Source organism: Sceloporus occidentalis, unplaced genomic scaffold, assembly GCF_023333645.1.
Source record: "Sceloporus occidentalis isolate IW3139 unplaced genomic scaffold, rSceOcc1.0.p SCAF_53, whole genome shotgun sequence".
Taxonomy (NCBI): domain Eukaryota; kingdom Metazoa; phylum Chordata; class Lepidosauria; order Squamata; family Phrynosomatidae; genus Sceloporus; species Sceloporus occidentalis.
In genome coordinates, this window is record NW_028317033.1 from 5080672 (window position 1) to 5152760 (window position 72089).

Consider the following 72089-nt stretch of genomic DNA (forward strand, 5'->3'; position numbering starts at 1 on the left):
CAGACTTGCAGGTTAGAAAGACAACCCTGTGGATGATTATTATTTATTGTTTTATATAGTGCCATCAAATTCCATAGCGTTGTACAATGGGTGGACAGGACATAACAAGTAGTATGTAATATAACAAATTGACTTACAGAGACAACAGGTGAGGCTTACAATCTGATGAAGCTGGAAACCCCAGCAGTTATAGATAGTTGAGTTTGGTTACCAATGACACAGACACCTAAATATTCCTGTTCCTTTTAATATCTTTAACACATGTTAATTGATTTTCATTTTCCCTTTTTTGTGCAGAACTAGAATACTATGAATGGGTATTGTTTACTGACTCGCCTCACATAGGCTTATGGTTCTAGAACTTTATTGAATCTTGAGACAAGTGATTTCCCTCTCATCCTTTGTCTGCAGATAAATTACCCTGCATGATGTGGTTGATTTCCATCCTTTGCTTCTCACTGATCACTTGGGACATGCCGTGTGCTTCCAGCAGTGCCGGTAAGCGTCACTTATTAAATGACTCTGGGTAGCTGTAATTAGAGTAGATTGTAACGGGAGCACCCGCTACAATCTACTCGGCAAACCCAGAAGTGCTGCTTGCTAGAAAATGACAGCAGGTGTTGGAAAAGTGTTCCTAACACTTGTTTTACAAAAAGGAAAACAGAATATATATGAAATATATCCAGAATTAATACTTCATCAGGAATGTTGTGGAATATCACCCTAGCAGTGCCTGCTTCTCATATCTGTGCTTGTTTCATAGTGGGGTAGCTTGTAACCAGTCCATTTAGCAGCAGTGCACCAATGAGTTGATCCTCAATAGGCAACATGGCCTTGGTTTTGTTGCAGATGGGCCGCCAGTAAACCACTAGCTCCATTGAGATGAGATTGTACTCTGGTTTTTCTTTTTCATTCTAGTCTTCTTCAACAGTCAGGATGCAAATCGTGTTTTAAAAGTTCATAAACGGGCCTACAACTTTATGGAAGAGTTGAAGCCAGGATCACTGGAACGCGAGTGTGTGGAGGAAGTTTGTGATCTGGAGGAGGCGAGCGAGATATTTGAGACCCGCGAGGCCACTGTAAGAGAGCCAATTAATTCAGAAAGTGAACTATGAAAGAAACTGGTTGAACATATGCTGTAACTTCTAAACCTTTCCCTTTTTCCCCAGCTTAACTTTTGGGCAAAATACTTCGGTAAGTATAAACTACTCTTCAATAAATGTGCAACACGAAAAGTATTATTATAGTTAAATTGTAGGTAAAAAGGTTATTAGGTTAAGGCCTCTACAAGTAGGATGTCACATGCATTTTGTAAGCTTTCTCTCATATTCTTGTCTGTCCTTGAGAGTCATGGAGGTGTCAGCAGAGAGAGTATGAGAACTATGAGATCTATGGCACCGCAATTAAGTCTTCAAGGGGAGATGGCAGCCAGAATGCCAGCCCTCCTCCCCAAATAAAAGCTGAATCTGCTACACCGCTGCATTTACATTATTTGCAGTTTTTCAATTTAAATAAAAAATTAAATACCATAGCAAAATCCATGGGGAATTCCGTGCTATTCTCCGCAACATACCCATGTGTAGTAGTGACTGGTGCAACCATTCCCACATCAAAACCATGAAGTGCACCCAGGTTGGACTGGGGCATGGATGTACCTGTGGCTTCAAGCTACCTGGAACCTTTATCCCAGAAGACCAGATATATTCCAGTCTCAGAGACCTGATATTTCAGATGTCACAGGTGATGAGCAGGCACCAAAGAAACCCATTATTTCTATGCGAACCACCGCCCAGAGATTAGGGGCCAATCTGTCCCATGGCTACTCTGCCACCATGATCTGTTTCTATCCTGAATCCTTTATGGAGCATGCATATGTAGGACTACTAAAGTGCACAGATTTCATGTTCCTTCTGTGTTCTCAAAATAACCCTGTGGTTTGCATAAAGGTATGTGTCTTTTTTTTACATGTATACCTCTTATTAGCCAGGTCACCTGTTTTTCAGATGGGGATCAGTGTCTATCAGCTTCATGTGCAAATGGTGTCTGTAAGGATGGTATTGGGAGATATGACTGTATCTGCTCTAAAGGCTGGGAAGGACGGGTATGTTCTGATGGTAAGGTTACTAAATTAACTCATTGAGATATAATTATGTAAGTTTACATACATTTTGAAACATAACATTGAAACATAGACAGTGCCTTTTTGCCACTTTTTGTTTATATATATATATATATATATATATATATATATATATATATATAATTATAAAGCATGCAGACCAGCAAAAGAAAAAAATGCATAAAAGATGTTTGTAAAAATATTTACTGTGTATGGAAAGTATCACAATAAAAATGCAGGGTTTTTTTGTTGATAAACTTTGTGGGGTTTTTTAGCAATCACCTACCCAAACTGTTCTGTGAATAATGGAGGATGTCTTCACTTCTGCACTGAAACTGAGAATAGTACCTCCCGTGTGTGCAGCTGTGCCTCGGGGTACCAGTTGGATGATAACCATCACACCTGTAGCCCTGCGGGTAACATATTGTCTACTTTCCGTGTCTTCATGTACTTTGTATAGCGAAAGATAATATAACCAGAAGTTCTCCAAGACTCTTAAGCCTTATTATCTCATAAAATATACAGCCATTTTCAGTCATTATTGTTATTATAAAACTCTCTACCACTGCAATGCATTATTTTGTGCAGTCTTAATAACATACACAAGTTATGTATGTACATATATTTGTGTACCTCAGCTGTCTGTGGTAGATTACGATGTAGTGAGTTCTATATTTATTTATTCATATTGTTAGTGTAAGAATTCAGCAGGGGAGGTCTGGTGGTAACATTCAGCCTGTGGGGCAATTCCAACAATGTGACCCATTTTGAAATATATTTGGAAGACAAGATGCCCAATGTGTTAACATAAAAAGAATGCATAAAAACACATAAAGGGAACACAGAAAGGCTTCACGGAATAAGTACACTTCTACAGAAATTCCAAGTTACCCTAGACATCCTGCTGGCTATATGTGGAAGTGCAAGTAAAATGCACAATACAGGTTCAGGCAGTGATTATAGTAACTGAAATCTTCCTGTGTCTGGCATAGCCAGAAGTGGTACATTTGTACACTTCTACACAACAAATCACAGAAATACATTGTGCTGTCTTGCAGTGGAGTACCCCTGTGGTCAAAGGAAAATCATGGATTTTGAAAGTCTACTTCGGCTGACAGCGGCAAAGCAAGGACGCAAAGGCGATAGTCCTTGGCAAGTATGGACCCTTCATTTTCTCCTCATGTTCTTGTGATGCAGTATAAATGAAAACTCTTTATTAGTTTTTCCAAAGGATTATTCTGTTACATGTGTTTCTCTGGCATTGGCCTAATATTCGTTCAGTCAATCCCTCCCCATGTACGATCACATTTAATCTCTGAGGATGGTGTTTGTTTGCCAGTGTCTTGTATCTTATAATTAAATGTAATTTTTTTTTTTCCCATTGGACTAACATTCCATTTTAATGACAAGCTTTCAAGAGTATAAACCTCAAAAAAGTCTAAACAAATAATCTACATAAGTAAATCTATTCTGACACTTCCCATGTTGATTTCAGGTCTTAATAATTCACGAGAAGAAATTTCACTGTGGAGGCGTCCTGATTCACCCTTTGTGGGCGCTGACAGCTGCCCATTGTATGGAGAATGCCGGAAAGTACTATGTGAGGCTTGGTATGAACCTCTTACGCTAACTGCCAGTCCTAAGTTCAAGTGCTTGGCCAGGCATCATGCTCATATGAGATCTTTGGCTGGAGCCCATAACATGATGGTAGCAGGAATTAACAAAACAGCTAACAAAACTGGCGTCCTGCTAAACCCAAAAGCCTGGATAAGCAGGATGGGAGTTGTATCCTACAACAGCTGAAATGTCAGAGACTGTTCAAGATGATCACTATAAGGGGAGTTAAAATGGGACATGGGTATGTCTAGTATGGGGTAAAAGAGTGGAGAGGAAACTGAACTCTACTGTACCAGCAATGAAAACATCTGAGCGTAAGCCTGGGCATGCTTGATATCTTTGTGTTCAGAATAAACGGCATCTCTATACTTAGTGATGTCTAATTTGTTCTGTGTTCTTGTTAAATAACACAAGGTAAAAAGTCACAATTTCATTCTATTTAATTGACTTCATCATCTTGATCCTCCCAATAATAACATTGAAGCCAGGTCTCATCATGAAAATGACCTTCCTACCCGATAGATTGTATCTCGTAGGGATAATGTTTCAAAAATTAGTAAATGAAACTAAAATAGAAGGACACAATGGGATGGGAGAGTGGGGAACTGAATTCAGAGAATTGGAAACTAAAAAGGAAGAGTGTTAAATATGTACTATACTTCAAAAGTCTGATAAATATCTTGTGCCAAGTCTGTTGTATAATATCTGTGCAATAAAATTTATTAAATCCTGTCATTAATTCATGCTTTAGCATGTCAGCTGACACTCAATGGAGCCTGTGCCAGTAAGCGGGTCTGCTTACCTCTTTTCTTTACCCTTTTCCATGGCCAGGTGAATATGACCGTCGCAAGATGGAGGACACAGAACAGACATTGCAAGTGTCCAAGATCTTCCGACACCCTGAGTACCGGTATCAAAATGCAGACAATGATATTGCTTTACTGCGTCTCTCAGCGCCTGCCCTCTATAACAAGTATGTGATTCCAATCTGCCTGCCAAGCCTGGAACTTGCCGAAAGACATTTGACTCTGGAGGGCACCGAGGTGGTAGTCACTGGCTGGGGAAGCCAGAATGAAACGTCGCGCAATCGCTCCAGCGTTCTCAGCTACATACGGATTCCAATGGCTCCCCGTAACGAGTGCATTGCATTGATGCAAAACGAACTTACTGAAAATATGTTATGTGCTGGGCAGCTGGGGGACAGACAGGATGCCTGCCGTGGAGACAGTGGAGGACCCATGGTTACTAAGTTTGGGGGCACTTGGTTTCTGGTGGGGTTGGTGAGCTGGGGAGAAGGCTGTGGACGAGTGGATAACTTTGGTGTGTATACCAAAGTCAGCCGATACCTGGAATGGATCAGCCAGCAAATGATTAACTATGAAGCAGAAAACTCAAATGGAAAGGCAAGTTTACAGAAGTCACGCAAAGGATAATATAAGATTAAAAAAGTGCAATGATGTCTACAAGGAATAAATAGTATTAAGTATGATTGACGTATCATCATATAACCATTAACTAGATCACCTATTGTAAATTTTTGGTTTATTTTTTTCTGAAAATAAAATTCATCTCGTGAAATGTGCCTTTGTGTGCGTTTTGTATAGTAGCGTCATGTCACTTGATCTGTTAGGTTTATATTTTCTTAAAGATATATTGATCCCTAACGTGTTCTAACTGCTGGATACTGAGCATTTCTTTTAAACTATAGTGGACACTGGTGATTTTCTTGAGTATGAGTGGTTTCTTGGAAAATGCTATGTGCTGCAGCTCAAGTTCCAGACTCAACTCAATTTGACAACAAAAAAGAAGAAATCCAAAGAATACGTGCTACTTAAGTGAAATGTGATAAATAATAAATAAATGTGTGAATACTTCCCTAGTATTGACCGCAGCTGCCCATGCGACACTCTTCCTCAAAGTGTAGAAAATACAAGAAAACCAGAAATGTATGGGGCGCAGGTACATATATAGGGAAAAAAACAAAAAAACAACACAATATAGTGTAGATGGTATGTTCAATATTAATTACTAAGTGATATATTGCACTCACAAGTGAAAGAGGCAAATCCAACCCATCAATATGGACTTTTAAAAAACTTTAATGCTCTTCAAGGTAAATCTAAAAAACAAACTAAAATAGTGCAGTATCTTCAGGTAAAACAGTATATGCCAATGGTAATGCACTCACAGTTTTTTCATGCACAAAGTGCATATGTAGGCGTTTGGTTAAAAACTCATCAAAAAATGAAGTCCAATTGAGTCTTTCTACGCGTTTCGCCCTTTGGGCTTCTTCAGGAAATCAATTGGTGCAGATGTCTGTAAGTATCAGCAAATTCGGTAAAATCGGCAAAAATCAGAAATCTGTGTATACTTCCGTCCCTTGAGTCTGTTCTTTTATAGTCTTTTAAATGTGTATTTCCGTGTATGTCATCGCGTTTTTCACCTTTGTCCTTTGTTGTCATCACGTCTTGTCTGTTATTTGATTATTTTTCAACTCAATTTGAAATTTGTCGATTAGCGTAGTTGTTTGCAGATGCAAGTGATAAGTAAGGATGCGCCTCTGTACTTTAATGGGGCAGCTAGGTTTCCACTAAAGATACACGTATGATATTTAGCTTCCACTTAGCTTCCAATAAAGATAGCTGATCGCTATCTGTCCGAACGCATGTTAGCGCTTCTTTACAGTGCACCCTATACCCTATACTTACCACCAGCCATCTCCAGGGGACTCACATGCATGGGAAAGGCATATGGCCATCCTAAATGTAAACCACGACCAACGACTGATTAAGGAGTCCAAATGGCAATTTAATTTTACTAGGCAGTATATTGCTACATTGAATAGGATACATTTAGAGGGCATTGTCTGTTGGGATGGATTCTTTTCTTGTTTTTTATTAGTTTAGTTTATTAGATTAGGCGTACAACATGGTGCGGTGTGCGCTGACCTGTAAACAGATGCCTGGCAGACAACATGTGCTTTTGTTCTTACAATGTTGCTTTCTTTTTTTCTCTTGCGTTCAATGTAACACAACTCCAAAAGTGCTATTGAGAAGGAATGAGTATTTTGCGTCATGGTACAAAATATTATCTGCACAGATAGAGAAAACATATCAAGATAAAGTATGTCTTGTTTTAACCCCATTCTCTGGATGGTAAGAAGGTAACCCTTATATTACCCAGAAATGTAGGACCATAAAATTTGAAAAGCAGGTATAATAAAATATAAACCGGAACAATGTATGGATATCTCCTCCCACCCACCTTCTTCATGCCTGTGCCAGGTCAGATCCAGTATTTACATCTTGCTGTGGATTGAATTTGGATTCATAGCTTCTATCTCCAGGTGCTAAAAGCTGTGACGTATAAGGATGTAACATAATGTGGAAAAAAACAAACTCCAAAAATACCTAAAAACATCCTGTTTATTAGGCAAATGTTAGTTACCCATTAATAGGAAAAATGATATGACCGGTAGTTGTAGCTAACAGACCAGCATGTACCTGCGCAACATGAGAACTTTAGTTTACTATAGCTGTGGTGGTAAAGATTAGACACAAATACCCCCGTCTACAATTCCTATGGTGTTCAGACAGTAATGGCTGACTGTGTATCATGGGAGCTGCAGTCAAAAACATTATTGTGCAGTGTTGGCCACCACAACCCCGGTCTATAACTACAATTCCCATGAAGTTAAGCCAGCAAAATGGCCGGATGAATATTATTGTAGATGGAGTCAACAAAAGTTAGTGTTTGTACTGAAGACTTAGTGTAGCCCCCACTCCAAGGCATAAGCTACAGTTACAGCTACTATGCCCATAATAATCATCTAGCGATGTTGCTGGCTCAACATCATGGGAGTTGCAGTCAAGAAAAGTTAATATTGTGCGATGCACAGCAGACATGCTGATGTGTTTCAAAAAAATGGTAGTTAGAATGAAGTAAAAAAAAGGGATGGAATCAAAATAGGACACTTTGTAGATTTACAGCAGTTGTGGCTAAGATTTGGCACTCAAAGTGCTGTTATCACAACTTTTCTCATGGCTGAGAATCATGGGATGTGCATTTCACATCCTGGCACTCCAGTTGTTGAGTTCTCACGTTCCCATGATGCTTAATACACCAGACTAGCTTGGAGTTATAGGAGATGAACTAGAACTACCTTGTGTCTGCAGCCTGCAAACTGTATTTCTGCCTCTGTGCCTGTGAAGCTGCTAGAGTGAAGGGGAGGAGATGAGTTAGAGGGAGAGGAAGAGAGCAGACCACTCCCCTGACATTGCTCTCTATGTCATGTTAACCTTAACAGCCTACTGTTTCTCCCTCCCCTGCTGCTACTCCTGTGGGCCTCTTTTAATTTCCAGGGGGAGGGGAGTGCTCCTCCTTGCCCCCTCCAGACACCCATGCATCCACGTGTACTTCAGACATGTGTGGTGGGTCACAGCTAAAGAAGGGCCATGCTGTAGAATAAAGATTCTAACGGGTCAATCATCTATAGTTGCAGTGGCGTCTCCAGCTTTCATATTTAGGGGGGGCACATGGGGGGCCAGGAACCAAAGTATGGGGGCCAATTATAAAACGGTACATATACACTATATATATATATATATATATATATATATATACACACATATACACACACACGTTAGGCAGTTATTTCTCATTCTTTAATATTAGCCCCTGCTGATGACAATATATAGAAATATTACACCCTGCTTCTGATATATATTAAGATTAACCCCTGCTGCGGTTATATATTGATATTAGCCCCTGCTGCGGATATATACTTATATTATACCCTGCTGCCGATATACATAAAAATTATACCCTGCTGCCGATATATATTAATATTTGACCCTGCTACCAGTATATATTAATATTAGCCCCTACTGCCAATATATATTATTAGTCCCTGCAGCCAATATATATATAAACTTAGCCCCTGCAGCCAATATATATTAATATTAGCCCCTGCTGCCGATATATATATATAAATACTAGACCCTGCTGCCAATATGAATATAAATACTAGACCCTGCTGCCAATTAATATTAATATTAGCCCCTGCTGCCAATATATGTTAATATCTCCCTCTCCCTCCCAAACTATCCTAACTACCCCCTCTCCCTCCCAATCTATCCTAACTACCCCCTCTCCCTCCCAATCTATCCTAACTACCACCTCTCCCTCCCAATCTATCCTAACTACCCCCTCTCCCTCCCAATCTATCCTAACTACCCCCTCTCCCTCCCAATCTATCCTATCTACCCCCTCTCTCCCTCCCAATGTATCCCTATCTACCTCTTCTCACTTCCTATCTACCTCTTTTCACTCTCTAACCCCCTCCTAACTTTCTACCCTCCTCCCCCCCCTTTGAAGTTCACTTACCTTGGGCTTGTAGAAGTCCAGCGGCGGGATCGCGAGGTCTCTGTCTTCCTGGTTCTGCCGCAGTGTGCGCGGCTTCATTGCTGAGCGCCGGATATGACATCATATACCGGCGCTTGGCTTGAAATGCCAGCACTGCGACCAAGGCAGAGGCCTCGCGGTCGCGGAAAAGAGTGAGAGGCGCCGAACGGTCGCTGAGAACGTATTCCTCAGCGACCGCTCGGCGCCTCTCTCTCTCTCCTCCGGATCTATTAAAAAAAAAAAAAAAAAAGACGGCGTTTCAATTGGGGGGGCACACCGGGGGGCACAGCATGATTTAGGGGGGGCCATGGCCCCCTCTGGCCCCCCCCTGCCGACGCCACTGTATAGTTGAGACCAGTGCCACATTAAGACCAATGGATGACTCCTCCTAATACTACTACTCCCAGTGGCGTATTTACCTTTGGCACGACCCTAGGCCTAACCCAAGGAAGCGTTGTCTGCCTCCCCTTTGTGCTTCTGTCCTTTTTTTACTGGGTGTTGAGATATGATGTCATATCCCAGCTCTCCGCTACAGATAGCTTGATTGCCCAATAGGATGATCAACCTCCTTTTTTTTTTTTGAAGCTGAAGGACCTGCTGCCCTAGGCCACAATATACCACCCACTACACCTGCCATCCATTCCATCCCAGTCTACATGTTGTGTTCTCCTCTCACACATCTTTAGTGCTCACTGGTGTGTGGCACAATTACGTGTATTTGGTTGAGAGTTTGGAAAATGTCAGTGGTGTCAGATTGTGGCTCAGCCATTGATTGTGGTTGGATTCAAGCAATGTCCAGCTGCCATGTGCCGACTTCGCTCAGCAGCTATCCAGTTTGCACTTATAGTGTCCTCCCCCACAGTGGCCATGCTGTTGACTATTTGATCCCTGCCTTGGTATGCACTGTCAATATTTGCTTGTAATGATGATTAACTAGAGATCATCTACTCTGCTCTGTTAAACTGCCCACCTTTTATGCCCTCGCTTGTCCCTACATTAAGACTATTAGTACACACCTTCTTATAGGTAAACCAGGGATCCAAGTGCTGACCCACTCCCAGAAAAGGTATGTAAATAATTATAAAGATTTGGGCTACGAAGATTATTGAATAATATAATACTGGCCTAAAATCCGTCTGTGCTCTTTGTATTTTAATTATAGGCTGAACCAATCCCGAAAAGTCAAGATGACTAGAGGCTTCCTTTATACTACATTGCTACTACTCTCTGTATCATCCTGTTACTCAGGTACATTATTATTTATTAATTCATACAGCGTCATTAGATTCCAGACCCCTCTACACGTACCTTCTTCATTTGAGGGCAGACCTCGGCAAAATACCGCATTAATGTTGCATTAGGGTTGGTTTTCTCAAGATGCTGATTTATACCAAATTTTGTAGCTGAATTCAGCATTAAAAACACAATTCCTAGTACTTCTGAATGTCCAAACCCTTCACATAAATAACTCTATAGTTACGTTGCCATAATTTTTGCATGTAATTCCTTATTCTCATGTGATACAAAAGCAGGCACTGATACGTTGTAACCTCATTAAAAAGAGTCGTAAAATGTTCCCTGTGTTGTATTTATGTCATTCAGTATTCAAAGGAAAGAATAAAACATCCAATCTGCTAAAGTATATTTGCTTAACATGTTAAAGTGCAATCAATGTTATGTCTAAGTGGAACAGCACCATTAGACTGTATTTCCCAGCACCAGCCTGAAAAGGTGACAGCATACTGATGAATGGTGCCAAGTCCAAACGTACCAACCCCAACGTACGTTTCGCTGCAATGAGCCCCCTGACGAAGCTCAGTTTTCTGTTTTCTGCCTTGTTTCTAGGTTTGGTTTGTAACTTTTGAGCACCGATGTACCATTGCTGTATGTTATTTCATTTGTTCCGTTTTACTTTATCGCTGTGGTCATCCTTGTGTTTCTTATTTGTGGCTTCATATACATACGTATTTCCATCCTAGTTCCTGCAGTCCTGTGCCTCCGTTCATATGTACCTTCCTATATGTGTCTTGGTGCCGAGATGCTTTTTTATTATATATATATATATATATTTATATGTATTTAAATCATTTTGTTTAATAAAGATTTACTTTGTATATACCTCTTTTCCTTACGTGCTCTCCTTGCATTAGGTTTTGGTGTTTTGATAAAGGCTTTATAAAAGAGATTTTCTATTGTGTATTTCTTGCAGTGTTTATAGAACGTGAGAAGGCGCACCGCGTACTGCGAAAACGTGCCAATTATTTCTTAGAGGAAATACATCCCGGGAACCTGGAGCGGGAATGTTTTGAAGAAATGTGCTCCAGGGAAGAGGCTCGAGAAATTTTCAAATCTCAGGAAAAAACTGTGAGTATTAGAGTCTTATACTTGCATATCTAGAAGTCAGTGTTTCCCTAAGTGATTACTCAACACATTGAAGGATCAGGTGATCACATATACCTGTTTACAAGGGACATTCTTTTGAAATGACATCTTTTTCCCTGTGTTTTTTTGTTCTCGGAAAGGTTCAGTAGATCTCAAAATTGTGTGGCATCATTGTTTATTTTTTTTAAATTAATTCTTTAAAATGCCATAAAAAGCATTTAGCATAGTCAAAGTCATTCATTTTCTTATTGACTAACACACTTAATATATCAGTGATACTTAATGTGGTTGGTGGTCTTTACTGATGGCTGCACAGACCTCCACAACTGCTCAGGTTTGCACTGGGAGGACTTGCTCCAGACCCCATTATGTTTAAAGATGACCCTGCTTTTGCCACTGCTATAGTCTACCCCCACCAATTGGTAAATTATGACATCTAACTAGAAGAACAGAGTGGAAAAGAACAACCAATGTCGGATCCATTCATTTTAAAAGAATCTATTCCTTACTCAATTTTGCTGGATGTGTAGCTTAATATATAAATGAAAGAATGCAGGGATAATTAAACAGAACAAATCTGAATATTTGTTCTAACAACTTGCATGTGAACGTTTAATTGATTTACTCTTTTCTTGTTCTTTGCCAGACAGAGTTTTGGTATCATTATAAAGGTGAGTGCCAGAAACTGAAAGGGTGTCTTAAGAATGGGACGACTAGACATGTTTCCTTGACAATGGATATTCTTCTGTAATTTAGTCTTCTGCAACCTGATAATGATTGTTCACCGATATGTCCTCTAGTCTAAAGATATACCGTATGTTACAAGAAGGATGTTTTATGATATTTACCTTGCACACTATGCTATTACAAAAATGTTACCAGCCAATGAATTTACACCGGGACTGGATCCTTTACATGTCTTGTTTTTCTCTATACCACGTTTTAATGAATGTGTATTGGAGCAAGTTGGATAGAAGCACCAGACTTCTGCTGCAGTTCCTGATTACCACGTTACACTTAGTACTCTTCAAATGTGTGCAATATGGGATTTTAACCCAATTTTGCAGTAGCAGGCCTGGGGTGACCATTGGAAACTCCAGGCTAATGCCCAGCGGGCCAATGCCTAGTAATCCGTCCTACCTGCTGTCAAAGCTGTTCAGATGGCCAGTGTAATAATGTAGCCTGTGGCTGCTGGCTACACCTAGGTTGATGTATCAGTGAAGTGTGTGACCACATGCGTCCAGCTTGAGGTCGCACACTGATCATTAGCCACTGACCCATAGTACCAGGGCCCATTTTACATGATGGTCCAGCCATGGCTCGTAACAATGAAGATCAAGGCAACATGCGTTTATTTTCAAAAGTTCCAAATGCTCCTCCCTCTGTCTTTGGATGTGTTTACAGTTCTAATGTATTGGATTCATTAACATATATCCCTTCTTAAATATCCTAGACCTCAGTCCATGTAAACTGAACCCATGTCAGAATGGTGGGATCTGCCAGCAGTATCATTACATCTACACATGTCTATGTCCACCTCGCTTCGCAGGAAGACACTGTGAAAATGGTGAGTCATCTATACACTGATCAAGACAAAAGACATAGCATATATAAGAACATAATGATGTGGTTTTAGGACTTATACACGTCCTTCATTGTTAATGCTGAAATGAAACAGAAGTCTCTGTTTCAGAAATAGTTACTTTTTAAGCATCAGTAGATCACCCAGAATATCCTGTTATCTTATCTTTGTATGAAAGAAGCCACTGCCATATACCAAACCTCTCTACTGTCCCTCATTAGGGGTTCCTCTTTTGGACCCAAATCCCCATATTCTTTCTGCAACTGGTGTCCATTTTTGTTGGCGCTCAGAACCTTCGCACGGTGTCCAATAACCTTAAAAGTCACAATAATGTCTGTATCAACAAAATACATTAACTATTCTTTATCCAGATGCCTTACTCAGTTAGATAAATACTGTAGCTACCAACACAAATTCTTGGTGAAGTCATTCTAACCATACACCTATAAACAAAAGTGTCCCTCTTTGCACATTTCAAATGTTGGGAGGTATGATATACCGTACCCTTCCTAAGAAGCTGAGTTGGAAGTGGGCACCACCATGAGGTTCTTTTTAAGTTAGAAACATTTGCATGCCCACAGGGCTCTGGGAACAGTTCTCCTAGGATGCCAGAAGAAGCTAGAAAGGACTTTTTAATCATGTGAAATGTGACAAATAATTCAGATGATTAATTATTAGCGTTGCACACACATGTACAACTTGGGTTATTTCTTTCCTGGCAGTAAGAATTGAGTGCTGGTATAACAATGGCGGCTGTTTGCAATATTGTACAGACACAGCACGGTCACTCGGTGTGAGTTGCTCCTGTGCACATGGATATTCCCTGAACAAGGACGGCAAGAGTTGTGACCAATCTGGTAGGTAGAAACCATTAATGGTAAGGAAGTGAGTAGAACATCATTCATATTATGTTTTCAGGGAACTTTCTCGTGATTTTCTGACTGAGTTATATACAAACACATTTGACACGCACATTTTTGTCCACAAAAACCTTTTGACCCCTGGTGGTTCTGCCTGCTACCAGTCGCCACTCTTGTCTGCTGTTTGCCAGAGTGTGTGCTAATGCCTAGCGGCTTTGAGATAATTACCACCTTAATCAGTAACCCTTGATTCAGCTGACAAATAGTTATTCAATATCTTTGATAAGTGTAAAATGATCTGCTATGGTTTATCCTACTGCTGTGATGGAGACATGTGCTGCTCATGGTAGGGGCTTTCATTTTCTCCAAGCTACAGAGTAATGGATGCTGTTCTGTATCTACTAACGCCTAGTTCTCAGAGGCCCACTAGCAGCTCCTCACTGATATATGGCACAATATTGGGTTAAAAAAACTTTTCAGTCTCTTCATCTTTATATGAATACTTGGTGGGAGAGTTTCTGTTACTAACTAAACATTCTCCCTACAGCTCGTTATCCATGTGGACTGACAATAAGCTCATCACGCTCTCTGGAGGAACCTGAGCTGGACTTGGAGCCTCTCAAGCTCCCTCTAAATAACCCAGGCACCACCATTGCCCCCTTCCATCAAATTAATTTAAATAGCAGTGTTACTAGTAATAATACTAAACAACCACTCAACATGAACGATACTGCCTGGCAGCACGGGAAGTACAATCCTTCTAGAAATATCACTGAGAATGAGAGAGTCTATGAAGACAACACTACCAGGACACACAGTACCAATGTGACTGCCTGGAGACAGGATACCAACGTAACTACAGGAACAAGACCTTCTAACGAATCTACTTGGGTATATAATGAAAATGTCCCTGAGTCAGATGACAGCATAAACCTAAATGCAGATGCTGATAAGAATGATCAGGGGGCATCTGCTTGGACAGGGAGTATTACAGACTTTACAGAAGAGGCTGAGGACAATTCTACATCTGATGATTTTCGGATTGTTGGAGGGATGCGTTGTGAGCTTGGACATTGCCCCTGGCAGGTGTGTAAACCTTTCAAATAATATAATATTATTTTATGAATACATTTCACAAATGTGTAAATTTGGTTCAGTGGATACAGTGCCATGTTCAGACAGTACATAAATACGAGCCAGAAGAGGGAACTAATTCACTTAAGGACATCACCAGTGGATACCATCAAGTGGGGGTAATTATATGATGAAATATAGATGCAAGGAGAAAGAATTCTGATTATTAAATATTTATTAAAAATATGTGGTGAGCACCAGCAACTGTTAAAGGGAAAGGGTAAACTGGCTAAAGGTGCCGTAATGTTTTGACCCAATGGTCGTGTTTGTCGGGTTATTCCAATAGGACATGCAGTGGAGTAGTCAGTGGTCCACAAGACGTTGAACAGCAGCAGAACATGGAACTTCCTGTGTATGGTTTGCTTCTTCAGCTCCACAGAATTTAACAAATAGCAGTTCATAGGGGGGAATGATACTTTAACAGGCATTCGCAGATCACCGTTTCCCTGTATTTTCATTGGTCGCTTACTTTGCCTCTTTCCAGGTCCTGATCCGAACTTCTAGAGGAATAGATTTCTGCGGTGGAACCCTGATCAGCAGCCGTTGGGTACTGTCTGCTGCACATTGCTTCGAAGGCATTAATCCACACCATGTAACCATTGGTGAGTTATCTCCACGGAGCACATCACGCAATCTGGCAGCCTATATTTTTTACTTGTACGTTCAATTATGACCATTGCACATTGTAGGCAATAAATCACAAGGCAAGAAGTAACAAGGACATAGGTGCCCAGGCACATTTGGTTTAAAGAACATTGATAAGCTTTCCATTCTTGTATTGATCAAAAATACATTAGCTGGGGGATGAAATGCTGGCACACTGGGTTTGGACACATTTCCACTATATATCTAATTCTTCTATCTTTTCTGCTTTACACTTCTTCTCATTAAGTTTCTTAAATTTCAGGAGATTATGACAAGCTTCGACGAGACCAAGATGAGCAGAAGATTGCAGTACTGAAATTTTTTTCCCATCCTCACTATCTTGGGGAGTACTATGACCATGACATTGCATTACTGTACCTGCGCAGTGCAGTGATTCTAAATGACTATGCTCGACCTATCTGCTTACCCAGCCCTGGTCTAGGACGCCTATTAACTCAAGAGGGTGAAATAGGGCAAGTAAGCGGATGGGGAGCCACTCGGTACATGGGCCGTTTTAGTCGCTTTTTACTAAAAGTCAGACTACCGATTGTCAGCCAGGAGGTTTGCATGGCCTCCACAGACAAGGTGTTGACGGGAAACATGTTCTGTGCGGGCTACAGCTCTGGGGCTCGGGACTCTTGCAAGGGGGACAGTGGAGGGCCTTTTGTCATTTTTTATCGCCACACATGGTACCTGCTGGGAGTGGTGAGTTGGGGTGAAGGGTGTGCATCGGAAGGAAAATATGGTGTCTACACAAGAGTGTCCAACTATATCCCATGGATAAAAGAGACAATAATGGACACAGAGGGAGCTGAGGAGCATCTGACATCTACATTATAACAGAAACTCAGCTGCTGTAGTAAAATATTTATGCAAACAATCTGAGGCAATGCATAGGCCAAGGGTAGCTGACATTTTTATTATCTACTGTAGAAGTACAGCACCCATAATCCTCAACCAGCTGGGTCTGCTGCACCTATGAGAGATGAAAATGCAGGTCATTGGTTCAACAGGTGCTTTGGTTTTGGAATATTTTGACATAATTTGTCTTCACTTTAAAAGGATACCGCCAAAATCATGCTCGAAAAAGGGTCTTCGGTGGGGGTGGGGGTGGTGACTTCCCTCTTAAATAATTCCTCCCAATTCGTGTCTCCTAACTTTGCTGGAAGGTGGCTTTGTAAGGATGTCCAGATCTGAATTAGAGTGCAACCGGAAATAGTATTTCTGTCACACTTTGTCACATCGTAACTTCTACGAAGGTTATTTTAATCAATACCGTTTCACATTTTTAATATACTGAGCCTTAAAATGCACAATTAAAATGGAAAAGTGACAGATAAGCATTCCAAACAGACATTAATTCCGTTAATGAAGGTTTTTGACAAGAAGGCAGCCTCCCAGCTTGATGAGTTTGGCATTTTGCACGGCGTGAAAAATCCATAGCTGTGGGTTTGCGCGTAAACATTTGTAATTATGTCACAGACTATGAGAGAAATATCTTGTAAAAATACAGTTACAGCAAGAGCACTGATTCAGATTGATCTGGTGCTTTTGTCACTGAAACATCAGCGCCGAAATCCCTACTTGAATAAAGCTGCCACAATTAGCAAGTCACCAGAACAGAATGCCTGTCAGCCTATTTATAAAGTTTCCAGATATGCACATGCAGAGTTATAATCCTAATTCTGATAGTATATGCTAGTTACTACTAAAAAGGTGGTAATTCACTATTCATTAAGGAGGTCCAACCCCATTGAGCCTCTGCAGCAAGAGGTTGGTTGGTCCTGTATAACATATAGTTAAATCAGTGGGATTTATTCAGCCTCCTTAACCATTGAGTTATGCATTATACAGGGCCAACCCAGCCCTTCATGTTGGAGAAACCTGCCAGTGTTGGCCCTTCATAATGAGAAGTAAAATGAGAGCTAAGACCTCAAACAAAAACCCTCTGGTTACGGGTGGCATACATGTTTATTTCATACACTATAGGCCTAAAAGGTAGCACACGATGGCAGAGTTGGCTGAGATTAACAGGAGTTAAGGTCAAAAGCATTAACGATTACCCTTCTAGGTCTTGAGCAGCGCTAGGAATAAAGGGAACAATGTTCCTTAACCCTTGGTGCATGTATATATTTGTACAGTTCTATGTAAAACCACTTTTCACATTGCTTCTAGTAATAAACAGAATTGTTTTAAGTCATATTTTGATTGTCTATCAATTAAACTGTCATAATCAGTAATGAAGAAAAACAGTAAGATACAAACATGTAAATAAAAAAATATACCATATTTGCTCGATTATAAGACAAGTTTTTTCAGAGCAAATGCTTGTTTTATAATCCAGGTAGTCCTATAATCAGACTTCAAATAGAGGTCTAACTACAAGACTAAGATCCAGATCCCCTGCAGCGCTGCAGGGGACCTGGATCCTCCTCTCTGGTAGCCGGTGTGCACAGACAACCTCCCTCCACTGCTGCCGGCATTTCCAACGGGGCTTCTATGACTGAGCTCCTGCGTGACATAACCTTCCAGTGCTCAGTTATGGAAGCCCCGGGTAGCAGCAGAGGTTGTCTGAGTGCATCCCACAGATGTCCACTGGCTGCCTCACTTGACACCAGGGAGTCTGGAGCTCAGGGGACAAGTCTAGGGATGCATCGGTAAGTCTGGGAGGGCATATAGGGGGTTTAAAGGCATATCAGGGAGGCAGAGTGGCAAATAGGGGAATATAAGGCATATCTGGGGGCAGAGTGGCAAGCCTGGGGGCAGATGTGCATAACTGGGGGGCAGGTTGGCAAATAAAAAAAAATATTTTTCTCAATCATAGCTTTTAGTAAATATGAAAAAAAAAGTTTACATTAATATTTACTAGTAAAACTTTTTTCCTATAGGGTCATCTTATATTCAGACTTTTTCCCCCCTTACTTGCATTTGCCTACCCAGAATCCCTTGTGGTTGTGGCAGCACCATGAGATTTCTGAGGGAAAAACAAGCCTTCTGGCTTGTCCGGTGTCTGCAGATGAGTGTTTAATAAGGTTTCTACTACCCCCTTAATTTTAAGTGGAAGGGTTTTCCATCACCTTTACCCACCATAACTTTTGTTATTGGTATGAATTGCACATCTTTTGATGCTAAACATAACCTCACACAGAAGTGTCTAATATTTGGGGTCTCGTGCTATAGCCTCACGTATTTACATGTTCACGAAGCTGAAGAATACCCACACGATCAAACAGGAGCCATGGCAGATCAGAACGTCTAGCTTTTTACCATTTTATCAGTTTATTAAATTGACGTAACAGATAAAGTTGACACTTGCGTAATAAATTCTAGAAATCTTTCCAAGCCTGCTATGCATTATATATATTTACAAAAGTTAAAAAGGATGAACTAATGATAAAGTAAAATACTCAATACACATGAATCATTAAGATCACAGAGAAATCTAAAAGATGGCAGTAAAGAACGTTTCCAAACATTCACCCGTCTGCAGAGTTACCTGTAATATGCATTTACCTGCAACACCGGCTCACCAATTTCAAGCGGCAGCGTTTGAGGATGGGAAAGTGGTCAGCTACACGTTCTGCTAGCCACAGCACTTTATTGTTGTGTTAAATCATTACAGGTATAAATCAACGCAGGTTGGTGGGTTTGCACGTATGTGCAAAGCCCCCCATCACAGGATGCTAAATGTTTGCATGTCTTGTGACAGTGCTGACAGTATTTGCATTAAGTGTAGACTACAAAAGGAACACTTGAAGCAAGAAAACCTTGTTACTTATTCACTTGCTAGCAATGTAGCTGGCAACATAAGTAAAACCATGCTTCCCAGCAGAAGCAGACCCCGTGCGACTAGACATTGATGGCTAACTTCAAGTTCCATACAGCCATGTACTTGGCAAGACGGCTATTTCACTGGCCAGCTTGATTTCTAGAAATTGATTTGAAAAAAAAATATCTAAAGTAAGATGATAAAAAGTCAATCCCATTCATCCGTTTCACATTCCACTTAATGCAATTACAAACCTTATGTACAGACTGCTTGCATATATATATTACAACCTATATTACAAATAACCCTCAATAAAACACGTCCATAATGGCATTTACTGTGAATGAAAGCTTGTGGAGATGCATAAATTATATTAAGCTTATAACATCCCCAATACCCAAGTTGGAAGAGGCTGTATTTTACTATATTGAAGTATTTCTCTTTGTCATGGCATGACTTGCTTTATGCAAACAATATCTGAAGCCAACTTTACAATACCATTAGAAAAACGAGATAGAATTTTATTGTCCAAAGTTCAGACAATGAGGTACGTAGAGAAATGTATCTGTACAAACAGCATTAAATACAGCCCAGAAATTAAGGCTAAAGTTCATTATAGGAGAGATAGGTTAGTTAATAAGAGATGTTGAGACTCCTTCGGGGCACAGAATGCCTTTAAGTGGGTTATTGTGCAAAAGAAAAAAAAAAACATTAAAAAATATTGCCAAAGGCTCCAGTGAGTCCAAATAAATGACAGCAATGGGACCAAGAAACCGTTCAGTGTGGGCTCCCTCACCCAAGCCACAGCAGCAACACATGTCACAATGGCATCTTGTTCCCCTCAATGCTGATTTTCACAGCATGCATCGAGCGCCCCTTCTTCCTGATGTCCGAGAATTTCCTTATTTGTTTGTCCAGTCGGCTCACCCCTTTTTTATTGTTTCCCTGGTACTGTTGGAATAAGCAAGAGAGTATTAGAGAAAAAGCAAAATACCACAGATACAAAAATTACATTTCTAAGCAGCAGTTATATGGAACAGGAAAGGGACCATCTTGATGAAGGTCCGGTATACAGAATGAATACCTGCTCAATAAACTGCATTATATGAGTGTGTGTTCTTTATAGACACGAATAATATATATTATATATATATATATATATATATATATATATATACACACACATATACATACATATATACACACACACACACGTCTATAAAGACATATTTGATGGATTTGTCAAAGGTCTGGTATACTGACTATAAGGGTGATGTTTTATTCTGCTGAATAAACTGCATTATATGCGTACTGAGAAGCCCCATGAGCGGGTGGTCTTTATGGACTTAGTACACTGGCCCAGCTGCCATGTAGCCCATTAATATATTGGTACGGAACCTATAGGCTGAGTGTATAGAAATGTCATGTACTTTGCTTCTTGTAGTTTAATAAAATCATCGTAATATAGTTTTCTCTTTTAGTAGACTATGGACACAAAAAGAAAAACTTATGCAAACCACTAGAAATGCATTACTGCGCTAACAAAGACGGTTATGTGCAACACACCACAGGGTCAAAGTAACTCAAGTGCTGGTCATACACAGAAGATCCATGCAAATTAGTTGGCAGCACTATATGTGCACTTTGAATGAGAAGACATCCCAAAAACTAAACTCATAACAAACAGAGATAAGATGGATTGCAAATGATAAAGAGTTGCAGGAAGCTACAAACCCCTGTTAAATATTAAAGCACATACGCAATAAACAGCTGAGCTGTTAATGGAAGAAAAAAGCCAAATCAATTTCCTTACCAAAGCCCATGGCTTGTTGGGGCTGTTCTTTCATCCAGTCTAGTCCACTTACCATGGATAATGATCATTAAAAAAAAAAGCATTAAGACTGTGCATTCCTCCTGCCTGAGGTCCCAACAGGTGGGATATATCAAGGAACGTGAGGCACATAAAAAAAATATTCCTCACTGAATCTGCGTCTTGTGAACAAAAGTTTGTTTTTTATGGTCAAAAAAACAATACTGTCTTCAGAAAGTAAATGCGATATTGGTGTAACCTGCAGTAATTTGCAAGGGGACAACATCTACCAAACACTTGACTGGGGCAGAAATTGTAGTTTTCATGCTTTATGGATGTAAGTGGGAAGTTAGTAGGAATTGCTCAGCTTTGATAAGCACAAACCGTGCATACACAACAACCATGTGCTGTCTTCTAATCCAGCAGTGAGTGGAAGATACCTCTCACGCAGACACAAAGGGTCCCCGCCCCAATACTAGAGGGGCATCCTGTTGCCCTCGATGCTGAATTTGATGGCATGTGTAGTTTTAGTGAGCCTTTTCTGTTCAGCAAATCGTCTTTTATGTTTCTCCAAGCGAGTTACACCTTTTCGAGGACCTCCAAACTGGGTCACGATTCCATTGGGGGGGGGGGGGGGACAGAAAAGAGAAGGGAGGAGGCAAAATGGCAGAACAAAACGGTGGCAAAGAAAGGTAAGTAGTTGTTCCCTTAACAAGTTAACTTACAGTTAAAGCAAAGTAATTTAACTCACCCGTGAACCTTCCATCTCTATATTCCACTTCGGACGGACCACATAGTCCTTGTTGGAAGGCAGTGGAACTCGAGCTCGTGCGCAGAATCCTGGTTCTCCTGGCCGCAAAGCTCTAACAGATAGAAAAGTGACAGATTTAACCCAGTAGTGGTTTGACTTATAGTGGACCAGCAAGATAACAAATGTGACTTTTCTATAAATTTAACATTACAAAAAGCCATCCAACTGCTTCACCACTTTACTGAATAATAACTGGTTTAAAATGTTCAATTTTAGCAGTAATTCCTGTATGTATTGATAATTTTATTGGTGGGAAAAAAAAAAAACACCTTGTACTTACTTCTCCTCCCCTGTCAATACTTTCTCCAGGTCTCTGCGTGGTGTTTGGCCTCCAGAACTGTCAAAAAATAAAAAAAAAAACAGATTGGTTTAAAAGGTGCACCAAAGAATAGACTAGATTTTTTTGCTCCACAGAAACAAGAAAACTAAGCCAATCATTATTTTATTAAAGAATTCTTTTACATTAAAAGTAAAGAACATGAGCCAGCTGGTGGCTCCTGTAGCGTTGAAGAACGGCTCCTGCAGTTAGCAGGGACAAATTGACAGACAGATACATTGGCAGGTAAGTTCTAAAGTCTTAAGAAAACAGTTCTGCAATTTCTGTAAGAGTACCTCAAGCTAATTCCCATCATGCAGTTTCTACCGCTAATAATTAAATATTACATATTGTAAACTCTGCAACTTTCCATGAAGTCTGTGCTGACCGAAAAATTTCAGTGAATAGCTAATGCAGATGCCAAGATGAGACGTATGTATGTATGTATGTATGTATGTATATATACACACATATACATACACACGCGTGTGTATATAGTGGAGGATTACCTGCTGACTCTCCTGCGCTGGGGCATCTGTTCCAAGTCTCTTTGTTCTCTCTCCTCCCTGGTCATTCCTTTGTAGTTTGAGGTCAGTCCGAAGATAGGCCGTGACCATTCATCTACAATAAAGCATACCGTGTGTTGTGTGAGACTGAAACACATAATATGAAAGAACATAAGCGCCTGGCCCATCTAGTCTGCCTGTTATTCATGTAAAGACCTTAACCAGAACTTATTGTCTTAAATTCAGGACAGCCATATGCCTATCCCATGCATGTTTAAGTCCCCTCATTTTATTAACCTTTACCACTTCTGCTAGGAGCTGTTCTATTTATCTACCACCCTCTCAGTAAAGTACAACCTCCATAAATTGAAGGCTGAGATTAACAAACTCTCTCAATCCACACTAAGGTGTCGCTGCCTTGGAAACCTCCTAGAGATGGCAGATGGACCACTTAAGCAAACCCCACAACCTCTGCCTCCTCATAATTTGTTTTCTGCCTTTTTAGAAGCGCAGCATGGGTCCTGGGGCATCTTTAAATGCTTCCCTTCATAGAAGAAATACCTTAAATGTTAACCAGATACAGGCTAAGGAGGAGAGAATTTACATATTGATACTGAAATTATGCCTTGCCCAAAAAACCCTTCCCCTCCATTAAATTGTATTGCCCCATAATGTGTGCACCTAACACCCATATATTTAACACTAACCCAGAGCAATTTTGGGTTGTATATTCAGATAAATCTCAAGAGATGCTGATTGCTTTGCCTCAATTTACTTGATAAATACAATATCATCCTGCCATTCATGTTTATGAACCTATTTCATGTCATTTAAGTCACATTTTGTTGGGCACTGTTACGTACTGATGAGCTTGCCGGCAATGTCTTTGTTGGGTCTGGACTCCTTGGGGTGTTTGTATAAATACATAACAGCTCTGCCAATCCCACTGTGTTTTAGAGTCTCTTGGCTCACGCTGGGCAGCTGAAAGAAGAATAATGCATTTAGCAAAGAGAAAGTTAAACAATTAAACAAATGACATATAGCAAAGTACATTTTAATACTGATAACGAGCATACCAGATTCAGTTTCTCTAATTATGGTGTTTATTCTGAACACAAAACAGAAACTCGATGTGTGGGAGATTGAGTAACAATCACCAGTGTATAGAATATATGACCAAAAATTAGTAGACACCTGACCAGCACACCCATGAGTTTGTTGGACATCCCATTCCAAAACCATGAGCATGAATATGGAGTTGTCCGGAAGGCTTTTCACAAGGATGGAGCGTGTCTGTAGGAGCGTGTGTTGTTTCAGCTGGAAAAGCTTTTGTGACGTCAGGAACTGGATGTTGAACAAGAAGACCCAGCTTGCAATTGGCGCTCCAATCCATCCTAAAGATGTTCAGTGGGGTTACATTTAGGGCTCTGTGCAGGACACCCAAATTCCTCCACACTAAACTTTACACCAGGCACTGTGTTCTGGTATGTGTCATTCTCCTGGCATCCGCCAAACACAGATTTATCCAAAATGCTAGGGAACAGGTTACCACTACTGCAAATTCTAGTAGCGGTTTGCTTGACACTACTCAAGCTATGTCTATGGAGGCTGCATATGTGCCTGATTTTATACACCAGTTAGCAATGGGTATGGCCGAAACGCAGTAACGGGGAGGGATGTCCACGTACTTTTAGGCATATGGTATTTGTAGTGAGAGAGAAATGGTCACCAGCTCGTCTTCTTTATTAGGTGCTTTAATGCATGGGGATGTTAAAGCAGGGCTTGACAAATTTGTTGTGAATCTAGGCGCCAGGTAAAAAAGTTAGGAGCCAGGATTTTTTTAAACTAACAGTTGGTAAGGAGTGATCGGATCATCATCAGCCCACTTACTAAACTCACAGCGTTTGACCTGGAAGCACCCTGGACTTTCAGGTCAGTGCTGTTTTGTTTTTTTTTATTATTATTTTTTTTTTTTTTTAACTCTTTCGATGCTGATGTTCCATTGGAGCACAGCATTGACTGATATTTAGTCCCCACAAGCTTGTGGGGAAAAATGTTAACCCCTGCAATGCCACGAATGTGTCATACACAAGTGTGCGATCAGGCAGCAGGGGGGCTGTTGGGGCTGGTGTCCACACTCATGTGGAGACCAAAGAACCTTCTCCCCTGTCCCTGAAGCTGCCTCTGGCAGCTGGGACTCAATTTCTGGTCTATAGACCAGCCATTGCAGGGAGGGGAGTCTTTGATGACTGCTGTAGGCTTCCATGCCTACAGGAATCATCAAAGGGCTTGTGGGGGCTCGTTTTTGCTGTTGCTGGTCTGCCTGGGCTTCCAGGCAGACCACCAGCAGCAGAGCCCCGTACAAAACGGGAATTAACCCCTAAATGCGGCATTGAAGGGGTTAACGCTGCACTGTCGCTCTCATGGAGCAATCAGGCAGCAGGGGGGTGTTGGGTCAACACACAACCCCCTTCCCTGAAGCTGCCTGTGGCAGCTGAAAACACGATTGCTGGTTTTGCAGCAACGGCGGTTTCAGCCTACAGGATCACTCCGTGGGAGGGATCTCAGGCTCGGGGGCGGGCTCTGAGTGGCTGTGCTGTCTGCCCAGACTCCTGGGCAGACAGCAGCAGCAGCGCCCCCGTGTGGTTACTCAGCCTCTTACATCCACATTTTTTTATGGACGTAAGAGGCTGACAAAACCTAGGCGCCAGGACAAAATTCTCTGTCGCCATGGCGACCTGGAATTTGTCGAGCCCTGTGTTAAAGCATGTAATAAACTGAATTATGACACTGTATTTTTTTCTTTCTGGATGTACATCTCCAGGATCTCACCTCCTGAAGTATTTTTAGAAGCTCCTCTCGGATTTTCAGAGCTGGCAGACTGCGGTCAGGAAGGGGAGAGAGCCATTCCTTTATTGCAGACATGACCCCACTGTCGATGAATGTCTCTTTCAAGTCTTGCCTAAGGAGAAAAGACAAGACATACTCTTTACAGCAGCACCACTAAAGCTGGCAGTTTTATAGAATGCCAAAATATTGAGGATCATATCATTGAGGAGGCATGACATGCTATAATCACCTCTGTGCTTCATACAAACTCATTGGTGACCACAAAACATAGTGCTAATTTTCAGAGAATATCTCATAATTAAAATTTTCTATACTGAGCTGGGCTAATGGGGACAGCAATAAAAGAAAAAAATATTCTGTATTATCCTTTTATATTACACTGTGGAAAAACCTACGAACCAAATTGTATAAAATGAAAATATTAATATACTATAGTACAAAGAGGTTCGATTCTCTTCTAGAATACATCCCTGACCTACAAATCAGAAGCAGTAGCTGAGCACCATGATTTCGCCGTCCCTCTTTCCTCCTGATACACAGATGATTGCTTTGTATAAATTGGATTAGTGTTCTTTAGCAATAATGTGCATAGAAGCAAGTAAATAGAATGCATTATACATTAAGCAAATGTTATAAATGACTCCTATGTGAATAGATTGCAGTCACAAATAGTTAGGATAAATGTATTTTGCTTTAGATAATATAAGGTGTAAAAAGATTACAAAAAAGAAATATTCCAATGCAGCAGTCATTGGAAATAAATTGTAGCTGAGAAGGTAACGGGTATAAATGAGGGCTGGGGTGTTTTAAATGAGTTAGACAATGCTGAGCTGTGAGACATAACTTCTTTAGGGGGTTTCATAACCAAAAGAATAAAATATATTTTTCGTGATTTTTTAAACCATGATTCCCCCTTTTCCATATCTGATGAAGCCGTGCAAATTATCTTTTTTTTTTTTATTTTTTTTTTAAAGTAGGGCCTTCTTTTAAACTCAAATACATAAAACATATAATAGATAAAAAAACTATACTAAAATAGAAAAGTAATTATATTTCTGCAATCTTAATTTTTAAAAAATATTTTTCTTTAACTTATAGTGGCTAAGGGGCCCTTTTATAGATAAAATATATACATTTTATTATTTTCATTTAAAAAAGAATGTTATTTATATATTTTTTTTAAATTAGGGGTTAAAACTATTTTCCTCCCTCTCCACCTCCATATCTGTTAGTGATGATCACAATGATCAGCAAGCAGGGCTCCATAGCCCAGTATTGTTGCAGACTTCAATAATCGGCCACCAGGGGGAGCAGGGTCTAGAAAGAGACTGCGGAGACTCCTCATCTCATGCGAATGTCCGGTGATCAATTGTCAGGAGGCCAGCATTGAAACAAAGTCAGGATGTATCTGTACATCCTAATGGGCTTCTTGCCGCAAGTTTTAAGGGGACTGAAAGGGTAAACAGGGCTTTTGGCTTTAGTACATGGCAAGCAATGTTTCAACAAAAGAGAAACAAACCAAATACTCAAACTACAAGGGTGAAAATATCTTACTTTTTTAGATGCATCACCACAGTCGGAAGCAGGGTTAATTTTTTTAGGGCTGGCTTCTTGCTAGAATTGAGATTTCTGTCCTCCTAAAAACACATGAAACAAAATGATGTAAAAAATGACTGGCAACCAAGAAGTAGCCATGCATAGGGGCCACTGTCACTACAGGACAACATTTTTTATTCTGTCACAACCAGAAACACAGTAGTATCATCCAAAAATAATTTCTTAATATGTACCAAACATTGGAAATATCAGAATGACTGGAGAGTCGAAACAGGCATTTGGATTAGATTGTGGAGGAAAGAAATTACGTTAAAGTTATTGTTAAAGTGACACGTGGAAAAGGATGTCATGTTAAAAATAAATTATATGCTACACACACATAATATGCTCTGGGTCATATGAACATCACTCTAAAATGGCCAAAAGCAGTCTTAAGGTTTATCATTTTCCTTAGAAAAAAACAGACTAAATAGAAAGATTCTCACCTCTGCTGCTTCATTCATCTTTACAATCATAGCATTAACGACATCATCGGCATCGCTAATAAAGGTGCCCCCATCACGATTCCTTCTGCGTTTACCGCTCATACTCTTCTTCCTCTCCAACATCATATCAAAGTCTGATTTGAAGTCAGCGCTGTCACAGAAAGTGGAAATAAGTTTAATATTCATAAAGGAAACACGTCTTAAACCCTTAAGGACCAAGGCTATATTTATTATTGGCACTTTTGCTATCTTGTTTTGAAGCCACTTATTGGCTGATGCTGGTCTGAGGCAGGCAGCAGCAATGGCCCTGAAGCTGCAGATAGCCACGAACAGTGACAGTATTGGAGGATGTAATGTTATGTCCCCTGCTTGAAACATGGGCGATCTGTGACAAGAAAGTCATTGAAATCAATGGCAGCGCCCGCCACACATGGGACTGAGCAGAGCCAGCACTTCGGCTGACTGGCTGACTGTGGGTGAGTATATGTCATAGAAATGCGTACGGTCAAATACATCTCCTGTAAAGAATTTAGGCTGTGGGTATAGAAGAGGGCAAACTTAAGAAGGGCCACGCAGGTCTCGTATGAATTAAAGGGTAGATGATGGTGGAAGTGTCCCTCTCAATGAGCACATCGATTTCTGTTTTATAAATATTGCATTCTGCTGCACTCACTTTTTACTAGATCTAATGTCATCGTCTGAGTCGGATTCTGCAGCTGCTATCGGTTTTTTGTTGGCTGCAGCCTTCTCCCCTTCAAGTTCCTCTTGATTAAAACCCTATTTAACAAAGACAAGGGAGAGTAATCAGAATATCCAGTACGAGATATCACTCAAGCCCGTCATGCACAATGCCATTAGGTAAAAGCTATTCTACACAACACAAACCCCAAGGCTACCGTGCACCTTAAAATGTATACACTTAAGGAGTAGTTTTAAATAGACAGCTTAATCCTCAAAACAATTTTTTTAATGCATATTAGAGTTAATTTTGCAATGGAAGGAGATCAGTGCAGGCATTTGTTTAGTTTTTTTTCTGTTTCACTTTACTAAACATCTTTCAGAGTATCTGTCGCAGCCTGGCTGAAATCAGTTGCAGGAGTCGCCACCAACTGAAAAAATTGGTTGAAAAAATGTTTTTAATTAACGTCAATCTCCCGCATTCATGCTAGATTTGAGGTTGCGGTGGTCCAATCAGAGAGGTAGATGGGGTGTCTGAGGACCTCAGACATTGTGCTTTTGGGAATATATAGTTAATGGGGGGTTTGCTTGTTATTCTTTTGGGGGTAAAACTACCCAGAAACATGGTGCAACTTTCTAGTTCAGCCGTAAAAAAGTTGAAAGCTCTTCGCACTCATGATTTTGGGCTCTTGTGACTGTGTAAAGCTGACATACCTTACATAGGTGGGATTTACACGCTCGATAGAAGCAGATTTATTTTTGTGCTTTATTTCTCGTTTTGTGTGCTGCATCCATGCCAAAATGTGCCTGAGATGTGAACAGGTACAGACCCCCCCCCCCCAAGAACTTCTGTGTTCCCATTAGATGCGTTTGTGGTGGGCCACATGGAAAGGTAAGTTGGGTATCTTTGAAATCCTCAGGGAATGTGGTTTTTGGGGTTATTTTGGTGGTTAGGGAAAGCCTCCCCCAAGGGAGGGGCCTTTTAGCCATGTAACATGGATATACCACACATATGCGGTAACTGCGTGCTCAGGAGAAATGTCAATTTTTTTTCGGTTTCCTTTCTTATTTCAGGTAGCCCAATGTGAAGCATATATTTCAAAATGTGCCTGATACATGAAAACCTCAAAATTCTGTGTTATTGGTAAATTTGTGGTCGAAGTGGGCTACCAAGAAAGGTTAGAGTGTCTTTCAAATCTTTAAGGCAGACTTCGTTCATTTTTTTTTAACGAAAATTGCCTGTTTGTGCATTCGTAAAAATCAATGGTAAGAAGGGAGATCACCGACGAAATCAAACTGCGAAAGGGCCAAAAATTTGTCATGATTCGTCTCCATATGTAGTTGCCGCCACTAGCTGTGATTGATGGGTCCAACAACCTGTGCATTCAAAGACTTGCCAGACAACTGAACTGCAAGCGAACGTACGGATACTTGTAAACGAGGGTCCCGCCACTAAGGAATGATCTTCACAAATTGCATGCTGCGTAATGCAGCGTGATCTCCCACAATCCTGCCTATCAGTCTGTGTCACAAGTTGTACAGAGAAGATGGGCAAATCTTTGTGGACTACATACCTCATGATCCTCAGGCTACCTTAATGTTGACTGAGCATGATGGGACATATTGTTTCTAAAGAAGTGTTACTAGTCTCTGAGCTGCAGGCGAGTATATAAGGTTTTGTACCCATGAAACCCTCACATTACTGTAAATAATAAAAAGTGTGCATGAGTGTCTGACACACGCTAGTTTTGATTTTGTACTTTCCACCTCGGTTTGTTAGGTGCTGTAATGAATAAACAATGCTTTATGGTTCTGATTTTTCACTAACACGCGTAGGAATGGTTGCTGCTATTCCCACCGATTTAAGTACTCCTTTTCAGCACAAGTAGGCGAGGAGGGGAAAAGCGACATTACAATGTGATAGAGTCCATGCAAAACAGACACCACTATATTTAAGGCTAGATCTTGAACTATTTCTTTAATAGAGACTTTTTTTCCACCTCAGATTCCTAACACACTCTGTACACCTAGGATAAAAGATTACATGGGCTTTAAATGATGAGCTATAGGAGCCCATCAAACCAAAGCCAACTAAATATGTTGCTTTATAGACAAATCTGATTTACACACACCGATTGCCTCTTTTTAAGGCAAAAGTCCTACCGTGAATTCCTCCTCCTCTTCATCTCCAGACTCCCCAAAAATATCAGCTATAAGATTTCTGCACAATGAGAAAGTATAAAGTCATTGTAAAACTACATAGTATAAATCCTCCACAAAACAGCAAACATTAAAACCATGAACTGACTGCTCAGCAACTAAACCATAAACATTTGTAGAAAATAAACTTTGGCTTTAAAAAGTTGAGAAAGAACTTAAGAGCGGACAAGAAGGTTTGCTAGAACCCTCAGAAAATTTTTTAAAACTCAACATTTATATCAGACCCAGAGAAACAAAATGTATAAATGACTCCTAACCTAGTGTCTAGATAAAACACAATTCCTCCGGGTCTTTATAATACTTCAGTAACTCTGTTGATTGGAATGGCAAATCTCCTACATTCCAGCTCCCTTACTTACTTTTGCCGTACCTGTAAGAGACAGTTATGTTGGTTGACTTCTGCGCAACACTACTTACTCTTCCTCATTTCCAGAATCACTGTCGCTACCAAACAGCTTTTTCTCTTCCTCCTTTGACTCGCCTTCGTCTTTAGCCCCTTCTTCCTCCTCACTGTCAGAGGAGACAGCTTTCCTTTTTTGCTTCCCTGATCCAGCGTCACTGTCGCTGTCCCCATCAGAAAGCACTCTCTTCTTTTTACCCACTATGTGAAGTAATGTGAAAGACCAAACATGCTAAATATTAACAACTCTATTATACTATACTATTATTACTGTTTGCAAACACAAATAAAAAGGATGACAACACTTTCTTAAACGTGACAGGTGAGAATACCAGTTTTATCAGCGGGCTCTTCGTCTTCACTGTCAGAAAGGATTGTTGCTTTTCTTTTTCCAACTTTTTCTCCATCACTTTCTTCTTTTTGTTTCTTTGCATCCTCGTTTTCGCTATCATCGCTACGTCGCGGTGATTTCTTTTTCCTCTTACGACCAGGTTTACGTTCCTCTTCACTGTCACTGTCATCAGATGATACAATTTTCCTCTTCATTCTGGGAAACTCATCTTCAGAGTTGTTGCCTTCTGTCTTGGGTGGTTTTTCGTTCTCGGAGTCACTGGCAACACGTTTAGAAGGGGCCTCATCTTCTGAGTCACTTAACACGGCCTTAGATGGTGCTTCATCATCAGAGTCAATAAGAACTCTCTTAGCAGGAGCCTTATCTGCTGGCTTCTTTTTTGGTGCCTCATATTCAGATTCACTCCCTGAAAGCTTGACAGGAGCCTCATCTTCAGAGTCACTTTTCAGACCCTTGGCAGGTGTATCATCTCCAGAGCTGCTCTTGCCACGCTTGGTGCGGGCTTTACGTTTAGCAGGTGCCACATGCTTGGCAGGACCATCATCTTCAGAATCACTTGCTGCACGCTTGGCTGTAGCTTCGTCTTCAGAGCCGCTTGCTGTATGCTTGGTGGCTGCCGTACTCTTACTAGCGGACTCCTCTTCAGAGTCACTTGCCACATGCTTGGTGGGGGCATCATCTTCTGAGTCACTTGCAACATGCTTGGTGGGGGCCTCATCTTCTGAGTCACTTGCTGCATGCTTGATCGTAGTTTCATCCTCCGAGGCACTGCCTCGACGTTTAGAAGGAGCTTCATCCTCTGAATCATTCACCCGACTCTGTCTAGGCGCATCATCTTCAGAATCGCTACCTGAATGTCTAGACCGAGCCTCTTCATCAGAGTCACTGGCTGCACCTTTCATGGGAGTTCCATCATCAGAATCATTGCCTTTCTGTTTGGGTGCCTCGTCATCTGAATCACTTCCAACACGATTACGAGTTCCTTCAGGCTCAGAGTCACTTGCATTTCGGTTAAAGCTGACGTCATTTTCTAAGTCGCTAGAGTTGGGACCTTGTTGTACCTCATCTTCTGAATAATTTGCTTCAGATCCACTGGTACCCCTTCTCTGGTTGTCCTCTGCTTCACTATGTTCATTCTGAAGATGCCAAAAAACAAAACAAAAACAAACGGTCACACAACAGAGATCAGGGCTAATATGGATGATCATTGAACATGAAGGTGAAGATAAATTCAAACAAGCAGATTAGGGATGGTTATTTTCATGTGCAATGCAAAACTATTGGGGGTACATAAGGGACAAGCTATTTAAAAACCTGAGCAAAACTAAAGTAATTCTAACATGAAAGCCAATAGCAACATATTGTTCATAAGATAACTATGTAAATCCATTTTCAATAACTGATGAAATAACTAAATTTTACAGGGACACTTAACTGGACACTCAAATTACACAGCTTTGAAATTGTCTGCATGACTAAATATGTTTGCTACTAATGAACAACCCGTGATGCAAATCAACAGTTAAATCCTGTGTAATGGAATAAGGTTCCTTGTACTGTCGTATAAACACTGGTTGTACCCAATGTGTTATTAGAATCTGGAAAGTAACGGATACACTAGATCTCACCCCTTTGGGAACGATATATACTATAATTTAAAAGCAGTAAAAGTGTCCCCTTCATCGCGCACTACGCAGACACAATATGGTAAACCGGGACTCTTACAATATCACCAGATGAATAGCATTACAGCATTGCTTAAAATAAAAAGGAAAGCAGCATCAGCTATCTCTGTGCTATAGATGACAGAAACACAAACAAACCAGTGTTACAGAAACCATCATTTTAGAAATTCTTTTGGACGAAAGCAAAGACTGGAGATTAGTCTGATCAACCCCCAAAAAACAAAGTTTTGAGCTCAGTTAAATGCGGAGAAGATGAAGAATATATGGAGACAATTACCTCGTACCGGCGGCCTGGACTTCCAGCTTCTGAACCGGGATGATGCTCGTTTCCTTCATCATCAGAGGCAGAATCCCTCTCATCCTGTACCGGGGTAGCACCTCCATCGTCTGCAGGACGAATATTTAACATTGTGTGTAACTTAACTCTCTGCCATCATTTTCATAAAGCCTATTGCTTTGCATCACTCATCACTGCTTATTTCAAGACTTATATACTGGTTTGTCGCGATCAGTTTAAGCATGCCATACCTATCCAATGTGTAACGTACGGCGCCATATAGATAATGAGAAACAACTACCAGGACTAAGGTTGGTGCAGCTACTTCTTTAGCGCATGCCTGTGTAACTCTGTATATCCGAAGCACATCTACCCGTGAGGGTCACGCAGCGGACAAGTTTAGGAGCCTCCAGCTGGTGAATACATACAATATGACTGCAGATAAGCATTCAACAATATAGTCAGCCATTCTTCATGCCTAAAGACCTTAATCAGTTCTTTGCCTCATCTTACACTCAGGATAGCCATATGCCTATGCAATGCATGCTTTAGTCCCCTCTCTGTAATAGCCTCGAGCACTTCTGATCTATACAAAATACCATAACTATATGCCCAGAAGTGAAATCGTAGGAACCGAGGCCACCTGACGTTATTCCATCACGGAGAATGAGAACCGGATCAAGAAATAAACCAGAAACATCGGATGTTGAGTGTAGCACAGATGGGATACATGCGCAGCACATATATTTATGAGAACCAGACATTGATACGAGCACCACATGTTTCCCATGATCAGGAAGTCAGTGTTACTGGTTTATGAGGAGTATTTCACAGAAAACAGGTCGACTCACAAACTGACCCTCGGAAGACGAACCCAGACGAAGAACGCAGCGCTCCCGGCCTATTTACCTGAGTGTTCCGGGCTGTAATACTCCGCCTGCATGGCTCAATTTACTTGAGCCTCCGTTCCCTTCCCCGCTAATCTCTATGAGGATCACCAAAAGCCCAACAAAAATACTATATTTCCCTCCCCTTGAGCCCAAATGCGAAAACAGTAGGCCGCAACCAAGCCGGCTGCAGCGAACATGCGCAGTAGAAAGCTCAATGGACGGGTCAATCAGGGAAGAGGCGGGACCCAAGCGTCATATCTGCGACGCCTCATGTGAGGTAAAAGAAAAGGCGCGAAAAGTGATTGGTTGGTTTATGTGAGAGAGAAGGTTGTGAACTCTGACTCTCCGTGTGTGTCGTACGAAAACCTTCAAAGATAACGTGCGGATGGGAAACGGGGCTAGGGATATATTGTTAAATGTATGCGGATCTTCTAGTAACTATATTTTGTATGAGTCTTTTCTTTAGAGTTTAGGGGGTATTGATTTAGCTTCTGCTTCCTGAAATGAATCACGGAGCCCAGGAGTTATGTTAACCCATTCAGGAACCCAGGGATTTTCATACCCTTTTTGTTAGTGGCTAATGGTGATGCACCCTGTCGTGTCATTTAACCGGGGCCTCTACCCAAAATGATACGATGTCCTCGTGGTAGGTAAGAGAAGTCTGTTGGCGGCTCTGGCTTTGGGGCAGGCAGTAGGCCCAAGTCTCCTGTTCATATGCAAGTGTTTTCTGTTAGCACTCGGTGTACAAGTGTACAAACATTGGTCTTCAGATCTCTTTATATAATCCTTACTTTTAATGCAGAAACAGGGAGAGATTCGAATTATTGAAAATACTCGTTTTAAAGGTCATTACTGTGCTTTGCAATCCTGATCCGTGCTGCATAGAGAGACCCCCTTATGCATTCGCATTTACCAGTGCTGCTTGCCAGGTGGGCATTAGCTTCCATTTAACCCCATAAGGACCGGACTGTATTTTTCTTTTTGTACCCTTTGGGACTGAGGTAGTTAACATTTTTGTGGTTCTCGTGTTTTAGCTGTTTTTCCTTTCTCGTTTAGTTTAACTACACAAATGATAGCCTTCATTTTCAGAAATAAAGCTTTCTTTAGTTACTGTTATTTTGATTATATCTAATTTTACTTTAAAAAATAAACTTTTTCTTATGACTTTATTTTAAAAATATTTTATTCATCCACAAAAGCGGAAAGACCTGCTATAAAGAGTCTGGGTATTTCTAAACTCGGGGAAAAAATATCAAAGTTGTGGGGTTTTCTTCTGGTTTTGTGTGCAAGTTATAAGGAACTAAGTACAAGTAGTGTTTTTCTATTACAAAACCATTTTCCCCCAAATCTTGTTGCCCTGCCCCATGTCCTATTTGAGACATCTTGGAAGCCAGCCAATTCACTCCCATGAAATCATATATTTTTGAAAGCTAGGCCCCCAGGGTATTTCAGATGCTTGTATCTTAACAGTTCCCATGCTATCAGACAGTTTCAAATCGGTGGTAATGCCATCAGACGCTTTTTCTTTAGATTAGAAAAAGGTGCATAAGAACTGCCAACGTGATAATGGAGTGGATTAGGCAGAAATCTCACACAAATATATCTCCCTACAAATTATATAAATTTATTAAACAAATTAAAGGTAAATATCAGCTCATATCCAGCAAATGACATTTTCTAACATTTCTGCATATATTACAAAATTCCACCATTGGACCAATATATTTACACTGCACATATCTCTCACACACACCCCTCTATAATAACTAATATGGTGCAATTTTGCTGTGGAAAGGTAAAGATATTGTGCCCCAAATATCAGCACCGTAGTTATCAACTGGCATTTTTCAACATTATACCCCCTTAACGTCCATTGCCGGGTCAGGCACGTCATGCAAAACGGCCACTTAACGACCTATGGCGTGCCTGACACGTCATGAGACTTAAACAAGCTTAGGAAGTGATCAACGATCACTTTCTAAGCTTAACCCCTTCATTCCCCTATAGACGTACCGCGATGTCCAAAAAACGCCCACAAAGAAACCCCTATGGACGTCCCGGTACGTCCAGCCCTTCGTGCAGCGTCAGGTACACATCCCTGCCGCTGCATGGGAGACCAGGCTGTCAAAACGACAGCCTGGACTCCCCCCTGGCAGCAGAAGCCGGCATCGCCGGCTTTCTGCTGCCCGATCTCCCGTAACAGCTTCCGGCATGAAAGCCGGTAAGCTGTTACAGTTGAAAGTGCCCGATCGCGCAGCTGCAAACGAGCGATCGGGCATTCCCTTCCGGGTTGCGTCACTGTGACAGGGCCAGGCTAGCTGGCTCATGTGTCATATGAAGTTTAGCCGGGTCACGGAGCACTTTTGTGTCCGGTTCTGTATACCGTGACCCGGTAATATATTATATTGTGTTTATTGTGTAACCGGCCCAGAGACTGATGTGGATTCAGCCCCAGCCTTCAAAGAGACAATCCTATAATCTGGCTGGGGCTCTTAATCAGCCAGCACAGCCCTGTCTGCCCAGACGGCACCCGCACTACAGGGGGATAACACAGGTGGGGGAACCCATTGTATTCTGTAATCCCCTCACCTGATACATCCCCTGTATACTGATGGGATTTGTGATGGGATGTGGCTGATGGGATTGGGGGTTGGGTTCGGTACACATTGCATTGAGATTGTATAAAGTTCTGTGTGTTTGTAATAAAGAGACTTCTTGGTTTTCTACGAATGGTGGTCTGGATGATCCGTGGATAGCTGAGTGCTATCCGTATGAGGGACTGACTGGTGATTCCTCAGCCCTCAAACAGGGGTACCCAGCCTTGGGTACGGTGACCCTGTAACAGTCACTGCTGACGTAACCCGGAAGGTCTGTGAGGACCTGCATAGAGATCACAGGGGGATTGCAGGGAGGGGCGTGAGAAACCATCTCTCTCACTCCCCCTCCCGTCCTGAAACGGAAAAGCTGGGAAAAAAAAAAAAGTTGATTCATTTAAAAAATATTAAATAAATAATTAAAATAATAATATAAATAATACAAAAAAAATTATAATGTGAGCTGTGATGTCATTGTGACATCACTGGAATGTTCAGGAGGTCCCTAGGAGGACCTCTAACCATTTCTGTGTAAAAATAATATATATTAAAAAAGATAATAAAAAAATTATTAAAAAAACCTTACTTCCCATTGCCCTAGCATAACATCTAGCCAGTATAACCCTTCTGCCCCCGTTCACAACCCCCAAACCTGTTAAGCCATAGGCATAAAAATTATACAAAATTGTACACCTTATAGTATGCTCCCTGGTGCTGGGAAAGTCTGGAAAATCTATATAAATTAGGTATTTCTGAAATCAGGACACCTGAATTGATAAACTTGGAGGGGATTTTCCATCACTTTACCTAATTTTGTGAGGATTCAGAGGGAAAATGTAAAAAAAAATTAGTTTATTTTTCTAATCTTCGCTAGTTTTTACTAAATTTCTCATTCTAAATTTTCAGCTAATCATCCAACTATGGTATCAAACGAAAGCTCTATCTCTCCTTGAAAAAACAATATATAGTTTATATGGGTACACTATTCACAGGAAAAGAGAATCATCGCTAAACCGACATACCCCACAAATGGCAAAATTGCTCTGGGCTTTGAGGTACCAAAAACCCCTGGGATTGAAGGGGTTAAACGGTGTTGCTGTAATGCCTCGATGTCGAGGCATTCAGCAACACCGAGATCGGCATGATGGGCCATGTCTGGCCCCTCCCCGGGGCGTCAACATCTGCCATACGTTGTATGGCAGTGGATGCCGGTTTTAAAAGCGTTTAGGAGGCGATCAACGATCACCTCCTAAACTTCAATGGTGTCGCTGGAATGCCTCGATCAGGAGGCATCCAGCGACACCAAATACTTACCCCAGGGCGGGCTGTGACCGCTCTGGAGAGCGGTCACAGCCGCAGCAGCACGCAGTCTTCGCCATCCGCAAGATGGCGGCGGCCCGGGAAAAAAAATAATAACGTTGAAAAAGTTCGCTAGACGGTCTCCAGACCCTCTAGAGAACTCTGGCTCCACTTGCAGGTACTGCATTCAACCATACAAGTCAATGGAGCCCAGCTTTCTAATCACTATGTGATTAGTAAACTATTTAAAAAAGAAAAAGCTTAACCCCTTAAGGACCGGGCTCATTTTTCGTTTTCTACCCTGTGGGACCGAGGCTGTTTTAATACTTTTGTGGTGCTTGTGTTCAGCTTTAAATTTCTCCTCGCCCATTTAGTGTACCCAAATAAGTTATATATTGTTTTTTTCAGGACAAGATGGGCTTTCTTCAGATACCATTATTTGATCGTATCATCTTATGTACTATAAAAAAAATAAAAAAAACATTTTATGACTTTTATTTGAAAAATCTTTTACTCACCTAAAAAAGCAAGTAAAAAAACTAGCTAAATAGATTCTACTACTTGTCCTGAGTTTAGAAATACCCAATGTTTTTATGTTTTTTTTGCTGTTTTTTGTAAGTTATAGGGCAATAAGTACAAGCAGCGTTTTATGATTTCCAAACCTTTTTTAACAAATCTGGTCAGTCTGCCTCCATCTCCTCTTTGGAACATCTTTGAAGCCGGTTAACTCAATTTAACCCATTCAAACCATATATTTTTGAAAACTAGACAACCCAGGGTATTCCAAATGCTGTTATTTTAACCCTTTCCATGCACCAATTATACAACTACACAACAAACTTTGTAATAGTAATTCTTTTTAATTTTTTTTTCACACAAATTGTAATTTAGTTATAAATATGCAGGTCCTGGTATATGCCATTGTCAAACAACCCCCCAATATGTGTTCAGCAACATCTCCTGAGTACAGCGATACCCCACATGCATGGGTTTGTCAGATTGTTTGGCTGGTAAAAGGCTACTTTTGGGGTATGCGTAATTCAAGTTTTCAACACAGACTTTTAGCATCTGGTCATTCTGCCTCCATCTCCTCTTTGGAATATCTTTGAAGCCAGTTAACTCAATTTAACCCCGTCAAACCATATATTTTTGAAAACTAGACACCCCAGGGTATTCCAAATGCTGTTATTTTAACCCTTTCCATGCACCAATTATACAACTACACTTTGTCAAACTTTGTAATAGTAATTCTTTTTAATTTTTTTTTCACACAAATTGTAATTTAGTTATAAATATGCAGGTCCTGGTATATGCCATTGTCAAACAACACCCCAATGTGTGTTCAGCAACATCTCCTGAGTACAGCGATACCCCACATGCATGGGTTTGGCAGGTTGTGTGGGGGCTAAACTGTAACATTTGAGACATGCGTAATTCACTGTTTACAACATCCGGTCAAAACTTGGTTTGTACCCAACTTTCAGATGGGGCAGAAGAAAGCCTGGCCTTTCTCCAAGAAGGGATTTGATCTAGCACCTTAAGCGGTCCCTCATGCCATGGGAAAGACACAGAGGTCACTTGTCAGTGCAAATTAGTGCAAAAAACATCTAAATAGCAGTAAATGGGGAAAAAATACAAATGTAGAGCAGGAAAAAAAATAAAAAATGGGCAGCCGTGTGGTACAGCTTGAAGCAGTTACCAAGGCATAGTGCAGGTTCTCCAGGGCAATCTGGACAGTAGAATGGGGTGTCCTTTCTTTGCCCCCTGCTGTAGCATACCCTGCATCTCTTTTGGGGATTCTGCTTCTTCTCTGTAGGAGGAATTTTAAAAATAAAATGGGTAGCCCCAATTCTGCTAGACTCCATCACCGCCCGGGTACCAGGTGCATCTTGGTACAAGATATCCGAAATTACTCGAAGCTGAAATTGCAAAAAAGTCATTCCGGGATTTGCTTTTTCATGCAACAAAAAAGCATTGTAGGTTGCAATTTGCATTAGATAAATTGCAACCTTCTTGTACCAGGCCTTTGTCTTCCTCAAAATGAGGTAGGGCTGTAGGAGTTGATCTGACAGATCAACTCCACCCATGTGCTTGTTATAGGCCCTGATGCACACTGGCTTTCTAGTGACCCCAGCTCTGCCACGGACAGAAACCTCCACGGTTCTCTCATCGTGGATGGTGCTCAGCATGCACACCTCTTTTCTGTCCCTGAACTTCAATGCCAAAAGCTCCTCTTGGCGTAGAGCTGAGGTCTCCCCCTTTCCTAGCCGGGTGCGTGCCAGGTGTTGTGGGAAATCCAAGCGGTTCTTTCTAATAGTACCGCAAGCTACTGTATCGAAACAATACAGCGACTTGAACAAAGGGACACTTGTATAAAAGTTGTCAACATACAAGTGGTAGCCTTTGTTCATAAGTGGGAATATTAGGTCCCACACAATCTTGGCACTGGTGCCTAGATGTTCTGGGCAACCTGGAGGGTCAAGGTGGCTATCTCTACCCTCGTATACCCAGAAGGCCTGAGTATACCCAGTGCCGCTCTCGCAGAGCTTATACAATTTTATGCCATACCTGGAGCGCTTGGAAGGAATATACTGCTTGAATCCCAACCTTCCTTTATACTTCATCAGGGATTCATCCACGCAGATATCCCTTCCAGGTGTATAAGCCTCTGCAAACTTGGCAGCGAGATGGGTAATCAGGGGGTGGATTTTATAGAGCCTATCAAACTGGGGGTCCTCCTTAGGGGGGCACAGGCTGTTGTCGCTAAAATGCATGAAATGAAGAATCATTTCATACCTTCTCCTACCCATGGACTGGGTGTAAATTGGGGTACTAAAGATGGGGCTAGTGCTCCAGTAGGAGCGGATGGAGGTTTTTTTATAATTCCCATTAGCATAGTTAATGCCCAGAATTTAAAAAATTCTGGGACGTGTATGGGAGTCCAGGGCTGCTTTGAAAAATAGGAGTCAGGGCTAGCAGCACGGCACTGCTGGGCATAGATGTTGGATTGGGAGACAATGTCTCCCAAGACATCTTCTCCCAAAAAAATCTGCACAAACTGCAATGGGGTAAATCCTGTAACATCAATACTGATGCCAGGAATTGCAGTAAAAGGAGGGATAGCTGGTGTATACCTATTAGGCACTACCCACTCCTCGGGTGCAATGCCACTACTTGTGGCAGCGGACCCAGCAGCCACAGATACATCACTAGATGTATCTGTGAACTGACCAAAATCAAAATCTGACGCTGTGTCAGCGCTGCTGCTATGGGATCAATCCCTAAGGACTGATCTACAGCAAAGGAGGGGTTAATGGTACCTAAAAATAATATGAAATAATATAAAATATAAAGTATAAAAAAAATGTGGAAAAAATAAAAGTGAGTGATCTTTAGGCTTGGGGTGTCCATCACTGGATGCTGATGGCATCCAGCAACACCCCCTAGTGATGAAAGCGATTTGAAATCGCTTCTGAGGCCATTGCCAGGAGAAGGGCAGCGCCATCTTGGTAAGGTAAGTTAACCGGCGGCTCCATGCCGCTAAAAGCTTCGTTTAAGAAACAATCAGAGGTCGTTTCTTCCACTTAGTTGGTGTTCTTGAAATGCCTCGATATCGAGGCATTTCAAGAACACCAACTGAGTGGAAGAAACGACCTCTGATCGTTTCTTAAACGAAGCTTTTAGCGGCATGGCGCCGCCATATTTCAAAGACCTGCCGGCTTTTTTTTTTTACGAATAAAAAAGCTCCGGGGAGCGATCTAACTGCTCCCCGAGGTTTTTTTTCTGTGTTGCTGAATGCCTCTATGTCGAGGCATTACAGCAACACGATCTGCTCGAAGAAAGCAATCTTTGATTGCTTTCTGAGCCGATTTAACCCCATGACGGTTCAGGACCGTCAAAGGTCATTCTCTGACCTTTTGACGATGACGGTCCTGAACCGGCAAAGGTCGCGAAGGGGTTAAAAAAAACATGGTAACATTTAAAAATTATTATGCTTTAGAGGAACTATCCAGTTCCAGCAAGATGTAAAAAAAAAAAGTCCAAAAAGAGTAAAATAAATAAATTAAAAAAATAAAGTTTATTATTATGAGAAAGTGCTCAAATTAGCTCTGTATCTTCCCAAAAATCCTGACATGGAAAAATTTAAATAAAAGTATTTCAAATACCCAAGGGGTGTCTAATTTAAAAAAATGAATGGTTTGATGGGGTAAATTGGAGTGGCCGGTCTCAAATATAGGGCATAGGCACAGACTGACCGAAATGGGGGAAAAAAAAGCGCACTTCCAAAATGTGGCATTTTAACCCCAAACACAGACAAACCCATACATGTGGGGTATGATTGAACTCGGGAGATGTTCCTGAACACATATTAGGGTGTTGTTTGATAGTGACGTATACCTGGAGCTATAAATTTATACCCAAAGTACAATTTGTGTGAAAAAAAAATACTAACACAAAGTGTGGCAAAGGCTGGTGGTAGAATCTCATGCATGGAAAGGGTTAAAATACTAGCATTTGAAATACCTTGGGGTGTCTAGTTTTCAAAAATATATGGTTTGATGGGGTAAATTGAATTAGCCGGCTACAAAGATGGTCCTATTAGGACATGGGGGCAGAATGACCAGATGTAAAAGTTCCAAGTAAAAAAATGTGCACTTCCTAAATGTGGCGTTTTACCTCCCAAACAACCCGACAAACCCATGCATGGGGGGTATGACTGTACTCGGGAGATGTTGCTGAACACATATTGGGGTGTTGTTTGAAAGTGATGTATACCAGGAACTGTAGATCCATACCTGAAGAGCAATTTTAGCGATAAAAAACACAAAATAAATTACTACCACCAAGTTTGACAAAGACTTGTGGTAGAATTAGTGCATGGAAAGAGTTAAAATTCTAGCATTTGAGTTTTCAAAAATATATGATTTGATGGGGTAAATTGCATTGGCCGGCTTCAAAGACACCCGAAATGGCACATGGGGGGAAGAATTACCAGATTTGGAAAAAATGGTTTTGAAATAGCAAAACGCTACTTATACTTAATGCTCCATAACGTACAGAAAAAAGCAAAAAAACATAAAAACATTGGGTATTTCTAAACTCAGGACAAATAGTAGAATATAGTTAGTAGGTTTTTTCATTAGCTTTTTTGGATGAGTAAAAGATTTTTGGGGTAAAAGTCAGAAAATGTTTTTTTTTTTTACATTTTTCATCATATTTTATTATTTTTTTATGGGAAATTAGATATGATTAAAACAATGGTATCTGAAGAAAGCCCTTCTTGTCCTGAAAAAAACAACATTTAATTTGTGTGGGTTCACTAAACACGAACACCGCAAAAGTGTTAAAACACCCTCGGTCCCAATGCTACAAAAGGTAAAACACAGCCTGGTCCTTAAGGGGATACATGGGGTAAAAAATCCCCCATTGGACCAACACAGTTCCACTGCACATATCACACACACCCCTCTATTATTTGTGAGAACATGGTGTATTTTTACTGTGGAAATTTAAAGATATAGTGCCCCAAATATGATACCAGTAGATAGGAAATGTGATTTTTCAACATTCTACATAGGGTAAACACAATTCTCCCATTGGACCAATACAGTTACACTGCACATATCTCACACACATCCCCTTCTATTATTTCTGAGAATATGGACCTCCCCTGGGTAGCCCCTCATATTAAGAATTTTAACAAAAGATCATTCAATTTGTTAGATCTTTGTTCGATCAGGTTAGATCAACTGCTTTTTTCCGTTAGAGCTACTCTAAAATATGCAAAATGTAACAATCTTTTTCAGGGGGGCTAACCCGTAGCCAGCCCCCCTTTAGCAAAAAATCAACAAACTTTTATTGATTGTAATAGCTCCACATTGGATCAAGTTCGATCAGACATTTTTGTTAGCTCTAGTCTAATTACTGAGATATTGCATATTTAATGAGGAGGGACTGCCCCCCCAACTAAAATTTTGATTTTTTTAATTGATTTTGGTTGATATTCGTTAGATCCAGTAAGAGCAACAGTTTTTTCATTAGATATATCACGCAAGAGGCAGTATTCACAATCCTATTTTGTGTGCGGGGGATGGGAATACATATGGGTTGGCCCACCCTCAACTGAAATTTTTTCATATTGCTAACCAGAGGTAAAGTGCTGCCCTGCAGTATTTGGGGTCTATAGATTCATGCATTTGACACTGCCCCTCATAGAAGACTTATAAATTAAATGCAATCTATGGGTATAGATAATAGTTGAATGGATAAACCAATGGTTGAGTGATAGGAGTCAAAAGGTTGTAGTTTAGGGCTGCAACAAAAAATGGATAAAATCGATAATAATCGATTATGAAAATGGTTGTCATTATCGATTAGTTGAATCGATTTTTATCGATATTTTTTTTTAAAATAGCCCTCCTATAATCCGACCTCAAATAGAGATCGGATTGTTACACTAGAATCCACATCCCCCGGAGCACTGCAGGGGATGTGGATCCTCTCTGGCAGCCGCACAGACAACCTCCGCTTCTACTACCCTCCACTTCCGGTGCCTGTAAAACAGACTTAAGGTTCTATGATATTGGTCAAACAATCCTTATTGCCCTCTGACTGTGTAACTTCCCTCATCTTGACTGATCTTGATTGAGGGAGGAATCATATCAAAGACTGAATGTGGGTGTATGTGAGTAAGTGTTTAATGATAAGGTGTGTTTTCTGTTGTAGACCTTGGTGACTTTGGATGGAGAAAAACTGGTCTGTGTTCAGAAAGGGGAGAAGAAGAATCGAGGCTTTAAGCATTTGATTGAAGGCAACAAACTATCTGTTAAGGGGAGCCTTGCAAATTGTGTTTTCTGAAGGGTTAAACAAATCATACAAGGTCCTTCAAAAAATGAATTGCCCTTCTTGTACTCGCCTTTGGACTTATTGTCTAAAATATGTATACATATAAAACACTTTGCATTACCTGTAAATACCTACAAAGTAGGTAGTTGAAATCTTATTTAAAAGTGTAGAGAAATGTGACTACATCCAAAATTGGTTTGGGGCCACCTAATTCCCATGCACATTGTAATTAAAATTGAAAATGAATTAGTTACCCACTTGAACTAAAGGGAACAGAACTTTGCCGTTGTAGATTAGATCCTTAAATTGTCTGCATTAATGGGGCATTAAAACAAAAACATGTTCAAACACATATTTTGGAGAAATTATTGTGAAGATCAGGTTTGCCTCCAAGTTTTTAAGAACTATGCACCAGAATCCATGCGCCTGCACTGACCCGATAATGTTATTTTGCTTTGTAAAGAGCGGACACACCTGATACATTTCTATGTATATTTCCTTCATTACATACAATACATTTTATTAAAAAAAATAACCAAAAAAACATAAATGCGAGTTATGCGAGAAAAACATATTCAAAGGTATCCAAAGTCTATTTGATAACTGTTCATTGAGAAAGCATTAACATAAGTTTTGTATCTTGTGTTTAGGGCTGCAGCAACTAATCGATAAAATCCATAATAATAGATAATGAAAATCGTTGCCAACGAATTTCATTATCGATTAGTTGAATAGATTTTTATCGATTATAAAATTAGGGTTTTTTCAGAGCTCTGAAAAATACCCCTCATTATATAATCCATTACAGTGACTCACAGCAGCAGTTCCTACTTACCAGTTCCTCCCTGTAATTACTGTGACAACTGGCCCCGCCCCTTCCTTCTCCAGAACCACATGGCTGTGACACTCATCTAACTGTAAGTATAAAATTAATATTTAGGCTGCTGAAAGGGGAGGTGGGGGTTAATTTAGGGGAAGTATATAAGGCATATATGGTGTATAAGGCATATGTGGGGAGGGCAGTGTGGCATGTCTGAGGAGGACGTAGTGGTGTATCAGGGTGTATAAGGCATATCTGGGGGTAAAGTGGACTGGCATATCTGGGGGTAGAGTGGAGTGGCATATGTGGGGAGGGCAGTGTGGCATGTCTGGGAGGCAGTGTGGCATGTCTGGGGAGGATGGAGTGGTGTATCGGGGTATAAGGCATATCAGGGGCCACAGTGGCATATCTGGAGGTAGAGTGGAGTGGCATATGTGGGGGTAGAGTGGAGTGGCATGTCTGGGAGGCAGCGTGGCAAGCTCAAATGTGCATAAATTGGGGGGGCTAGTTAGGAAATAAAGACAAGAAATGCATTTTATCAGTTTTTTTATTCTGCAGTTTGTATTTAACATCATTTGTTTATTAAATTATTTTAAATAAATGAAAAATTTACATTCATTTTTTTTAATCCGATTAATCGAAAAAATTATCGGCCAACTAATCGATTAGACCCCCACCGGCTGACAGAGAATCGAGGTCTCCTGCAGAGGATCATCCTCTCTGTCAGCTGGTGGGGGTCTGCGAGATGCGCACAGACAGCCTCCATTACTCCCCTTTACACCCCTCTGCCTCCTCCCCCTCCCATACACCACTCTGCCTCGCTACCCGACACCCTGGTGTCTTGTGAGCCTCCGTTGCTGACAGGAGGCAGAGTGGTGTATGGGAGGGGGGAGAGAGGCAGAGTGATGGATGGGAGGGGGAGAAAGGCAGAGTGTATGGGAGGGGGAGAGAAGCAGAGTGGTGTATTGGAGGGGGGAGGCAGAGTGGTGTATGGGGAGGGAGGAGGACGCAGAGTGCTGTATGGGGAGGGGGAGGAGGCAGAGTGGTGTATGGGAGGGGGAGGAGGCAAAGTGGTGTATGGGTGAGTTATAGTGGTGTATGGGGGTATAATGAAGTTCAGGGTAGCAGAGTAGTGTATAGGGGTGTAATGCATTTCAGGGAGGCAAAGTGGCATATCTGGGGGAGTTAGAGTGGTATATAGGTGGAGGTAGAGTGGTGTATGGGGGTATAATGAATTTCAGAATGGCATATCTGGGGGAGGCAGAGTGGTGAATCACTCAATATAATGAATTTCAGGGTGGTCCAGGGCATTTATGGGGGGCGGAGTGGCATATCAGGGTGCACAGTGGCATATTGGAAGTTATAAGGCATATCAGGGGCACAGTGGCATATAGGGGGTATAGGGCATATCGATATTAGGCATATCAGGGGGGCATAAGACATATCTGGGGGTAAAAGGTATATCAGGGGGCTCAGTTGCATATCACTGGCACATAAGGAGTATAAGGCATATCGGGGGGCACAGTGGAATCTCTGGCATATAGGAGGTATAAGGCATATCTGGGGGCAGAGTGGCAAGCTGGGGGTCAGATGTGCATAACTGGGGGCAGTTTGGTAAATAAAATATAAACAAGGCTTTTTTCTCATAGTTTTTATTAAATATAAAAAATAGTTAACATATGAATTAATATTTACTAATAACTTTGTATTAAAACCTAGTTTGAGAAACACTGTGTTTGGGTTCTTGTAGCTTTTATTATGTCAGTAAAATAAGAAGGTGAATAGAGAAATGCCATTGTGATAAAGAGATGGAAGTGTAAATTGTAAGTTTTTTATTACATTATTTTAAATTAAAAAAATCGATTAATCGAAAAAATAATCAGCCAACTAATCGATTATTAAAATAAATGAATTATTAAAATAAAATGAATCCATTGAAGTAATCTCCTTATTCCATGTCAAATATTAAAGGACAAGAGCCAGACACACTTAACACATTTCACACTAGGTGTTTAATCAGGTTTTGATTATGCACATAGTGCAAAATGCAGCAGGTTCCTTATGGTACTGTTATGTCATCTTACCAGTGGATTTTTTCTTGTTTATTGCTAAAAAAAAATATATATATTTTAAACATGTTAGTTTTCCAAGGTTACAAGTGTTTACATTTTTTGTTTTGAGAATTTAGATCTGGTTAATTTTGACAACACAGCCAAGGTATATTAATGTTTTTTGTTTACTTGTTGAGGTGCCTGGCTGACAAATGTCAGGTTTTGTTAAAATTGCAATTTCAGGTTTTGTATGTTTTTTGCTATGTTTGTATCCTAATTATATGTTTAACTGTAATGCCTGAAAATAAGACATGTTCTAATGCAATGTGTGTGTTTTTCTCTCTCCATGAAATGTTGCAAAAATAATTGTTACAACGGCTCGGCTGGTCCTTTATTATACATAACCAAATCAATAAGATTTCTTAAAAGATGCCTGACGGATTGAACTTCTCATCCCTTCTCATGGGAAATGACACGGGGTATGCCATTCAAAATGCAATGTGAAGTGAAAACTACAATACTTGAAATCTCCATTTTAGTGAATACACCCTGGTATGGTGATCAGAATAGTGACTGGTAATATAATTCCATTAAGAATGAAACCTGTGCCTTAGTCAGAACTGATCAGCAGTGCCGTATATCCATCTTTATCTAGAGATCCCTTGTAACTGGTCAGCTAAAGACAGACTCTGTCTGTGGCCGTTTTACAATCCGACCTCAAATAAAGGTCTGACTCAAAGACTAAGATCCAGATCCCCCGCAGCGCTGCATGGGACCTGGATCCTCCTCTCCAGCAGCCAGTGAATGTCTGCACGATGCGCGCAGACAACCTCCGCTACTGCTGCCCGGCACTTCCGCCGGGGCGTCTATGACGGAGCGCCAGCGTGACATGACCTTCCAGTGCTCCATCATAGAAAATGGAAGTGCTGGGCAGCAGCAGAGGTTAGCTCAAGGTCATTGGGTTGACCTAAAAAAATACTTATTCTATTGTTACCTAGGTAGGAGTCAGGTAGGTATAAACCACCTTCAACTTCTAACCTAGTAGTAGATTATGCATTTACAATGCTGTGTCACGGCACCTAATACTTAATCCTTCCATGACTGTGACAGGGCCTGGCTAGCTGGCTCATTTGTCATATGAAGTTTAGCCGGGTCACGGAGCACTTTTGTGTCCGGTTCTGTATACTGTGACCCGGTAATATATTATATTGTGTTTATTGTGTAACCGGCCCAGAGACTGATGTGGATTCAGCCCCAGCCTTCAAAGAGACAATCCTATAATCTGGCTGGGGCTCTTAATCAGCCAGCACAGCCCTGTCTGCCCAGACGGCACCCGCACTACAGGGGGGATAACACAGGTGGGGGAACCCATTGTATTCTGTAATCCCCTCACCTGATACATCCCCTGTATACTGATGGGATTTGTGATGGGATGTGAGTGATGGGATTGGGGGTTGGGTTCGGTACACATTGCATTGAGATTGTATATAAGTTCTGTGTGTTTGTAATAAAGAGAGTTCTTCTTGGTTTACTACGAATGGTGGTCTGGATGATCCGTGGATAGCTGAGTGCTATCCGTATGAGGGACTGACTGGTGATTCCTCAGCCCTCAAACAGGGGTACCCAGCCTTGGGTACGGTGACCCTGTAACATTGGTTGGCAGCGGTGGGAAGAATCCCACGACTTGGGTGAAATCCAAACCACCAACTGGGATTGCAGACGAGAGACACCGAGAGAGCTCCTGGAGGTTTGTAGCAAAGGAAAGGCTACTCTGATTGCGGACTGCAGAGAGATGGACCGGCACCAGGATGCCCCAGAGGAGAGCCTCGGACTGAGTGCTCTACAAAAGAACATTCTATGGCACTTATCCCTGTACCCAGGAGGGGCTACATCGGAGCAAGTGACGGCGGTGATTAAAATGTGTCACTGGGAACTGAGCCAGAGTGGGTCTGTATCTCCCAGACTAGGGGAACAGACCACCAAAATATTGCACCAGGATATCCAATCCTTCCGAGAACCAGAGGATGAGACAGACCGGGTTACAGCCGAGGTGTGTGAGCTGGAACACCAGCAATGGCAGTTAGAGTCTGCGCCTGCAGACTGGAGGGATGATTTCTCCCATCCCCACTTTGAAACGTACTGGGCACAGTACTGGACAATGTGGGATATACGAGTTCCACTCCTGGGGGAGAACCCGTTGCCGGAGTGGGAAGACGAATTGAGGGGTCTCATATATGCAGAGCTCGACCTCCAGAGCCGCTACCAGGGATTCTCCCAGCAGTTAGCAGGTGAAGACCACAGCGACCCTCTGATGCTGTATAGCCCCATCGACCCAGGACTGATATATGATGCCTTCCAATTTGACTCGTCCTTCGGAAGCCCCTGCCAGTACCGCAGGGATACAATCTGGGACAACCGTGCAGAAGTCCTGGTTTATGCTATTCCCCCCGAGCTGGAGGCTGTTATGGATTGCCTGGTCCAAGAGGAATGGCAGCTCGAGAGGGACTATAAAGAATTGCTGCGGAGAGTGGAGCTCCAGGAGTTACAAGGAGACTGGGAGCATGGTACTACAGCTTGCGGGAGTGGGACCGAGGTCCTCTTCACCTACTCTGCGGCCCCTGCCCTGGCGAGAAGAACCGAGGTCCTCGCCAGCAAGAAGAAGCGGAGGAGGAAGCAAAAAGCTCCGACCCAAGTCCTCACCAACAACCCTGGCTGCTCTACCCCGGCAGAAGAGATGACTGTCCCCACCGCCCGAGTAAGTGGCACAATTCCCCTCACCAAACCCCTAGCTATGCCTGTAGAAGCCAGTGCCCCAGACTGTCCCCCTGATTTCCCGAGTGTCCTGGGAGAAGCCCGGGTCACTGCCCCAGAGGTTCCCACTGAAGTCCCCAGTGACCCGGTAGAGGCACCATTCCCTAACCTAGCGAGGACGCCAGAGGGGCTGCCGAGTTCCCTGGGTCCTCTCAGTAGCCTGGCACAGGCCCTGGTTCCTATCCCTGTGTTCTCCAAAGTGATCCCTGGTTCCCCAAGTGTCCTCCTAGAAGCCCAGGTCCCTGTCCCAGAGTGTTCCTCTGACTCTCCCCATGCCCAGGCAGAGGCACCTGTCCCAGAGAGGAAGATCGAGGGTCTGCTTAACCCTCCCGGTGGTCCAGTATTGGCACCTGTCCCTGCCCCGGAGTATTCCCCTGGGTCCCCTGAGTACCCCGCAGAGCTGCTTAGCTCGCCCAATAACCCCGTAAGGGCACCCGTTCCTGTCCCAGAGTGTCCCCTAGGTCACTCCAGTGTCCCGGTAGAGGCCTCGCTTACTACCTCTATGTGTTTCCCTGGTTCCCCGAGTGCCCCCGGCCCGATCAGCAGGGTTTTCCTTCCATGCAACCACCCTGGCCTGGCAGCTGCCCCAGACTCAGTTCCCAAGACTAGGGAGCAAGAGTCCCCACGTGCCCCTGTTACCCCGGTGAGGGGGATAGCCATGTGCCCCCGGCTGAGCTGGGACCGTCCTCCAATTCACAGAGGACTACTGACTATCCTTTTGGGCAACCAGGGCCCTGGCCCACCTTCAATGGATGATTCTGACAAAGGGGGCCATGAACTAAGGCCTGCACCTTTGAACTTTGTCCACTCGGACAGCCTGCAGCAGACCCGTGTGGATCTGCCTGGTCTGCCGGACCGTTGGTCAAGGGGGAGATCTGTGACAGGGCCAGGCTAGCTGGCTCATTTGTCATATGAAGTTTAGCCGGGTCACGGAGCACTTTTGTGTCCGGTTCTGTATACTGTGACCCGGTAATATATTATATTGTGTTTATTGTGTAACCGGCCCAGAGACTGATGTGGATTCAGCCCCAGCTTTCAAAGAGGCAATCCTATAATCTGGCTGGGGCTCTTAATCAGCCAGCACAGCCCTGTCTGCCCAGACGGCACCCGCACTACAGGGGGGATAACACAGGTGGGGGAACCCATTGTATTCTGTAATCCCCTCACCTGATACATCCCCTGTATACTGATGGGATTTGTGATGGGATGTGAGTGATGGGATTGGGGGTTGGGTTCGGTACACATTGCATTGAGATTGTATATAAGTTCTGTGTGTTTGTAATAAAGAGAGTTCTTCTTGGTTTACTACGAATGGTGGTCTGGATGATCCGTGGATAGCTGAGTGCTATCCGTATGAGGGACTGACTGGTGATTCCTCAGCCCTCAAACAGGGGTACCCAGCCTTGGGTACGGTGACCCTGTAACAATGACAAATTGGTTCTATTGTTTTTGTAAGTGGCAGAGTTTACCTGAATTCCATGCATATTTTGTCCAGTCTAATGGTGCAAATGATTATTATTTGATTCATATGGCACCGTCATATTCTACAATGATATATGTAAAATATATTAAATGGCGTACCTTTGCTGTCACTAGTGCTTCTACTACTGCTTCTATTTAGACTAATGGGTGGGGGTCAATTATCTACTTTTTCTTGCAAATAGATGACATCAACAAGCCTTTATTATAATCATTTGTTTTTTGGTTCCACCTGTGCAAACATTAAACATTTCTTGCCTTCCTCCACAAATTCAAAGAGGCCCACTGGAGCAGCAGCCGGGGAGGGAGAAACAGTATGCTGTTTAGAGTAGGGTTACTTGGCTCAGAGAGCAGAAAAAATGCCTGGTAGTCAGCGGAGTGCAGCCGAAGAGGTTTTATTTCATTCTGTAGTGTTTAAGTCTGCTCTCGTTCCCTCTAGCCGATGTACTCTCCTTCACTCTGGAAGCTGCTTCTTCACAGGCAAGTCCCATTCTGGACAAATAGACCGTTTGCATGCTGCAGACGCAAGGTAGTTTACTTTAAACATGTATTGCAGCTATGGTTAGTTAAAACTCCAGCTGCTAAGTCTACATTTCCCATAACTCTTAGCCAGTCTGGTACAGGGCCGGACTGGCCCACCGGGATACCGGGAAATTTCCCGGTGGGCCGGTTGGCCCGTGGGCCGGGAGAACAAACTTTACAACCACTGAGCGGCTGCAAGCGGGATTGAAAGCGGCACCCGGGTAGCCCTGGAAACATTTTTAATTAAAGGAGGTGGCGTGCACACGCCGCCCAATGGCAGTGCCTCAGCACGTCGTTCCACGTCTTAAAAGGGGTGGGACGAACAGCTGAGGCACGGCCATTGGGCGGCGCGTGAACACCGGCCCCTTTAACTTCATGAATGCCGGCCTCCACCCGCTGCCCTCACCAGACACCAGAAGCAACAGTCAGGGGATCAAATTATTTTCCTTCACTGTATACATATTAAAATGTGCCAACCTTTTCTAGAAACCTTCATTAATACTGACATTTATTTTGCACTATGTTAACTGAAAGAGTAGCCATCCCTCTGTATCTACATAGTCTCATCATCATTTGTAGAGCAGTAGATATATCAGGTCTTATGTTTCAGTCCTTGAAATATGATGAATAGACAATTACCACCTCTTAGGGTTGGTCATAGTTTGTGTGACGGAAGCCTCCATCACTGGGACCACTGGAGAGGCCTGACTGCCAGCCTCCTCCCTATTGACTATGGGCCCTGGGTTTGTAAAGGCTTCTGTGGCTACCCCCAGCAGTATCATCTCATCACTGGCTGAGGGGATTATCTCCGGCAGACAGCCAGGATCTGCAACCAGGGAGTGACTGCCACTGTCTTAATTTAATATCAGACCCCTCCACCCCATGGTGCATTATTATGTTGTGTAAATCAGTCTCCCCCCCCCCATTGTATTGTTAATCCCGTTACTGCCCCTGTTGTCTCTGGGAGGCAGATTAAGGGGGCGGTTTGTGTCCCAATATCTTGTTTTATGTTAATGTGTGTTTTGCTGGATATATCCAGTCCTGTGTGTGAGAAATAAATCAGTCTTCGTTTGGTTTTACCCTACACTGAGTCTCGGCTAGTGACTGGGGAACCGGGGAAAGTGTGTTGTCCCAGGCTAAGGGAGCACAAGACAGTGGAGGTAGTCGGTCGGACTAGCCAGCTCCGTGACAGTTTGGTTACTAGGTTGCTAATTGGCACATGACTACTTAATTTATTGTATTTTTTTTTTTTTATTAAAGGTGCTCCTTTTACAGTCCTTACTTTGAAATAAAAAAACTGTATGTGAACGAAGGTATACAGAGGAAAACGATTGCTGTGGAGGAGCCCGTTGCTTTATAATGAACATTGCTGACAACACAGGCTGTGAAGTCATGAAATTAATCCGTCCGTGCAAACAATGGGTATTTTATTGGCAATGGCCACTGATGGCCCTTTCTAAGAAAGTAATAGAAAATGTGTTTGGACTCACTCACCAGGCATTATTATTATTATTTTATATAGCTCTAACATATTACACAGAGCTGTACAATGGGTTGGGAGATTAATATTGTCTGCCAAAGTGTTTTGGGCTTTTATTACTGGGCCACTGTGGTGTAATTGCCCATCAAGTTGAATGTTGCCAACCTTCTAATGGTATAAACACCCCTTTATATTACAAAAAAATGCTATACATGCTGGTACAACTACGTAAAAGTTAACCATAAACATTAATTATCAATGTGCAAAAGTTTATAAAACTCATATCTCAATAGGAAAAGTACTTTCACAGGCATCTACTCACTAAAGTACGAATGCTTGCGAAATTGGATAAAAGTCTAACCTCGCAAATTCACCAAATCCAAATCGCTTTAGTACTAGCAAAAAATAAAGGACTTGCATGCAAAAAAGCAGTTACTCAATAAGGTGCGAGTTGCCTGCTACTTTAAATGCAAAAACTCACAAATGTCACATTGCAACCCAAAAGAGAGGTCCCTGCCCCACTGCTACATTGATATAAAAAATGGGGGTGATAACTGCCCCACTTCCCAAACATGATGCAGTATTTAATTGTGTGTGTGTTTTTAATTCTCAAAATCTACACTTATACAGACCACTAATATCTCTTTTTTTCAGACAGCTTGAAGTGCAGGCTCCTCCAGTTGTCACAATTGGCTATGTTGGCATATTTGCCTGACACAGTTTACCATCCAGAAAGAGGAAAACTTGCTTCAAATCTCTGGCCCACATGTTCGTTGCAGATGTTGCAGAGATATCAACCTTGCGCTATTACATCAGCAGCTGTCTATCTGGCATCTCTTCCTGGATGGCCTCTCACCACCTCAAGATAAATATGTCTAAGACTGAGCTCCTTCTAATCCCTCCCTCTATCCCTCCCTTTTATCCCTCACACCAAATCACTCTCTAAATCCTGCCACAACCAACTACGCAACATTTCCAAAATTTGTCCATTCCTGACTGCTAGCAGCGCAAAACAACTAGCCCACTCCCTTGTAATCTCCCGTCTAGACTACTTACTGGCCTCCCTCTTTCCCGACTACCCCCCCTCCAATCTGTCCTCAATGCATATGCCAGACTAATCCATCTCACCCGACGGTCTGCGTCTGCCGCACCTCTCTGCGGCTCCCCATCCATAGCAGAATTAAAATCAAAATACTAACTCTATCCTACAAAGCTCTCACTAACGCCACTCCTCTCTACCTATCCTCCCTCATCAGCAAATATACTCCAGCCCGCCCTCTAAGCTCCAACAATGACCTGCTCCTTGCATCTTCACTTATCACCTCCTCCCATGCCCGCCTACAGGACTTCTCTCGCGCAGCACCAACCCTCTGGAACTCTCTTCCCCTGTCACCAACTCTACCCTCCTTCAAACTTCCCTAAAAACTTTTCTCTTCAGGGAAGCCTACCACTGACATAAACGCAAACATCATGCAGTAAAGGATGGAGATCCCCCCTCTGGGGACACAAGGCCGCTGGACAAGTTGTTCAAAAGGGGTAAGAGGTCTGGAAAGATGATGCTCGCCCGGTACTGACCGAACATATCGCGATATCTGTGCATACCGAAAGCGCTGCATCAGAGTGCCCGTAGTGGCAGGAGCAGCCCGTTCAAAAGGCAGGATAGCATTGCCATCCCACATGGCAGACAGAGTAGCGTCCGGAGGCAGCACAAGAGAGTCAAGGTATCCCCTCTCCAGTCCCAGAGGAAAATCCGGGTTCCCAGCAAGGGGGGTTAGCAGGGACGGAAAGGAGGAAAGCGCCCCACCGACTCGACGTCTACGCCAAGTTCCCAGTGTAGCCCATACAAAAGGGTTCGGACAAGAGGAGAGTCAGAGGGCCTCGGGCGGAGCCCCATGCTACCAGAGAGGGAGAATGGCGTATCAGCCTGCTCCATGGCAATCCAGAGCTTAGAAGGAGGCCGAAACTTCCACTCCAGCATTCGCAATAAGTGAGTAGCACAGTAATAATTGAAGAAGTCAGGGAGTGAAAGTCCCCCATTTTCTTTCAAGCGCGTAAGCACCGCGTAACTTAGCCGAGGTCGGGATCCTCTACAGACGTTTACCCTGTAGACAGAAGAGAGGTCCGTTGGAATCCAGACCCCTAAATATTTGAGACAATCATGACACCACCGGTATGGGTAGGAAGCACCAACAGCACGGGACTCAGCTGCGGACAGAGAAACATCCATAACTTCAGATTTGTCTGTGTTGATTTTAAAGTTGGAGAGGGAGCCAAATAGCCTGAGCGCGCCGTGTTCGTGTGGAAGGGAGACTACCGGTTGCGAGATCACAAAAAGCAAATCATCAGTGTATGCCGACACCTTCAGTTCGCGGCCAGAACAGGTCAGGCCGTGTATGCCAGGGTCAGCTCGAACTGCCTGTAGGAAGGGCTCCAGTGTGATGGCAAAGAGGAGGGGTGACAGGGGACACCCCTGCCTGGTGCCATTGCGGATCGAGAATGAGTCCGTGAGGGCTCCATTCAGACGAATTCGTGCAGACGGGGCAGAGTACAACGACATGACCCAATGAAGCCAAAACCAGCCGAAACCCATGGTCCGGAGAGTCTGGAACAGAAAGTCCCAAGCCACTCTGTCGAACGCCTTTTCGGTGTCCGTTGACAGAAGAAGTATTTTTTGTCCCGTCGCCTGGGCATGGTGAATCGAATTTAACGCTCTATAAGTTCCGTCTCGTCCCTCCCTGCCAATGATAAAACCCGACTGATCAGGATGAATCAAGGAGCCCATCACACCCTGCAGTCTAGAAGCCAGTACCTTAGCAAATATTTTTAAATCGGTGTTCAGGAGAGATATGGGCCGATAGCTTTGACATAGTAACGGGTCTTTCCCCTCCTTAGGCAACACAGCAATCGTCGCCATCAACGAATGGGGGTGTAAGAGGGCCCCTTGCCGCACAGCGTTAAGAAGAGTCATAAAGGGGACCTTCAACTGCTCCCAGAAGACGCGGTAATACTGCAAGGGGAGGCCGTTCGGCCCCCGGAGCCTTTCCCGCCGCCATCGACTTCACAGCCGCCCACGCTTCCTCCTCTCCAATCTCCTCCTCCAAGGCCGCCGACTGTTCCACAGTCAGTTTACGACAGATATGTTTTTCTAAGTATTCGCGTATGAGAGATTCCCGACCAGCGCCCGAGGAGCCAGCAGGGAGATTGTATAAAGAGTGATAATAATGGCAAAAGGCATCAGCGATGTCAGTGGGAGAGCAGGAAACTAGACCCCTAGGAGCTTTAACATAAAGAGATTGCTGCTTGGATCGGAGTGCTCTAGCTAGGAGACGACCGCTTTTGTTGCCATGCTCATAAAAGAGGGAGCGAGTGCGGAGGAACGACCTCTGAATATCGTGGTTGAGAAGAGTATTCAAGCGTTGACGCAAGGTGAGTAGGTCAAGATAGGTACTATCGTCACAGGTGCATTTGTGGAGGGCATCCAAATCCGCGAGACGCTGAGAGAGGTCGGAGATCTCCTGGGAGCGGAGTTTCTTAAGATAAGATGCTTTACTGATAAAGAGCCCCCGGACCGTGCACTTGTGAGCTTCCCAGACAGCGGGGCAGCACACCTCCGAATCGGCATGATCTAGGAAAAAATGGGAAAGTAGCTCCGAAGCAGCCTGAACAGCATCATCATCAGGAGAGAGTCATTAAGGCGCCATGAAGTAGTAGTAGGCTTATAAAGGGGAGCCTGAAGTCGCAAAGTCACCGGGGAATGATCTGATATTTCAGCAACACCGATAGAAAACCCTTCTGCCTGGCCCAAGTGATAATATTCCATCAAGAAGAGATCAATCCGGGAGTATGACCGGTGCGGAGCAGAATAACAAGTAAAGTCACGCTCGCCCGGGTGAAACGCTCGCCAACAATCAACAAGCCTGTATCGTCGTAAAATGGAGTTAAACTGTTTGACATGTGATGGTGGAGTAGGGGATGGGCGTGTCGTTGAGTCTGCCCTGTGGTCCGGCGTTACATTAAAGTCCCCCCCCCCACAATTAATATGCCCTCCTTGAAACCCATAAGAGCACGGAGGATACGAGACAGGGCGGAGCACTGTCCCTTGTTGGGGAGATACACCGAAGCGAAGGTGAACACCTGATCATGAACAGTGCCCTTGACAAACGTGTATCTGCCTCCGGGGTCCTCCTGATGAGCAGTCATAAGGAAGGGAACACGGCGGGAGAGCAGGATAGCCGTGCCGCGTGACTTAGAATCTACAAAATTACTCGTGTATATCTGCGGGAAGGCCGGGTGGCGAAACGCTGGGGCATGCCCACCGCGAAAGTGGGTCTCCTAGAGGAATACCACCGAAGGGTCAGCTTTGCAAAGGGTCCGGAAAACTCGTGACCGCTTCTCAGGCGAGTTAAGGCCCCTAACGTTGAGGCTAAGAGCAACCAAGTTCACTGCCTGAAAGGCGGAGGCCAGACGGGGCATGGTGAAATGCTAGCAAAGAGAACGTGAATGTGAGAAAACGCGAGAGGAAGAAAAAGAGAGAGGAAGATGAGAGAGAAGAAGAAAAGAAAAAAAAAAACAATTAAGAGGGAAAGGGGGAGGTAAAGAGGGAGGGGGAAGTAGGTGTAAGACGTGAGAAAGAAGAGGGGTAGGCAACAAGTAACAAGGGAGAAGGGCCGGGGAGGAACGTACAGGGAAACACAGGGAGGGGAAACACACAAAACACTAATTTAAACCTGCGCAAGGAGCGCGTAACAGCAGTTGTCGGAAAGGACGGTGGCAACAAGGCCAGGCGTCCAGTCAAGACGGAGTCCGACCTGCCAGAGCCAAAATGAGTCGGATAAAAAAGAAAAGAACTAGAGAGAAAAAAAAAACCTCCACATTACCCCGCAGCCGTAACTCACATAGTCATAATCAATGAGCTGAACCAACCGTAAACAGAACACAACACAAACCACAATGTAGGCTCGATGAGCCGTGTCTATGTTAATTAGGACCACGACAAACACCCCCCACCTCCCGACCCGCCATTCGGCTATAGAGGAGAGAGAAAAAAGGGGGGGGGGATTGTACCCAACGTAGACCTGGGCCACAGGACAGGCGGCCGGCACCATGGGTAACAAAGTACAGGCCTAGGCACGATACAACATTGTTAGCGTGGACATGAAAGCTCAGGTGGTTGATGTGAAACAATGGTGTCCCACAATGGCAGACACGTGAACAGTAAGCAAATGTAACATGGTGCTTCGAGACGTGTAGGGGGCAGTAAAAGTGCAGCAGTGTAGTGCGTGGCTGCCATATCAAGTAATTAGCCTCTAGCCCATAACCGTAGCGGCGAAAAGAAAAAAAAAACCCCAATGTAGGCCTGGGCCATAGGGCAGGCACCGACACCATGGGTAACAAAGTGTAAACCTAGGAACAATGCATCTCTGTTAGCATGAAAGTACAGGGGAATGATATATAACAATGATGTCCCATACATGGCAAACACGTGAACAGTAAGCAGTTGTAATATGGTGCTCCGAGACGTGTAGGGGGCATGAAAAGTGCCGCAGTGGAGTGCGTAGCTACTGTACCAAGTAAGCCTCCTCTAGCCCAGGGCCGTAACGGTGAAAAGAAGGAGAGAGAAAGGAGAGAAGAGAGAAAAAAAAAATAAAAAAAATTTAAATTAATAAATAAACCTCGAAACCCAATTTAAACTTTGTTCACAGGCTGGCAAGTAGTACACTTAGTATGCGTGCAACGCCGTCTAAGGGTGAACACGAGACAAGGCATCACGGCACAGCCTATGCGAAGCACATCATAAAAAAGTAAATAGCGACAATAGCAGTATATTAGCATTATATTAGCAAATGAGCTAAGTACAGTCCTATGAGTAGAGCACCGATGTTAGCGGGACCAGTTAAGTACAGCAAGAAACCATTGAACAATGATGTCCCACAATTGCAAGGTCGTTATCAATAAGCACTCCATAACCAAAAGGAAAGTAAGTGCGCAGCAATCAGGTGCAGAACCCTCGTACCGGGTATCTAGCCGCTAGTGTAGGCACGCAGCGGCAAGAGAGAAAGAAAGAAAAAAAACCACTAAACTCGATTTAAACCTTGGTCACAGGCTGGTAAGCAGTATGCCCAGCATGCGCGCAACGCCACCGAAGGGTGAGCACGAAGCAAGGCTCAGCCCATCATAAAAAAGTAAATAGCGGCATTAGCATTATATGCATTATATTATGGCATTATATTAACATTAAACAATGATGTCCCACAATTGCAAGGTCGCTATCAATAAGCACTCGATAACCGAAAGGAAAGTAAGAGCGCAACAGTCAGGTGCGGAGTCTACGTATCGGGTACCTAGCCGCCAGTGTATGCACGTGGCGGCGAGAAAGAAAAGAAAAAAAAAAAAAAACCCTTATGGGTTGTAGTGTAACAATGTAACAGCTACCGGGTAACGGTCAGGAGGTGTGATCTTTTACTCCTCACGTACGTGCGCGGTGTTTCTCCCGTCATCTATGGATCCTCCACGTCTTGGGCGGGGGCGTCACGAGGAGCCGGGGCAGGAACCGCTCGGGGCAGGAATGACGAAGCAACTTCCAAAAGGGACCAATCCGGCACCTGCGGCACGGGCATCCCGAGGGCCAAAGCCACCCCTGCAACATCGCTGTGCTTACGCACAGAAAAAGTGGAGCCAGCATGCGTGATGGTCAGTTGAAAGGGAAATCCCCAGCGGTATCTGATGTTCCGTTCCTGGAGCAGCGAAGTAAGCGGTCTCAACGCCCGCCGGTTACGTAATGTGATGGGGGAGAGATCCTGGTAGAGCGACAGAGATTGGCCTTCAAATGTAAAACTGTGTGTATTACGTGCCGCAGCCATGACCTCCTCCTTCAAAATAAAATCTTGGAAGCAGCATATTATGTCTCTGGGTGGATCTGTGGGCCTGCCGCGAGGTCTCAGCTCGCGGTGCGCTCTATCCAGGCGCACTGGGGCGTCAGGATAGAGCAAGGCCCGCAGGACTTAAGGGCCCTCTGATTCCTGCAGCCCCCTCACCCTCACGTTGTTCTTCCTACCTCTGTTCTCGAGGTCTTCCACGGAGCGTCGGAGCTCAACCGCCAGGCCTGTCATGCGTTGAGTGGAGTGTTGCAGTTCCTTCAGCTGACGAGCAACCTGGGTATACGTATCTTCCAAGCGGGAAGTGCGCTGCTCCACTCCCGTAATGTCCTCACGGTGGGCCGCCACCTCCTCGTGCAGGGCGCGTTTGACCTCCACGATCAGGTTCTGGATGTTCAAAAAGTAAAGGCACAGTTTAAAGTCCTATAGACAGCTTGACCAGAGAATAATGCATATTAAAGTAATTTGTAAATATTTTAATATGCATTTTTTTTAAATGTAAAAAATAGAAAACAAATCAGTTACTTACTTTTTAGAGAGAAGCTGCAGCTTCCTGTCTCCTTCATGGTCTGACAATCATCCAATCAGTGAAATCAATGGGCTTACTTTCTGTGAGGCATCTCATGAGAACCCTCCTTGCAATCCTTGCCAAACTAGTGCTGGTGCTGACAGATGGTGTAGGGAAATTTGTTTGGCTGAAGAGATCTCCTGCCTAGCATCTAGCGATTGGATGGGGAAAGGGGCAATATATATATATATATATATATCCAGGTAATTCCAAATGGTTCATATGATTTCCCTGCAGCTGTACGATAGCTGCATGTTCTATTTAATTTCTACCCCTTACAAATGCAACCAGCTCCAGCACTGGGTCATGTGAAAGTTTCAGGGGTTTTAATGAGACAGAGTCCAAGGAACCATTTTCTAAAAGCTCTACTGTTCCTGCCTTTTAGTTGCCAAAAGTGTTTTAAAAATTAGACTGGTGATGGGCCATTGTGCTGTAGCAGAAAAGCTGCAGTTTCTTCTAAAACTAAGCAATTCTGCTTTTATTTTACTTCTACATGTAAATAATGCATATTCAAGTACTTGGGAACTACTTTACTATGTATTATTTGTTCGTGAGGCTGTGTGGGACTGTTAACCCAGTAATGTATTTTGTGTCATGCTGAAGATTTTGCTATATGTTGCCCTTGAGGACAGGGTCACAAAGTAAAATAGAAAAAATGTTTAATGTTTGTGAACTATACCATACAACTATTACGTTTTTCAATGGACAGTCATGGATTTCAGGCACTGTCCTTCCAAACGTCCACACTGTTCTGCTTTTAGAGAATGGGGATCATGGGCTGGGGAGATCCTGACTGGTCCAGCAAACCGTGAGATTGAGTTCTGTGATTATCTGCGATAATCAAAGCTCCCATGAGGCCACCTTGCAATATATTTTAGCTGATTGGCTAGAAGTCCCCTACTAAAGGTGTCTTGATTTGTGCACCTGAAATGTTGTTGGGCATGACCATACATTCTCAGTTAGATTAAGCTATAATATCAGTTGTGTTAAAACCTTTAAATAGCAATATAAGAAATGTCTATTTTCTTGGTTTCCTTTATATGTTTTGTGTACCGGACGTACATGGCTTCCACATATTTAGCACTACCTCTCTATATCTTAGATCTGCAGGAAATTTGACCTTGTTATTTTAGACATATCCCATCCACTCACCGTATCTCTGTTACTCATGTTATATCTTTTCTTCGTTTGTTTATACCCAAATGAATGCCACATGGGTTTTATGTTATGTTATAAACATATGCCAAATGATTGTATCTATTGGTTATTGGGCCAATGTATACAGATGACAGGAGTATTTGACGGTGCACCCAGTAAAATATTAGCAAGGTATACAATATATATTAGCAGGGTATACAATATGTTGTAAAGTAAGCATTTTCTGTTTTTTTTATATATAGGAATTGGATACCTGGGAGATCCGAATAATGGCTTGGTAGAAAAGACATCCACCCTCCAAAAAAAATCAACATAATAATAATCTAAATAAACAACCATTAACCCCTTAAGGACAGAGCTATTTGTTTATTTTTATACCCTTTGTGACAATGGCTGTTTTTTTCTGCTGTGCTCATGTTTAGCTGTAATTGTTTTCTCCCCCATTTAGTGGACCCACACTCATATATTGTGTTTTTATGACAAGAAGGGTTTTTTTTAGATATCATTATTTTGATCATTTTGCAATTTACTATAACAAATATGATGAACATTTTTATTTTTATTACATTTTTATTTTACTATTTTTATTTTTATTTTACTATTTTCATATTTTTTAAAAAAACAACATTTTTTCAATTGACCTACATGTTTAGCTGCATTACCCGTAATCTACCTGCAGGATTCTCAGAAGAGTCAATGACCTGGGACAGCATGTCTCTAACAGGTGGCGATTTGAAACACTCCTAGAAAGCGATCTAAATGACTCCTTATTACACCTCCTAAATATATTTTTTAACACCTAGGTACCACCATAATTAAAAGGCATCAAGCATTTCGATAAGGTGAACACGACTGCTCTTAGGAGAGATCATACCAGGCCCCTACATTTGTTTTTGGTGTTGCTGGATGTCTCACCAGCTGAGTGAAGAAAGCAGTCATTGACAGTGAGCTTAGCAGAGGCTGAGATAATAATAATAAAGTAATAATAGTTTAATTTAGTGCAGAAAATGTACTGTTTAAGGGTAATCCAGCTGTAGGGACTGCAGCAGGCAATTGTTACCAATTTTAAGGAAAACACAAAATATTTTTTATTATCTTTCTGTCTTATCATATACTATTCTTTATCTTCATTGATAAATATTGGTGCCAAAATGAGGCATTCTGCTGTTCTTTCCGTTGTTTAAAATGTAAAACCTGTTCCTGTGTAGTTTGAGATAGGTGCCCATTTACCCTACCAGCCAAACCTTTAATTTGCGGACAAGTTAATTTTTTAAATTATCTTTTTATCATATTATATATTATTTTTCATTGATAAATATTGAGGACAAAACCAGGAATTGTAATATGTATAATATACACTCACTGGCCATATTATTAGGTACACCATGCTAGTACCGGGCTGGACTCCTTTGTGCATTCAGAACTGCCTTTATTCTTCGTGGCATAGTTTCTACAAGGTTCTGGACACATTCCTCAGACATTTTGGTCCATATGGACATGATGGCATCACGCAATTGCTGCAGATTTGTCAGCTGCACATCCTTAATGTGAATCTCCCATTCCACCACATCGCTAAGGTGCTCTATTGGATTGAGATCTTGTGACTGTGGATGCCATTGGAGTACAGTGAACTCATTGTCATGTTCAAGGAACCAGTTTGAGATGATGTGAGCTTTGTGACATGGTGCATTATCCTGCTGGAAGTAGCCATCAGAAGATGAGTACACTTTGGTCATAAAGGGATGGACATGGTCGGCAACAATACTCAGGTTGGCGTTTAAACGATGTTCAATTGGTACTAAGGGGCCCAATGTGTGCCAAGAAAATGTCCCCCACACCATGACACCACCAGTAGCCTGATACAAGGCAGGATGGATCCATGCTTTTTTTATGTTGTTTACGGCAAAGTCTGACCCTACCATCTGAATGTCGCAGCTGGAATCGAGACTCATCAGACCAGGCAACATTCCTCCAGTCTTTCATTGTCAAATTTTGGTGAGCCTGTGCGAATTGTAGCCTCAGTTTCCTATTCTTAGCTGACAGAAGTGGCACCCAGTGTGGTGGTCTGCTGCTGTAGTCCATCTGCTTTAAGGTTTGACTTGTGCATTCAGAGATGGTATTCTGCATACCTTGGTTGTAACAAGTGGTTATTTGAGTCACTGTTGCCTTTCTGTCATCTCCAACGAGTCTGCCCATTCTCCTCTGACAACAAGACATTTTCGTTCACACAACTGCCGCTCACTAGATATTTTCACTTTTTTGGACCATTCTCTGTAAACCCTAGAGATTGTTGTGTGTGAAAATCCCAGTAGATCAGTAGTTTTTGAAGTACTCAGACCAGCCATCTGGCACCAACCAACATGCCACGTACAAAGTCATTTAAATCCACTTTCTTCCCCGTTCTGATGCTCGGTTTGAAGTTCAGAAAGTTGCATTTACCATTTCTACATGCCTAAATGCATTGAGTTGCTGCCATGTTTGGCTGATTAGCTATTTGTGTTGACAAACAAATGAACAGGTGTGTGTAAGAATATTGGGGAAATTCAGTCCTGTTTCAAAGGGCTTCACCTGCCAATGCCTGTTTGCCCGGGTTCAGTGCCCTACTTCTGTTGCTGCTAATCTATTGCCTTCCTTACTGTGGCAAATCAATATCTTTTTCTAACATTTGGTTGTATAAAAAAAAATGTGGCAACACACTGCAAGCTTATATATTGTGAGACTAGCAGGCAAGTAAGGAAAAAACAACAGCTTAATACCTGAAACATGCGGGGATCAGTAACTGTGGAGTCACAGGACTAATAAATGTATTAAAAAAAACAGACTGGTAAGGGTTTGTGGACTAGAATGCCCATCACCCTCAGCCAGTATGATGATGAGGGTGGTCAGAGTTGTAGCTCTCAAAAGCTGGCTATCTGGGAGGAAATACTGTATTTGCTCGATTATAAGACGACCCCCCAAAATCTGAGTATTAATTTAGGAAAAAAAGAAAAAGCCTGAATATAAGACGACCATATAGGAAAAAAGTTTTACCAGTAAATGTTAATTCATGTAAACTATGTAAACTATTTTTTTTTAAATAAATTCCTTTTATTTTCCAACCTGCCCCCCAGTTATGCACATCTGCCCCCAGGCTTGTCACTCTGCCCCATAAATGCCTTAAATCCCCTATATGCCACTGTGGCCTATGATATGCCTTTTGACCCCCTATGTGCCACTCTGCCTCCAGAAATGCCTTATACCCCTATATGCCACTCTGGCATTTAGGGGGTTAAAAGGCATATTATGGGGCAGAGTGGCATTAAGGGGGTTAAAAGGCATATCATAGAGCACTCTGGCTGCAGAAATGCTTTTTACCCCCATTTAACACCCGCCCCCCCAAAAAACTTACCGGTGCTTCTGACTCCCGGTGTGTTGTCCGGGCAGCGTGTAGACGTCTGACGCCGTAAGGGGGGGGGACCAGGAGGATCCAGGTGCCCTGCAGCTTTGCGGGGGATCTGGATCTTAGTCTCCTAGTCAGACCTATTTGAAGTCTGATTATAAGACGACCCCGATTATAAACGAGGGGTATTTTTCAGAGCAAATACGGTAATGTCATAAAATCTGGAAATACTCTATATTTTTTTTATTTGTTTATTTTGGAACTTAACCGCCTTCTTATGTATGCATAACCTGTGTTATATTATGTACCTACACCTACATTTAATGTGTGTACACTCTTCATGCATATATGAGCACATCTATTGGATAAGAGTTAGTACACACACTAGTTTTAAAACCCCCCACACACCTCTTCTGGCAAGGTCTTCAACAAGATATTGTTGTGGGAATTTGTGCCCATTCACTGATGTTGGATACGAAGATCTGGCTTGCAATCAGCATTCCAATTCACCCCAAAGGTGTTCATTGGGTTTAAGGTCACGGCTCTGTGTGAGTTTCTCCCTTGCCATATTTGCAACAAACAGCTTACCTCACCATCTTTGCCACCAAATTGCTTGTTAATGCAATATTTGTCCCCAGATTGGCTGTGACATAGTTTGCCCCAAACAAATTGTCAGTGCCCCAGACACCTTGTCTGTGTCATCTGTGCCCACAGATTGAATGTGCCATATTTGTCACCACACAGCCTGCCCTCCAGGAAAATTTTAAAAGAAGCACTCAAACGCAAACAGAACTAAGAGACTAAACAAACTTTATTATTAAGGCAACACCTGAAGACAAAAGCAAAAGATTTTTAAACAAATTGCCACCTCTGGACTCACAAAGAGTCATTCTTCAGCACGCAGGAGAGGAAAACCCCTATTTAATTGGGGAAACCTCTGGGGAACCATGTCTGAAGAATAGCCCTTCCGTCTGGGCACTAAGAGGTTGATTGATTACATGTGGAATGTTTTAGAATGCAGTTTTACGTTTAAATTTCCACATTATTACTTCATTATCTCTGTATGCTCCAAACGTCTACTGCTAGTGAAGTTTGCTTTCCTTATTTTCACTTAAGAGAAAGATATGTTGGCAGTATAAGGCTGCCCCTTCGCCTTGAGTGATCCCTGCTGATTTCCTGCAGATGAGAGAAAACTGGGGGGAAAAACAAAGTGAAAACTCGCAGACACCCCCATCTTGGTCACCTTTTGCCAGTTGTGCAGAAAGACCCCACTGTCTTCGGCCAGACTCACATACAGGATCGCCTCAGACTCCATACATGATCGCCTCAGACGCCATACGAAAAAGACACCACAGTCGCCTTCGCCCAGTCTCACATACACCTCTACCATCTACAGTCGCCTTAGGCCGGTTGCGCCAACACACACCACAGTCGCCTTCTGCCACTTTAAAATACACACACACCACGGTCGGGTAGGTCGGTTGCGCAGAAAGCCACAAACGTTGCCTTCGGCCAGCCTCACATACACTCATATCAAGGTCGCCTTAGGCCGCATGTTCCAACAGACACCCCACCGTAGCCTTCAGCCAATCTCACATACACCCAAAGCAAGTTCGCCTCATAATGGTTGTGCCAAAAGACAGCAAAGTCACCTTGACCAGTCTAAAATACGCCCCTACCACGGTCGTCTTAGGCCGCATGTGCCAACAGACACCACCATCGCCTTCAGCCAATACCACATACACCCAAACCAAGTTTGCCTTAAGCCAGTTATGTCAAAAGGAACCACCCTCGCCTTCGGCCAGTCTAAAAAACCATGTACGGTTAAAGCCAGTTGTGCCAACAGATACCGCTGTTGCCTTCGGCAAGTCTCACATGCACCCAAGCCACGTTCGGTTCAATGTGCCAACAGACACTACTGTCGCCTTTGGCTAGACTCACGTACACCCCTACCACGGTCACCTTAGGCTGGTTTCACCAACAGACACCACCTCCGTCACCTTTGGCCAGAGTCACATTCACCCACACCATGGTTACTTGCACCAACAGATACCACAGTCGCCATTGGCCACATTGACATACACCCACACAATGGTCAGGTAGGTCGGTTACGAAGAAAGACCCCACCGTCGCCTTCGGACAGACTCATATACACCCATATCACGGTCCCCTTACACTGGCTACACCAACAAACACCACCGTTGCCTTCGGCCAGAGTCACATACACCCACACCACTTAGGTCGGTTGCGCGGAAAGACCCCACCGTCGTCTTCAGCCACTCTCACATAAATCCAAACCAAGTTTGCCTTGGGCTGGTTGTGCTGAAAGAAACTACAGTTGCCTTCCGCCAGTCTCACGTACACTCATATCATCATCATGCCACAAGACAAAACCACCACCTTCGCACAATCTCACATAAACCCAAACCACGTTCGGTTCAGGCTGGTTGTGCCAAAAGACACCACCGTCGCCTTTGGTCAGTCTCACATACACTCATATCATGGTCACACCAACAGACACCACAACCGCCTTCGGCCAATCTCACATGCACCCAAACAATGTTCGGTTTAGGCCACTTGTGCCAAAAGACACCACCGTTGCTGTCGGCAAGTCTTACATACACCCAAACCACGTTCGGTTCAGGCTGGTTGTTCCAAAAGACACAACTGTCATTTTCGACCAATCTCAAATACACTAATATCTTCAGCCAACCTCACATACACCCAAACCACGCTCGGTTCAGGCCAGTTGTGCCAAAAGACACCACCGTCGCATTCGACCAGTCTCACATACACCCAAACCACGTTCGATTCAGGCCGGTTATGCCAAAAGACAACACAGTTGCATTCATCCAATCTCAAATACACTCATATCTTCAGCCAATCTCACATACACCCAAACCACGTGGGGTTCAGGCCGGTTATGCCAAAAGACACCACCGTCGCATTTGTCCAGTCTCACATACACCCAAACCACGTTTGGTTCAGGCCGGTTATGCCAAAAGACACCACAGTCGCATTCGACCAGTCTCACATACACCCAAACCACGTTCGGTTGAGGCCGGTTATGCCAAAAGACACCACCGTCGCATTCGTCCAGTCTCAAATACACTCATATCTTCAGCCAATCTCACATACACCCAAACACTCAATCTTCAACCAATCTCAAATACACCAAAACCACGTTCAGTTCAGGCCGGTTATGCCAAAAGACACCACCGTCGCATTCGACCAATCTCACATACACCCAAACCACGTTCGGTTGAGGCCGGTTATGCCAAAAGACACCACCGTCGCATTCGACCAGTCTCACATACACTCATATCTTCAGCCAATCTCACATACACCCAAACCACGTTCGGTTCAGGCCGGTTGTGCCAAAAGACATCACCGTCGCATTCATCCAGTCTCAAATACACTCATATCTTCAGCCAACCTCACATACACCCAAACCACCTTCGGTTCAGGCCGGTTATGCCAAAAGACACCACCGTCGCATTCGTCCAGTCTCAAATACACTCATATCTTCAGCCAACCTCACATACACCCAAACCACGTTCGGTTCAGGCCGGTTATGCCAAAAGACACCACCGTTGCATTCGTCCATTCTCAAATACACTCATATCTTCAACCAATCTCACATACACCCAAACCACGTTCGGTTCAGGCCGGTTATGCCAAAAGACACCACCGTCGCATTCGACCAGTCTCACATACACTCATATCTTTAGCCAACCTCACATACACCCAAACCACGTTCGGTTCAGGCCGGTTATGCCAAAAGACACCACCGTCGCATTCGTCCAGTCTCAAATACACTCATATCTTCAGCCAATCTCACATACACCCAAACCACGTTCGGTTCAGGCCGGTTGTGCCAAAAGACACCACCGTCGCATTCGACCAGTCTCACATACACCCAAACTACGTTCGGTTCAGGCCGGTTATGCCAAAAGACACCACCGTCGCATTCAACCAGTCTCACATACACCCAAACCACGTCCGGTTCAGGCCGGTTATGCCAAAAGACACCACCGTCGCATTCGTCCAGTCTCAAATAAACTCATATCTTCAGCCAACCTCACATACACCCAAACCACGTTCGGTTCAGGCCAGTTATGCCAAAAGACACCACCGTCGCATTCGACCAGTCTCACATACACCCAAACCCCGTTCGGTTCAGGCCGGTTATGCCAAAAGACACCACCGTCGCATTCGTCCAATCTCGAATACACTAAAATCTCTAGCCAATCTCACATACACCCAAACACTCAATCTTCAGCCAGTCTCACATACACCCAAACCACGTTCGGTTCAGGCCGGTTAGGCCAAAAGACACCACCGTCGCATTCGACCAGTCTCACATACACCCAAACCACGTTCGGTTCAGGCCGGTTATGCCAAAAGACACCACCATCACATTCGTCCAGTCTCAAATACACTCATATCTTCAGCCAACCTCACATACACCCAAACCACGTTCGGTTCAGGCCGGATATGCCAAAATACACCACCGTCGCATTCGACCAGTCTCACATACACCCAAACCACGTCCGGTTCAGGCCAGTTGTGCCATAAGACACCACCGTCTCATTCGACCAGTCTCACATACACCCAAACCACGTTCGATTCAGGCCGGTTATGCCAAAAGACACCACCGTCGCATTCGTCCAATCTCAAATACACTCAAATCTTCAGCCAATCTCACATACACCCAAACACTCAATCTTCAGCCAATCTAACATACACCCAAACCACGTTCGGTTCAGGCCGGTTATGCCAAAAGACACCACCGTCGCATTCGACCAGTCTCACATACACCCAAACCACGTTCGGTTGAGGCCGGTTATGCCAAAAGACACCACCGTCGCATTCGTCCAGTCTCACATACACCCAAACCACGTTCGGTTCAGGCCGGTTATGCCAAAAGACACCACCGTCGCATTCGACCAGTCTCACATACACCCAAACCACGTCCGGTTCAGGCCGGTTATGCCAAAAGACACCACCGCCGCATTTGTCCAGTCTCAAATACACTCATATCTTCAGCCAATCTCACATACACCCAAACACTCAATCTTCAGCCAATCTAACATACACCCAAACCACGTTCGGTTCAGGCCGGTTATGCCAAAAGACACCACCGTCGCATTCGACCAGTCTCACATACACCCAAACCACGTTCGGTTGAGGCCGGTTATGCCAAAAGACACCACCGTCGCATTCGTCCAGTCTCACATACACCCAAACCACGTTCGGTTCAGGCCGGTTATGCCAAAAGACACCACCGTCGCATTCGACCAGTCTCACATACACCCAAACCACGTCTGGTTCAGGCCGGTTATGCCAAAAGACACCACCGTCGCATTCGACCAGTCTCACATACACCCAAACCACGTCCGGTTCAGGCCGGTTATGCCAAAAGACACCACCGTCGCATTCGTCCAATCTCGAATACACTAAAATCTCTAGCCAATCTCACATACACCCAAACACTCAATCTTCAGCCAGTCTCACATACACCCAAACCACGTTCGGTTCAGGCCGGTTAGGCCAAAAGACACCACCGTCGCATTCGACCAGTCTCACATACACCCAAACCACGTTCGGTTCAGGCCGGTTATGCCAAAAGACACCACCATCACATTCGTCCAGTCTCAAATACACTCATATCTTCAGCCAACCTCACATACACCCAAACCACGTTCGGTTCAGGCCGGATATGCCAAAATACACCACCGTCGCATTCGACCAGTCTCACATACACCCAAACCACGTCCGGTTCAGGCCAGTTGTGCCATAAGACACCACCGTCTCATTCGACCAGTCTCACATACACCCAAACCACGTTCGATTCAG

General features: G+C 43.0%; 3 protein-coding genes and 1 pseudogene across 3 annotated transcripts; 2 read left to right on the plus strand and 2 right to left on the minus strand.

The window, feature by feature from the left end:
* The first annotated feature begins 473 nt into the window (after nucleotides 1-473).
* Nucleotides 474-5169, plus strand: LOC149288273 (vitamin K-dependent protein C-like). The gene is made up of 8 exons (XM_089492010.1): nucleotides 474-498; nucleotides 919-1079; nucleotides 1170-1194; nucleotides 2004-2114; nucleotides 2395-2535; nucleotides 3178-3275; nucleotides 3615-3729; nucleotides 4568-5169. Exons 1-8 carry the CDS (start codon nucleotides 474-476, stop codon nucleotides 5167-5169), a joined length of 1278 nt encoding a protein of 425 aa, XP_089348136.1.
* Nucleotides 5170-6974: 1805 nt separating this feature from the next.
* LOC149288274 (coagulation factor X-like) lies at nucleotides 6975-16582 on the plus strand. Its single transcript, XM_089492011.1, has 9 exons — nucleotides 6975-7020; nucleotides 10166-10205; nucleotides 11290-11503; nucleotides 12168-12192; nucleotides 12975-13088; nucleotides 13826-13960; nucleotides 14511-15049; nucleotides 15582-15699; nucleotides 16005-16582. Exons 1-9 carry the CDS (start codon nucleotides 6975-6977, stop codon nucleotides 16580-16582), a joined length of 1809 nt encoding a protein of 602 aa, XP_089348137.1.
* A 3748-nt stretch (nucleotides 16583-20330) lies between these two features.
* Nucleotides 20331-34401, minus strand: LOC149288275 (protein IWS1 homolog). Its single transcript, XM_089492013.1, has 14 exons — nucleotides 34368-34401; nucleotides 33459-33568; nucleotides 31477-32632; nucleotides 31162-31345; nucleotides 30688-30745; nucleotides 28520-28623; nucleotides 27847-27997; nucleotides 27359-27441; nucleotides 25787-25916; nucleotides 23818-23935; nucleotides 22958-23069; nucleotides 22413-22469; nucleotides 22073-22184; nucleotides 20331-20462 (listed from the first exon to the last, which is right to left on the minus strand). Exons 1-14 carry the CDS (start codon nucleotides 34399-34401, stop codon nucleotides 20331-20333), a joined length of 2541 nt encoding a protein of 846 aa, XP_089348139.1.
* A 5305-nt stretch (nucleotides 34402-39706) lies between these two features.
* On the minus strand, nucleotides 39707-39831 carry LOC149288276 (small nucleolar RNA SNORA35; annotated as a pseudogene).
* Between the last annotated feature and the right edge of the window lie 32258 nt (nucleotides 39832-72089).

What these genes read in the sequence shown, in the direction of transcription:
- LOC149288273 (XM_089492010.1), top strand. Translation starts at nt 474, where the DNA reads ATGCCGTGTGCTTCCAGCAGTGCCG. An exon ending in GTGTGCTTCCAGCAGTGCCG is followed by an intron (nt 499 to 918) that starts GTAAGCGTCACT and finishes TTTTCATTCTAG; the next exon opens with TCTTCTTCAACAGTCAGGAT. An exon ending in AAAGTACTATGTGAGGCTTG is followed by an intron (nt 3,730 to 4,567) that starts GTATGAACCTCT and finishes TTCCATGGCCAG; the next exon opens with GTGAATATGACCGTCGCAAG.
- LOC149288274 (XM_089492011.1), top strand. Translation starts at nt 6,975, where the DNA reads ATGTATGGATATCTCCTCCCACCCACCTTCTTCATGCCTGTGCCAG. An exon ending in TCAAATCTCAGGAAAAAACT is followed by an intron (nt 11,504 to 12,167) that starts GTGAGTATTAGA and finishes GTTCTTTGCCAG; the next exon opens with ACAGAGTTTTGGTATCATTA. An exon ending in GTTTTGGTATCATTATAAAG is followed by an intron (nt 12,193 to 12,974) that starts GTGAGTGCCAGA and finishes TAAATATCCTAG; the next exon opens with ACCTCAGTCCATGTAAACTG.
- LOC149288275 (XM_089492013.1), bottom strand. Translation starts at nt 34,401, where the DNA reads ATGCAGGCGGAGTATTACAGCCCGGAACACTCAG. An exon ending in TTACAGCCCGGAACACTCAG is followed by an intron (nt 33,569 to 34,367) that starts GTAAATAGGCCG and finishes TTCGTCCTGCAG; the next exon opens with ACGATGGAGGTGCTACCCCG. An exon ending in AGAGCCCGCTGATAAAACTG is followed by an intron (nt 31,346 to 31,476) that starts GTATTCTCACCT and finishes TACTTCACATAG; the next exon opens with TGGGTAAAAAGAAGAGAGTG.